Raw genomic sequence first — 72,089 nt, 5'->3', positions numbered from 1 at the left:
TGGGACGGTACCTATACTGCCTATATTAAAAACCTTACTGTATATCAAAGTTGAAGTATTGCATATAAAAGGGTAGACAAATAGGACCGGGTCCCAACTCCAGACCACCTAGGCCCGTGGTAAGCTACATATATACCAATCAGCTCAACAAAGGGCATGCCACACCCTTAAATTGCACAGAATGCAAACAAGTCAAAAAACCAGACAATGTGAACTGAGGTCTAAGATGGAGGACATACAAGAAACAGAGGCATGTTCACACTAGCAAAAAAGAAGCAAGACAAAAATATATCTCATACCCTACCATAATTATATATAAATGTAAAGCAAAATTGCATAATAAATATAGGGTTCACATTGTCTGGTTTTTTGACTTGTTTGCATTCTGTGCAATTTAAGGGTGTGGCATGCCCTTTGTTGAGCTGATTGGTATATATGTAGCTTACCACGGGCCTAGGTGGTCTGGAGTTGGGACCCGGTCCTATTTGTCTACCCTTTTATATGCAATACTTCAACTTTGATATACAGTAAGGTTTTTAATATAGGCAGTATAGGTACCGTCCCAATTTAGGGTCACCTTGCCGCTGGTGGGACGGCTTGTATACTTTTTTTGATCAAAAATAGTTCACTAAGTACCCTATATTTATTATGCAATTTTGCTTTACATTTATATATAATTATGGTAGGGTATGAGATATATTTTTGTCTTGCTTCTTTTTTGCTAGTGTGAACATGCCTCTGTTTCTTGTATGTCCTCCATCTTAGACCTCAGTTCACATTGTCTGGTTTTTTGACTTGTTTGCATTCTGTGCAATTTAAGGGTGTGGCATGCCCTTTGTTGAGCTGATTGGTATATATGTAGCTTACCACGGGCCTAGGTGGTCTGGAGTTGGGACCCGGTCCTATTTGTCTACCCTTTTATATGCAATACTTCAACTTTGATATACAGTAAGGTTTTTAATATAGGCAGTATAGGTACCGTCCCAATTTAGGGTCACCTTGCCGCTGGTGGGACGGCTTGTATACTTTTTTTGATCAAAAATAGTTCACTAAGTACCCTATATTTATTATGCAATTTTGCTTTACATTTATATATAATTATGGTAGGGTATGAGATATATTTTTGTCTTGCTTCTTTTTTGCTAGTGTGAACATGCCTCTGTTTCTTGTATGTCCTCCATCTTAGACCTCAGTTCACATTGTCTGGCTTTTTGACTTGTTTGCATTCTGTGCAATTTAAGGGTGTGGCATGCCCTTTGTTGAGCTGATTGGTATATATGTAGCTTACCACGGGCCTAGGTGGTCTGGAGTTGGGACCCGGTCCTATTTGTCTACCCTTTTATATGCAATACTTCAACTTTGATATACAGTAAGGTTTTTAATATAGGCAGTATAGGTACCGTCCCAATTTAGGGTCACCTTGCCGCTGGTGGGACGGCTTGTATACTTTTTTTGATCAAAAATAGTTCACTAAGTACCCTATATTTATTATGCAATTTTGCTTTACATTTATATATAATTATGGTAGGGTATGAGATATATTTTTGTCTTGCTTCTTTTTTACTAGTGTGAACATGCCTCTGTTTCTTGTATGTCCTCCATCTTAGATCTCAGTTCACATTGTCTGGTTTTTTGACTTGTTTGCATTCTGTGCAATTTAAGGGTGTGGCATGCCCTTTGTTGAGTTGATTGGTATATATGTAGCTTACCACGGGCCTAGGTGGTCTGGAGTTGGGACCCGGTCCTATTTGTCTACCCTTTTATATGCAATACTTCAACTTTGATATACAGTAAGGTTTTTAATATAGGCAGTATAGGTACCGTCCCAATTTAGGGTCACCTTGCCGCTGGTGGGACGGCTTGTATACTTTTTTTGACCAAAATAGTTCACTAAGTACCCTATATTTATTATGCAATTTTGCTTTACATTTATATAGAATTATGGTAGGGTATGAGATATATTTTTGTCTTGCTTCTTTTTTGCTAGTGTGAACATGCCTCTGTTTCTTGTATGTCCTCCATCTTAGACCTCAGTTCACATTGTCTGGTTTTTTGACTTGTTTGCATTCTGTGCAATTTAAGGGTGTGGCATGCCCTTTGTTGAGCTGATTGGTATATATGTAGCTTACCACGGGCCTAGGTGGTCTGGAGTTGGGACCCGGTCCTATTTGTCTACCCTTTTATATGCAATACTTCAACTTTGATATACAGTAAGGTTTTTAATATAGGCAGTATAGGTACCGTCCCAATTTAGGGTCACCTTGCCGCTGGTGGGACGGCTTGTATACTTTTTTTGATCAAAAATAGTTCACTAAGTACCCTATATTTATTATGCAATTTTGCTTTACATTTATATATAATTATGGTAGGGTATGAGATATATTTTTGTCTTGCTTCTTTTTTGCTAGTGTGAACATGCCTCTGTTTCTTGTATGTCCTCCATCTTAGACCTCAGTTCACATTGTCTGGTTTTTTGACTTGTTTGCATTCTGTGCAATTTAAGGGTGTGGCATGCCCTTTGTTGAGCTGATTGGTATATATGTAGCTTACCACGGGCCTAGGTGGTCTGGAGTTGGGACCCGGTCCTATTTGTCTACCCTTTTATATGCAATACTTCAACTTTGATATACAGTAAGGTTTTTAATATAGGCAGTATAGGTACCGTCCCAATTTAGGGTCACCTTGCCGCTGGTGGGACGGCTTGTATACTTTTTTTGATCAAAAATAGTTCACTAAGTACCCTATATTTATTATGCAATTTTGCTTTACATTTATATATAATTATGGTAGGGTATGAGATATATTTTTGTCTTGCTTCTTTTTTGCTAGTGTGAACATGCCTCTGTTTCTTGTATGTCCTCCATCTTAGACCTCAGTTCACATTGTCTGGTTTTTTGACTTGTTTGCATTCTGTGCAATTTAAGGGTGTGGCATGCCCTTTGTTGAGCTGATTGGTATATATGTAGCTTACCACGGGCCTAGGTGGTCTGGAGTTGGGACCCGGTCCTATTTGTCTACCCTTTTATATGCAATACTTCAACTTTGATATACAGTAAGGTTTTTAATATAGGCAGTATAGGTACCGTCCCAATTTAGGGTCATCTTGCCGCTGGTGGGACGGCTTGTATACTTTTTTTGATCATAAATAGTTCACTAAGTACCCTATATTTATTATGCAATTTTGCTTTACATTTATATATAATTATGGTAGGGTATGAGATATATTTTTGTCTTGCTTCTTTTTTGCTAGTGTGAACATGCCTCTGTTTCTTGTATGTCCTCCATCTTAGACCTCAGTTCACATTGTCTGGTTTTTTGACTTGTTTGCATTCTGTGCAATTTAAGGGTGTGGCATGCCCTTTGTTGAGCTGATTGGTATATATGTAGCTTACCACGGGCCTAGGTGGTCTGGAGTTGGGACCCGGTCCTATTTGTCTACCCTTTTATATGCAATACTTCAACTTTGATATACAGTAAGGTTTTTAATATAGGCAGTATAGGTACCATCCCAATTTAGGGTCACCTTGCCGCTGGTGGGACGGCTTGTATACTTTTTTTGATCAAAAATAGTTCACTAAGTACCCTATATTTATTATGCAATTTTGCTTTACATTTATATATAATTATGGTAGGGTATGAGATATATTTTTGTCTTGCTTCTTTTTTGCTAGTGTGAACATGCCTCTGTTTCTTGTATGTCCTCCATCTTAGACCTCAGTTCACATTGTCTGTTTTTTTGACTTGTTTGCATTCTGTGCAATTTAAGGGTGTGGCATGCCCTTTGTTGAGCTGATTGGTATATATGTAGCTTACCACGGGCCTAGGTGGTCTGGAGTTGGGACCCGGTCCTATTTGTCTACCCTTTTATATGCAATACTTCAACTTTGATATACAGTAAGGTTTTTAATATAGGCAGTATAGGTACCGTCCCAATTTAGGGTCACCTTGCCGCTGGTGGGACGGCTTGTATACTTTTTTTGATCAAAAATAGTTCACTAAGTACCCTATATTTATTATGCAATTTTGCTTTACATTTATATATAATTATGGTAGGGTATGAGATATATTTTTGTCTTGCTTCTTTTTTGCTAGTGTGAACATGCCTCTGTTTCTTGTATGTCCTCCATCTTAGACCTCAGTTCACATTGTCTGGTTTTTTGACTTGTTTGCATTCTGTGCAATTTAAGGGTGTGGCATGCCCTTTGTTGAGCTGATTGGTATATATGTAGCTTACCACGGGCCTAGGTGGTCTGGAGTTGGGACCCGGTCCTATTTGTCTACCCTTTTATATGCAATACTTCAACTTTGATATACAGTAAGGTTTTTAATATAGGCAGTATAGGTACCGTCCCAATTTAGGGTCACCTTGCCGCTGGTGGGACGGCTTGTATACTTTTTTTGATCAAAAATAGTTCACTAAGTACCCTATATTTATTATGCAATTTTGCTTTACATTTATATATAATTATGGTAGGGTATGAGATATATTTTTTGTCTTGCTTCTTTTTTGCTAGTGTGAACATGCCTCTGTTTCTTGTATGTCCTCCATCTTAGACCTCAGTTCACATTGTCTGGTTTTTTGACTTGTTTGCATTCTGTGCAATTTAAGGGTGTGGCATGCCCTTTGTTGAGCTGATTGGTATATATGTAGCTTACCACGGGCCTAGGTGGTCTGGAGTTGGGACCCGGTCCTATTTGTCTACCCTTTTATATGCAATACTTCAACTTTGATATACAGTAAGGTTTTTAATATAGGCAGTATAGGTACCGTCCCAATTTAGGGTCACCTTGCCGCTGGTGGGACGGCTTGTATACTTTTTTTGATCAAAAATAGTTCACTAAGTACCCTATATTTATTATGCAATTTTGCTTTACATTTATATATAATTATGGTAGGGTATGAGATATATTTTTGTCTTGCTTCTTTTTTGCTAGTGTGAACATGCCTCTGTTTCTTGTATGTCCTCCATCTTAGACCTCAGTTCACATTGTCTGGTTTTTTGACTTGTTTGCATTCTGTGCAATTTAAGGGTGTGGCATGCCCTTTGTTGAGCTGATTGGTATATATGTAGCTTACCACGGGCCTAGGTGGTCTGGAGTTGGGACCCGGTCCTATTTGTCTACCCTTTTATATGCAATACTTCAACTTTGATATACAGTAAGGTTTTTAATATAGGCAGTATAGGTACCGTCCCAATTTAGGGTCACCTTGCCGCTGGTGGGACGGCTTGTATACTTTTTTTGATCAAAAATAGTTCACTAAGTACCCTATATTTATTATGCAATTTTGCTTTACATTTATATATAATTATGGTAGGGTATGAGATATATTTTTGTCTTGCTTCTTTTTTGCTAGTGTGAACATGCCTCTGTTTCTTGTATGTCCTCCATCTTAGACCTCAGTTCACATTGTCTGGTTTTTTGACTTGTTTGCATTCTGTGCAATTTAAGGGTGTGGCATGCCCTTTGTTGAGCTGATTGGTATATATGTAGCTTACCACGGGCCTAGGTGGTCTGGAGTTGGGACCCGGTCCTATTTGTCTACCCTTTTATATGCAATACTTCAACTTTGATATACAGTAAGGTTTTTAATATAGGCAGTATAGGTACCGTCCCAATTTAGGGTCACCTTGCCGCTGGTGGGACGGCTTGTATACTTTTTTTGATCAAAAATAGTTCACTAAGTACCCTATATTTATTATGCAATTTTGCTTTACATTTATATATAATTATGGTAGGGTATGAGATATATTTTTGTCTTGCTTCTTTTTTGCTAGTGTGAACATGCCTCTGTTTCTTGTATGTCCTCCATCTTAGACCTCAGTTCACATTGTCTGGTTTTTTGACTTGTTTGCATTCTGTGCAATTTAAGGGTGTGGCATGCCCTTTGTTGAGCTGATTGGTATATATGTAGCTTACCACGGGCCTAGGTGGTCTGGAGTTGGGACCCGGTCCTATTTGTCTACCCTTTTATATGCAATACTTCAACTTTGATATACAGTAAGGTTTTTAATATAGGCAGTATAGGTACCGTCCCAATTTAGGGTCACCTTGCCGCTGGTGGGACGGCTTGTATACTTTTTTTGATCAAAAATAGTTCACTAAGTACCCTATATTTATTATGCAATTTTGCTTTACATTTATATATAATTATGGTAGGGTATGAGATATATTTTTGTCTTGCTTCTTTTTTGCTAGTGTGAACATGCCTCTGTTTCTTGTATGTCCTCCATCTTAGACCTCAGTTCACATTGTCTGGTTTTTTGACTTGTTTGCATTCTGTGCAATTTAAGGGTGTGGCATGCCCTTTGTTGAGCTGATTGGTATATATGTAGCTTACCACGGGCCTAGGTGGTCTGGAGTTGGGACCCGGTCCTATTTGTCTACCCTTTTATATGCAATACTTCAACTTTGATATACAGTAAGGTTTTTAATATAGGCAGTATAGGTACCGTCCCAATTTAGGGTCATCTTGCCGCTGGTGGGACGGCTTGTATACTTTTTTTGATCATAAATAGTTCACTAAGTACCCTATATTTATTATGCAATTTTGCTTTACATTTATATATAATTATGGTAGGGTATGAGATATATTTTTGTCTTGCTTCTTTTTTGCTAGTGTGAACATGCCTCTGTTTCTTGTATGTCCTCCATCTTAGACCTCAGTTCACATTGTCTGGTTTTTTGACTTGTTTGCATTCTGTGCAATTTAAGGGTGTGGCATGCCCTTTGTTGAGCTGATTGGTATATATGTAGCTTACCACGGGCCTAGGTGGTCTGGAGTTGGGACCCGGTCCTATTTGTCTACCCTTTTATATGCAATACTTCAACTTTGATATACAGTAAGGTTTTTAATATAGGCAGTATAGGTACCGTCCCAATTTAGGGTCACCTTGCCGCTGGTGGGACGGCTTGTATACTTTTTTTGATCAAAAATAGTTCACTAAGTACCCTATATTTATTATGCAATTTTGCTTTACATTTATATATAATTATGGTAGGGTATGAGATATATTTTTGTCTTGCTTCTTTTTTGCTAGTGTGAACATGCCTCTGTTTCTTGTATGTCCTCCATCTTAGACCTCAGTTCACATTGTCTGGTTTTTTGACTTGTTTGCATTCTGTGCAATTTAAGGGTGTGGCATGCCCTTTGTTGAGCTGATTGGTATATATGTAGCTTACCACGGGCCTAGGTGGTCTGGAGTTGGGACCCGGTCCTATTTGTCTACCCTTTTATATGCAATACTTCAACTTTGATATACAGTAAGGTTTTTAATATAGGCAGTATAGGTACCGTCCCAATTTAGGGTCACCTTGCCGCTGGTGGGACGGCTTGTATACTTTTTTTGATCAAAAATAGTTCACTAAGTACCCTATATTTATTATGCAATTTTGCTTTACATTTATATATAATTATGGTAGGGTATGAGATATATTTTTGTCTTGCTTCTTTTTTGCTAGTGTGAACATGCCTCTGTTTCTTGTATGTCCTCCATCTTAGACCTCAGTTCACATTGTCTGGTTTTTTGACTTGTTTGCATTCTGTGCAATTTAAGGGTGTGGCATGCCCTTTGTTGAGCTGATTGGTATATATGTAGCTTACCACGGGCCTAGGTGGTCTGGAGTTGGGACCCGGTCCTATTTGTCTACCCTTTTATATGCAATACTTCAACTTTGATATACAGTAAGGTTTTTAATATAGGCAGTATAGGTACCGTCCCAATTTAGGGTCACCTTGCCGCTGGTGGGACGGCTTGTATACTTTTTTTGATCAAAAATAGTTCACTAAGTACCCTATATTTATTATGCAATTTTGCTTTACATTTATATATAATTATGGTAGGGTATGAGATATATTTTTGTCTTGCTTCTTTTTTGCTAGTGTGAACATGCCTCTGTTTCTTGTATGTCCTCCATCTTAGACCTCAGTTCACATTGTCTGGTTTTTTGACTTGTTTGCATTCTGTGCAATTTAAGGGTGTGGCATGCCCTTTGTTGAGCTGATTGGTATATATGTAGCTTACCACGGGCCTAGGTGGTCTGGAGTTGGGACCCGGTCCTATTTGTCTACCCTTTTATATGCAATACTTCAACTTTGATATACAGTAAGGTTTTTAATATAGGCAGTATAGGTACCGTCCCAATTTAGGGTCACCTTGCCGCTGGTGGGACGGCTTGTATACTTTTTTTGATCAAAAATAGTTCACTAAGTACCCTATATTTATTATGCAATTTTGCTTTACATTTATATATAATTATGGTAGGGTATGAGATATATTTTTGTCTTGCTTCTTTTTTGCTAGTGTGAACATGCCTCTGTTTCTTGTATGTCCTCCATCTTAGACCTCAGTTCACATTGTCTGGTTTTTTGACTTGTTTGCATTCTGTGCAATTTAAGGGTGTGGCATGCCCTTTGTTGAGCTGATTGGTATATATGTAGCTTACCACGGGCCTAGGTGGTCTGGAGTTGGGACCCGGTCCTATTTGTCTACCCTTTTATATGCAATACTTCAACTTTGATATACAGTAAGGTTTTTAATATAGGCAGTATAGGTACCGTCCCAATTTAGGGTCACCTTGCCGCTGGTGGGACGGCTTGTATACTTTTTTTGATCAAAAATAGTTCACTAAGTACCCTATATTTATTATGCAATTTTGCTTTACATTTATATATAATTATGGTAGGGTATGAGATATATTTTTGTCTTGCTTCTTTTTTGCTAGTGTGAACATGCCTCTGTTTCTTGTATGTCCTCCATCTTAGACCTCAGTTCACATTGTCTGGTTTTTTGACTTGTTTGCATTCTGTGCAATTTAAGGGTGTGGCATGCCCTTTGTTGAGCTGATTGGTATATATGTAGCTTACCACGGGCCTAGGTGGTCTGGAGTTGGGACCCGGTCCTATTTGTCTACCCTTTTATATGCAATACTTCAACTTTGATATACAGTAAGGTTTTTAATATAGGCAGTATAGGTACCGTCCCAATTTAGGGTCACCTTGCCGCTGGTGGGACGGCTTGTATACTTTTTTTGATCAAAAATAGTTCACTAAGTACCCTATATTTATTATGCAATTTTGCTTTACATTTATATATAATTATGGTAGGGTATGAGATATATTTTTGTCTTGCTTCTTTTTTGCTAGTGTGAACATGCCTCTGTTTCTTGTATGTCCTCCATCTTAGACCTCAGTTCACATTGTCTGGTTTTTTGACTTGTTTGCATTCTGTGCAATTTAAGGGTGTGGCATGCCCTTTGTTGAGCTGATTGGTATATATGTAGCTTACCACGGGCCTAGGTGGTCTGGAGTTGGGACCCGGTCCTATTTGTCTACCCTTTTATATGCAATACTTCAACTTTGATATACAGTAAGGTTTTTAATATAGGCAGTATAGGTACCGTCCCAATTTAGGGTCACCTTGCCGCTGGTGGGACGGCTTGTATACTTTTTTTGATCAAAAATAGTTCACTAAGTACCCTATATTTATTATGCAATTTTGCTTTACATTTATATATAATTATGGTAGGGTATGAGATATATTTTTGTCTTGCTTCTTTTTTGCTAGTGTGAACATGCCTCTGTTTCTTGTATGTCCTCCATCTTAGACCTCAGTTCACATTGTCTGGTTTTTTGACTTGTTTGCATTCTGTGCAATTTAAGGGTGTGGCATGCCCTTTGTTGAGCTGATTGGTATATATGTAGCTTACCACGGGCCTAGGTGGTCTGGAGTTGGGACCCGGTCCTATTTGTCTACCCTTTTATATGCAATACTTCAACTTTGATATACAGTAAGGTTTTTAATATAGGCAGTATAGGTACCGTCCCAATTTAGGGTCACCTTGCCGCTGGTGGGACGGCTTGTATACTTTTTTTGATCAAAAATAGTTCACTAAGTACCCTATATTTATTATGCAATTTTGCTTTACATTTATATATAATTATGGTAGGGTATGAGATATATTTTTGTCTTGCTTCTTTTTTGCTAGTGTGAACATGCCTCTGTTTCTTGTATGTCCTCCATCTTAGACCTCAGTTCACATTGTCTGGTTTTTTGACTTGTTTGCATTCTGTGCAATTTAAGGGTGTGGCATGCCCTTTGTTGAGCTGATTGGTATATATGTAGCTTACCACGGGCCTAGGTGGTCTGGAGTTGGGACCCGGTCCTATTTGTCTACCCTTTTATATGCAATACTTCAACTTTGATATACAGTAAGGTTTTTAATATAGGCAGTATAGGTACCGTCCCAATTTAGGGTCACCTTGCCGCTGGTGGGACGGCTTGTATACTTTTTTTGATCAAAAATAGTTCACTAAGTACCCTATATTTATTATGCAATTTTGCTTTACATTTATATATAATTATGGTAGGGTATGAGATATATTTTTGTCTTGCTTCTTTTTTGCTAGTGTGAACATGCCTCTGTTTCTTGTATGTCCTCCATCTTAGACCTCAGTTCACATTGTCTGGTTTTTTGACTTGTTTGCATTCTGTGCAATTTAAGGGTGTGGCATGCCCTTTGTTGAGCTGATTGGTATATATGTAGCTTACCACGGGCCTAGGTGGTCTGGAGTTGGGACCCGGTCCTATTTGTCTACCCTTTTATATGCAATACTTCAACTTTGATATACAGTAAGGTTTTTAATATAGGCAGTATAGGTACCGTCCCAATTTAGGGTCATCTTGCCGCTGGTGGGACGGCTTGTATACTTTTTTTGATCATAAATAGTTCACTAAGTACCCTATATTTATTATGCAATTTTGCTTTACATTTATATATAATTATGGTAGGGTATGAGATATATTTTTGTCTTGCTTCTTTTTTGCTAGTGTGAACATGCCTCTGTTTCTTGTATGTCCTCCATCTTAGACCTCAGTTCACATTGTCTGGTTTTTTGACTTGTTTGCATTCTGTGCAATTTAAGGGTGTGGCATGCCCTTTGTTGAGCTGATTGGTATATATGTAGCTTACCACGGGCCTAGGTGGTCTGGAGTTGGGACCCGGTCCTATTTGTCTACCCTTTTATATGCAATACTTCAACTTTGATATACAGTAAGGTTTTTAATATAGGCAGTATAGGTATCATCCCAATTTAGGGTCACCTTGCCGCTGGTGGGACGGCTTGTATACTTTTTTTGATCAAAAATAGTTCACTAAGTACCCTATATTTATTATGCAATTTTGCTTTACATTTATATATAATTATGGTAGGGTATGAGATATATTTTTGTCTTGCTTCTTTTTTGCTAGTGTGAACATGCCTCTGTTTCTTGTATGTCCTCCATCTTAGACCTCAGTTCACATTGTCTGGTTTTTTGACTTGTTTGCATTCTGTGCAATTTAAGGGTGTGGCATGCCCTTTGTTGAGCTGATTGGTATATATGTAGCTTACCACGGGCCTAGGTGGTCTGGAGTTGGGACCCGGTCCTATTTGTCTACCCTTTTATATGCAATACTTCAACTTTGATATACAGTAAGGTTTTTAATATAGGCAGTATAGGTACCGTCCCAATTTAGGGTCACCTTGCCGCTGGTGGGACGGCTTGTATACTTTTTTTGATCAAAAATAGTTCACTAAGTACCCTATATTTATTATGCAATTTTGCTTTACATTTATATATAATTATGGTAGGGTATGAGATATATTTTTGTCTTGCTTCTTTTTTGCTAGTGTGAACATGCCTCTGTTTCTTGTATGTCCTCCATCTTAGACCTCAGTTCACATTGTCTGGTTTTTTGACTTGTTTGCATTCTGTGCAATTTAAGGGTGTGGCATGCCCTTTGTTGAGCTGATTGGTATATATGTAGCTTACCACGGGCCTAGGTGGTCTGGAGTTGGGACCCGGTCCTATTTGTCTACCCTTTTATATGCAATACTTCAACTTTGATATGCAGTAAGGTTTTTAATATAGGCAGTATAGGTACCGTCCCAATTTAGGGTCACCTTGCCGCTGGTGGGACGGCTTGTATACTTTTTTTGATCAAAAATAGTTCACTAAGTACCCTATATTTATTATGCAATTTTGCTTTACATTTATATATAATTATGGTAGGGTATGAGATATATTTTTGTCTTGCTTCTTTTTTGCTAGTGTGAACATGCCTCTGTTTCTTGTATGTCCTCCATCTTAGACCTCAGTTCACATTGTCTGGTTTTTTGACTTGTTTGCATTCTGTGCAATTTAAGGGTGTGGCATGCCCTTTGTTGAGCTGATTGGTATATATGTAGCTTACCACGGGCCTAGGTGGTCTGGAGTTGGGACCCGGTCCTATTTGTCTACCCTTTTATATGCAATACTTCAACTTTGATATACAGTAAGGTTTTTAATATAGGCAGTATAGGTACCGTCCCAATTTAGGGTCACCTTGCCGCTGGTGGGACGGCTTGTATACTTTTTTTGATCAAAAATAGTTCACTAAGTACCCTATATTTATTATGCAATTTTGCTTTACATTTATATATAATTATGGTAGGGTATGAGATATATTTTTGTCTTGCTTCTTTTTTGCTAGTGTGAACATGCCTCTGTTTCTTGTATGTCCTCCATCTTAGACCTCAGTTCACATTGTCTGGTTTTTTGACTTGTTTGCATTCTGTGCAATTTAAGGGTGTGGCATGCCCTTTGTTGAGCTGATTGGTATATATGTAGCTTACCACGGGCCTAGGTGGTCTGGAGTTGGGACCCGGTCCTATTTGTCTACCCTTTTATATGCAATACTTCAACTTTGATATACAGTAAGGTTTTTAATATAGGCAGTATAGGTACCGTCCCAATTTAGGGTCACCTTGCCGCTGGTGGGACGGCTTGTATACTTTTTTTGATCAAAAATAGTTCACTAAGTACCCTATATTTATTATGCAATTTTGCTTTACATTTATATATAATTATGGTAGGGTATGAGATATATTTTTGTCTTGCTTCTTTTTTGCTAGTGTGAACATGCCTCTGTTTCTTGTATGTCCTCCATCTTAGACCTCAGTTCACATTGTCTGGTTTTTTGACTTGTTTGCATTCTGTGCAATTTAAGGGTGTGGCATGCCCTTTGTTGAGCTGATTGGTATATATGTAGCTTACCACGGGCCTAGGTGGTCTGGAGTTGGGACCCGGTCCTATTTGTCTACCCTTTTATATGCAATACTTCAACTTTGATATACAGTAAGGTTTTTAATATAGGCAGTATAGGTACCGTCCCAATTTAGGGTCACCTTGCCGCTGGTGGGACGGCTTGTATACTTTTTTTGATCAAAAATAGTTCACTAAGTACCCTATATTTATTATGCAATTTTGCTTTACATTTATATATAATTATGGTAGGGTATGAGATATATTTTTGTCTTGCTTCTTTTTTGCTAGTGTGAACATGCCTCTGTTTCTTGTATGTCCTCCATCTTAGACCTCAGTTCACATTGTCTGGTTTTTTGACTTGTTTGCATTCTGTGCAATTTAAGGGTGTGGCATGCCCTTTGTTGAGCTGATTGGTATATATGTAGCTTACCACGGGCCTAGGTGGTCTGGAGTTGGGACCCGGTCCTATTTGTCTACCCTTTTATATGCAATACTTCAACTTTGATATACAGTAAGGTTTTTAATATAGGCAGTATAGGTACCGTCCCAATTTAGGGTCACCTTGCCGCTGGTGGGACGGCTTGTATACTTTTTTTGATCAAAAATAGTTCACTAAGTACCCTATATTTATTATGCAATTTTGCTTTACATTTATATATAATTATGGTAGGGTATGAGATATATTTTTGTCTTGCTTCTTTTTTGCTAGTGTGAACATGCCTCTGTTTCTTGTATGTCCTCCATCTTAGACCTCAGTTCACATTGTCTGGTTTTTTGACTTGTTTGCATTCTGTGCAATTTAAGGGTGTGGCATGCCCTTTGTTGAGCTGATTGGTATATATGTAGCTTACCACGGGCCTAGGTGGTCTGGAGTTGGGACCCGGTCCTATTTGTCTACCCTTTTATATGCAATACTTCAACTTTGATATACAGTAAGGTTTTTAATATAGGCAGTATAGGTACCGTCCCAATTTAGGGTCACCTTGCCGCTGGTGGGACGGCTTGTATACTTTTTTTGATCAAAAATAGTTCACTAAGTACCCTATATTTATTATGCAATTTTGCTTTACATTTATATATAATTATGGTAGGGTATGAGATATATTTTTGTCTTGCTTCTTTTTTGCTAGTGTGAACATGCCTCTGTTTCTTGTATGTCCTCCATCTTAGACCTCAGTTCACATTGTCTGGTTTTTTGACTTGTTTGCATTCTGTGCAATTTAAGGGTGTGGCATGCCCTTTGTTGAGCTGATTGGTATATATGTAGCTTACCACGGGCCTAGGTGGTCTGGAGTTGGGACCCGGTCCTATTTGTCTACCCTTTTATATGCAATACTTCAACTTTGATATACAGTAAGGTTTTTAATATAGGCAGTATAGGTACCGTCCCAATTTAGGGTCACCTTGCCGCTGGTGGGACGGCTTGTATACTTTTTTTGATTAAAAATAGTTCACTAAGTACCCTATATTTATTATGCAATTTTGCTTTACATTTATATATAATTATGGTAGGGTATGAGATATATTTTTGTCTTGCTTCTTTTTTGCTAGTGTGAACATGCCTCTGTTTCTTGTATGTCTTCCATCTTAGACCTCAGTTCACATTGTCTGGTTTTTTGACTTGTTTGCATTCTGTGCAATTTAAGGGTGTGGCATGCCCTTTGTTGAGCTGATTGGTATATATGTAGCTTACCACGGGCCTAGGTGGTCTGGAGTTGGGACCCGGTCCTATTTGTCTACCCTTTTATATGCAATACTTCAACTTTGATATACAGGAAGGTTTTTAATATAGGCAGTATAGGTACCGTCCCAATTTAGGGTCACCTTGCCGCTGGTGGGACGGCTTGTATACTTTTTTTGATCAAAAATAGTTCACTAAGTACCCTATATTTATTATGCAATTTTGCTTTACATTTATATATAATTATGGTAGGGTATGAGATATATTTTTGTCTTGCTTCTTTTTTGCTAGTGTGAACATGCCTCTGTTTCTTGTATGTCCTCCATCTTAGACCTCAGTTCACATTGTCTGGTTTTTTGACTTGTTTGCATTCTGTGCAATTTAAGGGTGTGGCATGCCCTTTGTTGAGCTGATTGGTATATATGTAGCTTACCACGGGCCTAGGTGGTCTGGAGTTGGGACCCGGTCCTATTTGTCTACCCTTTTATATGCAATACTTCAACTTTGATATACAGTAAGGTTTTTAATATAGGCTGTATAGGTACCGTCCCAATTTAGGGTCACCTTGCCGCTGGTGGGACGGCTTGTATACTTTTTTTGATCAAAAATAGTTCACTAAGTACCCTATATTTATTATGCAATTTTGCTTTACATTTATATATAATTATGGTAGGGTATGAGATATATTTTTGTCTTGCTTCTTTTTTGCTAGTGTGAACATGCCTCTGTTTCTTGTATGTCCTCCATCTTAGACCTCAGTTCACATTGTCTGGTTTTTTGACTTGTTTGCATTCTGTGCAATTTAAGGGTGTGGCATGCCCTTTGTTGAGCTGATTGGTATATATGTAGCTTACCACGGGCCTAGGTGGTCTGGAGTTGGGACCCGGTCCTATTTGTCTACCCTTTTATATGCAATACTTCAACTTTGATATACAGGAAGGTTTTTAATATAGGCAGTATAGGTACCGTCCCAATTTAGGGTCACCTTGCCGCTGGTGGGACGGCTTGTATACTTTTTTTGATCAAAAATAGTTCACTAAGTACCCTATATTTATTATGCAATTTTGCTTTACATTTATATATAATTATGGTAGGGTATGAGATATATTTTTGTCTTGCTTCTTTTTTGCTAGTGTGAACATGCCTCTGTTTCTTGTATGTCCTCCATCTTAGACCTCAGTTCACATTGTCTGGTTTTTTGACTTGTTTGCATTCTGTGCAATTTAAGGGTGTGGCATGCCCTTTGTTGAGCTGATTGGTATATATGTAGCTTACCACGGGCCTAGGTGGTCTGGAGTTGGGACCCGGTCCTATTTGTCTACCCTTTTATATGCAATACTTCAACTTTGATATACAGTAAGGTTTTTAATATAGGCAGTATAGGTACCGTCCCAATTTAGGGTCACCTTGCCGCTGGTGGGACGGCTTGTATACTTTTTTTGATCAAAAATAGTTCACTAAGTACCCTATATTTATTATGCAATTTTGCTTTACATTTATATATAATTATGGTAGGGTATGAGATATATTTTTGTCTTGCTTCTTTTTTGCTAGTGTGAACATGCCTCTGTTTCTTGTATGTCCTCCATCTTAGACCTCAGTTCACATTGTCTGGTTTTTTGACTTGTTTGCATTCTGTGCAATTTAAGGGTGTGGCATGCCCTTTGTTGAGCTGATTGGTATATATGTAGCTTACCACGGGCCTAGGTGGTCTGGAGTTGGGACCCGGTCCTATTTGTCTACCCTTTTATATGCAATACTTCAACTTTGATATACAGTAAGGTTTTTAATATAGGCAGTATAGGTACTGTCCCAATTTAGGGTCACCTTGCCGCTGGTGGGACGGCTTGTATACTTTTTTTGATCAAAAATAGTTCACTAAGTACCCTATATTTATTATGCAATTTTGCTTTACATTTATATATAATTATGGTAGGGTATGAGATATATTTTTGTCTTGCTTCTTTTTTGCTAGTGTGAACATGCCTCTGTTTCTTGTATGTCCTCCATCTTAGACCTCAGTTCACATTGTCTGGTTTTTTGACTTGTTTGCATTCTGTGCAATTTAAGGGTGTGGCATGCCCTTTGTTGAGCTGATTGGTATATATGTAGCTTACCACGGGCCTAGGTGGTCTGGAGTTGGGACCCGGTCCTATTTGTCTACCCTTTTATATGCAATACTTCAACTTTGATATACAGTAAGGTTTTTAATATAGGCAGTATAGGTACCGTCCCAATTTAGGGTCACCTTGCCGCTTGTGGGACGGCTTGTATACTTTTTTTGATCAAAAATAGTTCACTAAGTACCCTATATTTATTATGCAATTTTGCTTTACATTTATATATAATTATGGTAGGGTATGAGATAAATTTTTGTCTTGCTTCTTTTTTGCTAGTGTGAACATGCCTCTGTTTCTTGTATGTCCTCCATCTTAGACCTCAGTTCACATTGTCTGGTTTTTTGACTTGTTTGCATTCTGTGCAATTTAAGGGTGTGGCATGCCCTTTGTTGAGCTGATTGGTATATATGTAGCTTACCACGGGCCTAGGTGGTCTGGAGTTGGGACCCGGTCCTATTTGTCTACCCTTTTATATGCAATACTTCAACTTTGATATACAGGAAGGTTTTTAATATAGGCAGTATAGGTACCGTCCCAATTTAGGGTCACCTTGCCGCTGGTGGGACGGCTTGTATACTTTTTTTGATCAAAAATAGTTCACTAAGTACCCTATATTTATTATGCAATTTTGCTTTACATTTTTATATAATTATGGTAGGGTATGAGATATATTTTTGTCTTGCTTCTTTTTTGCTAGTGTGAACATGCCTCTGTTTCTTGTATGTCCTCCATCTTAGACCTCAGTTCACATTGTCTGGTTTTTTGACTTGTTTGCATTCTGTGCAATTTAAGGGTGTGGCATGCCCTTTGTTGAGCTGATTGGTATATATGTAGCTTACCACGGGCCTAGGTGGTCTGGAGTTGGGACCCGGTCCTATTTGTCTACCCTTTTATATGCAATACTTCAACTTTGATATACAGTAAGGTTTTTAATATAGGCAGTATAGGTACCGTCCCAATTTAGGGTCACCTTGCCGCTGGTGGGACGGCTTGTATACTTTTTTTGATCAAAAATAGTTCACTAAGTACCCTATATTTATTATGCAATTTTGCTTTACATTTATATATAATTATGGTAGGGTATGAGATATATTTTTGTCTTGCTTCTTTTTTGCTAGTGTGAACATGCCTCTGTTTCTTGTATGTCCTCCATCTTAGACCTCAGTTCACATTGTCTGGTTTTTTGACTTGTTTGCATTCTGTGCAATTTAAGGGTGTGGCATGCCCTTTGTTGAGCTGATTGGTATATATGTAGCTTACCACAGGCCTAGGTGGTCTGGAGTTGGGACCCGGTCCTATTTGTCTACCCTTTTATATGCAATACTTCAACTTTGATATACAGTAAGGTTTTTAATATAGGCAGTATAGGTACCGTCCCAATTTAGGGTCACCTTGCCGCTGGTGGGACGGCTTGTATACTTTTTTTGATCAAAAATAGTTCACTAAGTACCCTATATTTATTATGCAATTTTGCTTTACATTTATATATAATTATGGTAGGGTATGAGATATATTTTTGTCTTGCTTCTTTTTTGCTAGTGTGAACATGCCTCTGTTTCTTGTATGTCCTCCATCTTAGACCTCAGTTCACATTGTCTGATCCTTACTGATTATGCAGACTTTCGGGTTCTCATGGCTTGAGGGCAGTATGGTGTACGGGTCCTTCTCCCACTGGTCGTCCAACTTGTGGAGGCGTCTCTTCCTCTTCAAGACCTGCTCTCCAGGTACCAGGGGAACAGCGGGAGCATACTGGTTGTAAGTCTTCTCCTGTCTTTCTCTAGCTTGACAGAGACTTCGCTCCACGCTCTCCTGTACTTTCCGGTACTGCTGCTGCCTTTCTGTGTCCCAGTCTGCTTCTGGTGAAGTGTCCTCGGGTGTCAGGACTCCCATCTCCAGATCAACAGGAAGCTTACCAGGTCTTGCTCTCATTAGGTAAGCCGGGGTACAATTGGTAGAACCTACCGGGATGTGGTTGTATAGGTCCACCAGATCAGGCAGTTTCTCAGGCCACAGACTGCGTTCTTCCAGGGGCAATGTTTTCAGAAGATCTATCACCACCTGGTTCATTTTCTCGCAGAGCCCATTGGTTTGCGGATGATAGGGTGTTGTTCTTATCTTCCGGCAGCCATACAGAGTACAGAACTCCTGGAAGACTTCCGCTTCAAAGGCAGGTCCCTGGTCCGTCAGCACCTGCTCCGGGTATCCGTGTGGACGGCAGAAGTGCTGCTGGAAGGCTCTAGCTGCTGTTTGAGCCGTTAAGTCCTTGACCGGGACCACCACCAGGAACCGGGAGTAATGATCTACGATTGTGAGGGCGTAGACATACCCAGATCTGCTTGGAGCCAGTTTTACATGGTCCAGGGCTACCAGTTCCAGTGGCTGTCGGGTGATGATGGGCTGCAAGGGAGTCTTCTGGCTGGCACGGTCCTTCCTTCTTAGGTGGCACGGTCCACAGTCTCTGCACCACCTCTCGATGGTTCCCCTCATGCCTACCCAGTGGAACAGCCCACGCAGCAGGAACTCCAGCTTCTTCCACCCGAAATGCCCAGCTCCGTCGTGGTATGCCTCCAGTACCATAGCCGCGTCTCTTCTTGGCACCACTACTTGCCAGATCAGTTCATGCGTCCGGGAGTTAACCATTCTGCGGCACAACTTCCCCTTGTAAAGGAACAGTCGACTCTTCTCAATCCACAGTAGCTTGGTCTCTTCCGGAGCGTCTGGGTCAAGGCGGGCATCTGGCTGAGTCAGCATCTCCTTCACCAGTCGGACGGCGGGGTCACTGTCTTGCGTTTCCGCCCAGTTGTAATGAGGTAAGGGGTTGAACGTAGCGGATTGCTTACCCCTTACACGGTGGGAATACTGGATAGTCCCATGACGGTGGAACGCGGGGAGTTCAACTTCTTCCAATTCCTCTGGATCTTCCCCTACGTCCGGTAGGTTTGGCATTCTGGACAAGGCATCCGCGTTGGTATTGGAGCGTCCTGCCCGGTATTTGATTGTGAACTCAAAGTTGGACAGGCGGGCCATCCATCTCTGCTCCAGGGCACCGAGTCTTGCTGTGTCCAGGTGTGTCAACGGGTTGTTATCCGTGTACACGGTAAACCGGGAAGAGGCGAGGTAGTGCTTAAAGCGTTCGGTGACTGCCCACACCACTGCCAGGAACTCTAGCTTGAATGAGCTGTAATTCTCAGGGTTTCTTTCGGTGGGTCGCAGTTTTCGGCTGGCGTAAGCAATTACTCGTTCCTTCCCCTGCTGGATCTGGGACAGTACGGCTCCTAGCCCGATGTTACTTGCGTCGGTGTAGAGGATAAAGGGCTCGCTGTAATCAGGGTACGCCAGGATTTCATCCCCCGTGAGGGCCATCTTCAGCTGGTGGAAGGACTCTTCTACCAACTTCTCCCATCTGAAGGGCGGCTTCTGGTTCTTCGCCTTCCTGGACTGGCCTATCAGGAGGTCCTGCATAGGAGCTGCCTTTTTGGTGAAACCGGGAATGAATCTTCGGTAGTAGCCTACCAACCCGAGGAACTGCCGCACTTCCTTTACGCTGGAGGGGCTTGGCCATTCCTTAATTGCGGTGATCTTATCAGGGTCGGGAGCCACTCCGTCAGCACTCACCACGTGTCCCAGGTACTGCACCTTTGGTTTCAGGAGGTGACACTTGGAGGGTTTCACCTTTAGGCCGTAGTTTGCCAGGGCTTCGAACACTTCTGCCAGGTGTTTCAGGTGGTCCTCGTAGGTCTTGGAGTAGACGATGACATCATCCAGGTATAACAGGACCGTCTCGAAGTTTCGGTGTCCCAGACAGCATTCCATCAACCGTTGGAAGGTTCCTGGTGCGTTGCAGAGTCCGAACGGCATGCAGGTAAACTCGCTAAGTCCCATCGGGGTGGTGAATGCGGTTTTCTCCCGGTCCGCCTCTGCTACAGGAACCTGCCAGTACCCGCTAGTGAGATCCAAAGTAGAGAAGAAGTTAGCAGATTTTAAAGCAGCCAAAGACTCCTCTATCCTTGGTAAGGGGTACGCGTCTTTGTGTGTGATACGGTTGATTTTCCGGTAATCTACACACATTCTCATAGTGTTGTCTTTCTTTTTAACCAAGACTAGTGGAGCTGCCCAGGGGCTACAGCTATCCCTTATTACCCCAGCCTCCTTCATGTCTCTAAGCATCCCCTTGGCGTGTTGGTAGTGTGCAGGGGGTACGGGTCGGTATCTCTCCTTTATGGGAGGATGGTCTCCCGTGGGGATGTGGTGTTCTACCCCCTTTACTCGCCTGAAGTCTAACGGGTGTTTACTAAACACTCTCTCGTACTCTTGAACCACCCGATAGACTCCCTGTTTCTGGTGTGAGGGAGTGGAGTCAGTACCCAAATGTAGTTGCTGACACCAGTCCTCTATTGTTTTCTTAGAGCCGTTACCTTCCTCTGGTTGAGATGGAGGCAAGGGTTCCACGGCCTGTACAGAATTCTGGTTTATGGTGAACAATTTAGCTAGCGTGGCATACCGGGGCAGGTGTACTTCTCTCTTCCCGATGTTTATTATGCGAACGGGCACCCTCCCATGGCGTACATCAACCACCCCCCGTGCTGTCAAAATGGTGGGCCTACTGTCTGAGTAGACGGGTTCTACCATTGCTTGGTAGTCTCTACCTCTTAGACCAATAGCTGCCCGGCACCAAATCATCATTTCACTTTTTGGGGGCATGGCAATAGGGAAAGGGTCACACATTCTCACGCTTCCAATCTCACCACCGGAGAGTTCCACCTGTTGCCGTCGCATCAGTGCCCGGATCTCTTTTTGGAGCACTCGCTGCTGGCCGGAGCTGGCGTTCTTGGCAACCTGCTGTAAAATGAAAATCACCTCTGCAAGACAATTTTCAATCACATTAGTTCCTAGCGTTATCTTTGGGTGACTCTCGCGCTTGTCAATGTCTACAATGATCAGTCCCTGTGCTGCCAGCTCGACTCTACCGATTTTAATGGTCACCTCTTTGAATCCGATCTGTGGCACGGGTTGACCATTGCTGGCGATGATACTCAAGTCGTCGTCAGGGTAGCGGGTTATATCCGAGTCATTCAAGTACTGCTTAAAGAGCACGTACGGGATGGTGGTGACCTGTGACCCGGTGTCAAGTAGGGCACTCATAGGAATGCCATCCAGTACCACAGGCAAGACTGGACTTCCTCCCACATATTTGTCACGCCAGTTCGATGGGCCTGGTGATCTTATTCCTCGGGGTTGGCCCTCTACCCCAGGTTGTGCCAGTTTAAAGGACAGTACCTTGCCATATGTCCGGGTTGATTGCAGCGGCGGCAGATGGGTTGTCCGTCCTCGTTGTATCGGTCGCTGGGTCTTCCTCTGGCCGGTGGGGTCCTCTTTGGTCGACGCCACGGGATGTCCTCCGGTCCGGATGCCAGCTGGATCTTCCCTGGAGCAGAAACCTGTAACGACTGCACAGTTTGGGTTAGCGCGGCAACGCTTTTAGCTAGCTCTTGGACCTGATGGTGCAGGTCTGGAGCCGGGTCATTGTTCAAAGCCTGCGCATCAGCCCCCACAGGCCCTGCCGACAAGGGCGCCGCCTCCTGGTGGTAAGCGGTAGTAGGGCGCCTGTGGGTCACAACGCCACCCGGTGCCGGTTCGCGGAGCACCCGGATGGCTCTGTCCTTGAACTGTGCAAAGTCCAGATGAGGATCCTGTAAGGCCATTGCCCGCAACTGGGTTCGGTGGGCATTGCAATATAGTCCCTCTATAAATTGTTCGGTCAACAGCCTGTCCTCGTTTCCCACGCCGTCAGGGTCGGTCTGCTTAATGGCTCTCAGGGACTCTTGTAGGTTTAGTGCATAGTCCCGTATATTCTCATGTGCTCGCTGTTTGCACCCGTAGAAACTAAGCTTTATCTCGGCTGAGGTGCGGGTATCAAAGGTGTCCTTAAGCCGGGTTAATATCCCTGCGACAGTCCTCCTCCCAGGTGGCCAGGACTAGTGTTGAGCCACCCCCGTAGTGTTCGAGTTCGGTTCGGTTCGTCGAACACCCGTGTGTTCGCCGAACTGTTCGTCGAACTGTTCGTCGAACACCTTCGAACACCGTTAAAACCAATGGCAGGCAAACAAAAACACATAGAAACACATAGAAAACACCTTCAAAGGTGTCCAAAAGCTGACAAACTGCTCAGAAGACACAACTAACACATGGAAAAGTGACAAGTACATATAGTCATGCGAAAATAAAAGAGGTGGAGGAGTAAAAGGAGGGGGAGACACAGATATAGGCATATCATGCCCTTCTAAAATCCAAAAAGTGAGAAGCCGACACGGCCAGTCCGCTCCTGCCCGTGCCACCTCCGTGTCGCTGGGTTTGTGCCAGAGCCGCGGTGAACCCTGATGGCCAGCCCCCCTCTCCCAATACTGGTGCCTGTCCGCTGGTGGGTCGAGCGAGCCCCCCTGTGGTGGAGGCAGCTCTAAGCTTTTTAATTTAAATTGTCTCTCTAATTTGAATGAATACACTTTAAATCCATTTACAAGGATCTATTGGAGGGCAAGTCTCATGCCAGCAGCCGCGTAATTCCAGCTCCAGTAGCGTCCACTAAAGCTGCTGCAGTTAAAAAGCTTTTATAAGGATCGAGCTCGGCTGTCCACCGCAAGGCATCCTACTGCCAGTCCCAGCCACTATGCCTTGGGGTGCCTCCTGATGCTCTTCACTGAGTATCCCATGGTCCCGAAGCATTTCCTTTGAAAAAATTAAGTGTCTAAACTACAGGTGGTGTAGCTTGCTTAACAGCCGGGATAATCCGCTGACTAGCAGACACTGCTACTAGGCACAAAGTATTTCCTGGGCTAGATGCAGTTAAAAATTTGTAATTAGATACTCTCGTTGGATGCTGAGAAAGCATTCCATAGAGTCTCCTGGCACGCCATATATGATTCTCTTAAAAAGCTTGGGGTAGGGGTCTAGGGGACCCTTTTATAGCCAAAATCACGGCCCTGTATCGCAATACGTCACCTAGGCTGAAGATAAATGGAACTGTAGCACCCTGAGGGCTCGGTTGCTACAGACGTATTGCACCTCACCCAGAGGTGTGATATCTCACTCTCAGGTAAGGATGGAGTGTGGATCAGGACCCGACACCTGCATGCATTACACCACATTGCCGTGGGGCAGGGCGACCAATATGCCCCTGAGATGGGCACGACAGTCCCTGTCCCTGGCTGGAGTGGGGGGAGGGAACACTGAGGAAGGGGAACCCTGTAGTGCAGGAGCAGGGAGGAAGCAGTTCCTGGGTGCATTGAGAAGGGAGTATAAAAGGTGGGCACCATCTTAGTTCAGTGCAGAGAAATCTGAGCAGAAGTGGCAGGGAGCAGGGGCTCTGCATGAGCTCTGCTCCGGAGGCGGGCCTAGTAACAGAGGCCCAGGCCTGGAATAGGGAGAAGGAAGGAAGAGGAGCGGAGAAGGCTCTAGGAACGAGGAATGAAGGGATCCCAGGGGTGCGGACGGGCGAGTCGCCACCGCACGCCCGAATCCACCTGCGTGGAGGGGTCAGGCCAAAGGGGGAGACCGGTCCCCGAACTAGTGGAGGCAGGAAACGACCCTCAGCTAGAAACCGGAGGCTCTGACATTTTATGTGGCGCAGCCCCTCGCTACACCCGCTAGGAAGGCACCACATAGGGTCAGGGAAACTGGCGCCAAGTTTACCAAGAGGAGGCCCGAGGCAGCCGGACAGAAGTGTTGGTAAGAAAGGCCAGACAAAGGACACACAAAGGGGGTCCTGTGAAGTGCTCCAAAGTTATCTGGGAGTTGTCTGAGCCCCTCACCTGGTGAGCACAGTACGACGTGGGCAGCCGTTACCTGCAGACGTGGTCTGGATAATAAGAACTGTGAGTAAAGGCCCTGGACTGCATCACTGACTCCGTGTCGTTACTGCTGCTGCCCTGCACCATCACCCCCATCCTCCACATACACTGCCCTGAGGCTATACTCCTCCCGTGGGGAGTTATGCTACGCTCTGCTGCACCCACAACACCAGCCTCAGCGGTCTGCCCTGTAGCGGCGGTTCACTCTGACCGCAATCCACGGGTGGCGTAGTCGGACATTTAAACATCAAAACCACATAAATAGTTCCGCCACTGGTTTGACCGCCCTGAGCCACGGAACCGGGTCGCCGCCACGAAGACTACAACCACCAGCATCCACCAAAAAGGGTCCGGCTCCGGGTGTCCCAAGGCCCAGGGGGTGCGTCAGAACATTTTCATCACCTTTCACAATCACCAATGGGACAAGGCAGGGATGTCCTCTGTCCCCTATCTTATACATCCTAGTGACGGAGCACCTGCTCTCATCAATTCGCCATAACCCCAATATTAGGTGGATTGAGGTGGGAGGCACCGAGTACAAGTGCTCTCTATTTGCTGATGATGTCCTAGTATATATCACTCAATCACATATATCCATCCATGCTGTTATGGCTGAAATAGATCACTTTGTTACATGGTAAAATTTTAAAATCAATGCAGCGAAGTCTGAGGCCCTCGATGTCTCCCTCCCCAAATCCATATAGGATTCCATCCAGTCCAACTTTCCCTTTGCCTGGCCCTCACAGGGTATCAAATACTTAGGAATTCCTATTCATAGAGACCTCTCCCATCTATGTTATCTTAATTTTGGGCCCTTTATTGAACAATTCCATACAGACCACGGTTGGCAAGTTAGAACTGTAAGATTCACTACGTGAACCGCTGGTGTTTTGTGGAAAAGCACATGTACACCGCGTTCCAAATTATTATGCAAAAAGTGTTTAGGAGTGATAAGGGAAGAATTTGTTTGTTTGTCAGTTAAACTCATTGATGGTGATGTGTGTCAGGGCTCTTTATATCACTGTAAGCAATTGCAGACACCTGTGCTAATTTGTTTGGCAGGTGTGTCCAATGAAAGGCAAGACTACTTAAGAAGGCTCTCTCACATTATTAAGCAGCCTACATTTTCTGCCAAAATGGGAAAGAAAAAGGATGTGTCGGCTGCTGAGAAGCAACAAATTGTGGAGTGTTTAGGTCAAGGCATGACTACAATCAACATTGTGCGATGATCAGGATGAAGTGTCTTGGCAATCAAGAAGTATGTAGCTGATTCACAGTACACACGTGTGCGTGCTGATAAGGGCAAATTGAGGACTCTTTCCTACAGGCAATTACGTCAGGTTGAAAGAGCAGCGGCAAAAAAGCCTTGTCATAGCAGCAGACAAGTTTTTGAAGCTGCTTGTGCCTCCAACGTCCCCCGAACAACAAGATGCAGGGTCCTTCAGAGGTTTGCAGCTGTGCATACGCCATCCTGTCGACCTCCTCTATCCACTTCACACAAGCAGAAATGGCTCCAATGGGCCAAACATTACATGAAGACTGATTTCAAAACTGTTTTGTTCACGGATGAGTGCCGTGCAGCGCTCGATGGTCCAGATGGATGGAGTGGAGGATGGCTGGTTGATGGACACCCCACGCAAACACGGCTACAGCGCCAACAAGGAGGAGGTGGAGTAATGTTTTGGGCTGGAATCATGGGGAGAGAGATTGTCGGCCCCTTTAGGATCCCTGAAGGCGCTAAAGATGAACTCCATAATGTATGTGGATTTTCTCAAACAGCACTTCCTGCCATGGTTCAAGAAGAAGAACCGTGTATTTCACAGCAAGATCATTTTTCTGCATGATAATGCACCATCTCATGCTGCACATAAAACATCTGCATCTCTGGCTGATATGGGCATAAAAGGGGACAAACTTATGGTGTGACCCCCATGCTCCCCTGACCTGTACCCCATTCAGAACCTTTGGAGCATCATTAAAAGGAGTGTCTATGATGGCGGGAGGCAGTTCACATCTAAGCAACAGCTCTGGGAGGGTATTCTGTCCTCATGCAAAACAATTGAAGCAGAAACCATCCAAAACCTGACAAATTCAATGGACGAGAGAGTTCAGAAGCTCCTTTCGAACAAGGGGTCCTATGTGAAAATGTAACATCACCTAGAATAAAGTTTTGAGTTGAAAACTGTTTGATTTCAGTTTCTAACAACCTGCTAATGCTTATAATTTCAAAAATGACCATTTTTTTGGTCTTTATTAAAATGAAAAGGTTGATCGAAAAGTTTGGGGGATCTAAGAGTGTGGCAACCCAGTAGTCATGATTACTTCGAATTCTGACAATATGAGGGTCATGCTGCAGGTAGTGCAGCAAGAAGGCACTTATGTGTCTTGCGCATCTCGGAGCCCCAAAATTATTTTCCGGGCTAGATGCAGCTAAAAATTATTTTTAATTTTAAATCTGGTGGAGCTTATTATAGATGGCCTAATAGGATCAGTGCTGCACACTGCTACAAAGCCCAAATTATTTTCCAGTCAAGATACAGATAAACATGATTAGTAATTTGAAAGCTTAAAACGTTTGGTAGGGTGATTTTAACCAATCATCAAGCTTTTACTCTCCCCAGGATGACACAGGGGTAGAAAAGTCGTTTCGGATCCATGATTTGTTCATCTTTATGAACGTGAGTCTGTCTACATTATCAGTGGAGAGCCGCGTGCGCTTATCTGTCAGCACACCACCAGCAGCGCTGAACACACGTTCAGACAGAACGCTGGCTGCGGGGCATGACAAGATCTCCAAGGCGTAAGTGGCTAGCTCCGGCCATTTATCCAGATTGGAAGCCCAAAAAGAGCAAGGGTCCAGTGACACAGTCGTGGCTTCAATGTTTACTTGGAGATACTCCTGTACCATCGTCTCTAGGCGTTGACTATGTGTCAGACTTCTTGTCTCCTGTGGCCTTGCAAAGGATGGGCTAAAAAAGTGGTGAAATGATTCCGCAAAATTGATGTTACCAGCAGATACTGTGGTTCTGTTACGGTTTGAGTGCTGAACACTTGACGGTCCACGGTTGGCAAGTTGGAACTGTGAGATTCACTACGTGCACCACTGGTATTTTGTGGAAAAGCACATGTAAGATTCTGCAACAGTCTCTACTGATACTCCTGCATGCGTGCATCCCTTTCTATGCCAGGAATAATTTCTGCAAATTTACTTTTGTACCGGGGATCTAACAGTGTGGCAACCCAGTAGTCAGGATTATTTCTAATTCTCACAATTCGAGGGTCATGTTGCAGGTAGTGCAGCAAGAAGGCACTCATGTGTGTTGCGCATCCAGGAGCACCAAGTCCCTGTTGTGTTGGTGGCGAGGTAACAATCATGCTTCCTTCCTCTGTCCTCTCCCCCCAACCTCGCACAACAGAAATGTGATCAAGGTCTCCTTCATCTGATGAGTCTTCCATCAGTTCGTCCTCCACTTCTTCCTGGGCTCCTGCACCTTCCTCACTAGTTTGGCTGCTACCATGCGCCCTGGTAAAACCATCTCCCCCACCCTCACATGCCTGCCGCCTTGGTGCTGCCGACCTTCTGGACCTTGCAGATGTTAGCCCTTCCGCATACAACTCCTCCTCCTCTACTTCCTCCACCTCCTCTTGTGCCACCACCTGACTCCGAATTCTGTTTAACATGTGCTCCAGCATGTAAATCACCGGAATAGTCATGCTGATAATGGCATCGTCAGCACTAAACATCTTCGTCGCCATTTCAAAACTGTGCAGAAGGGTGCATAGGTCCCTGATCTGAGACCACTCCTCCAGCGTGATTTGCCCCACCTCTGAATCTCGTTGGCCCAGGCTATACGTCAGAACGTATTGCACCAGGGCTTGTCGGTGCTGCCACAGTCGCTGCAACATGTGCAGAGTTGAATTCCACCGGGTAGGCACATCGCATTTTAGCCGGTGAAGTGGCAGGCCCAACGACTTCTGTAGAGATGTAAGTCGCTGAGCTGCGGGATGCGAACGGCGGAAGTGAGCACACAGCGACCGTGCCCTCTGCAGAAGGCCATCTAGTCTGGGATAGTGGGCTAAAAATTGCTGGACAACCAGGTTCAACACGTGAGCCATACAAGGCACGTGTGTGACATTGCCCCGGCGAAGGGCCGCACCCAGGTTTGCAGCATTGTCGCACACGGCCTTCCCTGGTTTCAGGTCCAGTGGAGACAACCATTCATGAAATTGGTTCTCCAGAGCTGACCACAACTCCTCAGCTGTGTGACTCACATTTCCCAGACATTTCAATGTAAAAACCACCTGATGACGTTGAGCCCTACTGCCAGCATAGTAAGGAGGTGTGCAGGATCCCTTCTGTGCAGTTAGAAAGCTTGTGGCATGACCAGACAGGCTTTGAGTGCAGGTGGAAGACCGAGAGGAGGTTGAGGAGGCAGAAGCAGTGGAGGAACTTTGACATAAAGAGAATTGACGCACAACTCGTGGGGACGGCAAGACTTGGACAGCAGCCCCTTGTCCTGCTGTCACCATAGTTACCCAGTGCCCAGTCAGCGACATGTAACGCCCCTGTCCATGCCTACTCATCCAAGTGTCTGTGGTGAAATGCACCCTGTCACACACAGAGTTTCTCAAAGAAGCGGTGATGTTGTGTGCGACATGCTGGTGGAGCGCAGACACACCTTTCTTTGAGAAGTAGTACCGACTGGGCATCTGGTACTGGGGCACTGCGACGGACATAAGGTCTCGAAAATCCTCTGTGTCCACCAGGTGGAAAGGCAGCATTTCTGTAGCCAAGAGCTTGCAGATGGTGAAATTCAACCTCTTAGCTTTCTCATGGCTAGGAGGAAATGATCTTTTACTTGTCCACATCTGAGGGACCGAGGGCTGGCTATTGTGCTTAGACGGGGTTGATAAGGGTGTCCCCGGCAAACTGCCGGTCTGTGAGGAAGATGCAGGCGGACATGTTAGGTTGCCTTGATCCAAAGGTGGTGCTATCGATGTCGGACAGCGCTCAACACCAGCTGGTGTTACCACCTCCAAAGAAAATGATGACCTGCCAATCACGCTGGCTGTTGCGGGTAAAGAGGTGGCAGGTCTGCGCCCCAAAACAGGTGTGACTGCTGTCCCCCCAGTCACAGAGGATGAAGAGGCCGCGGATGCACAAGATATGGCAGACGGTGGTTGGCCCGGCCGGCTAGGCCGCATTGTAGTACACTGAGCTTCCCACTGCAACTTATGCTTCATGTCCATGTGCCGGTTCATGCATGAAGTACTCAAACTATGTATTTTTTGGCCTCTACTTAGCTTTTGCTGACAAATGTTACAGATAACACGAGTTGGGTCATCTTTATCGATCTGAAAAAATGCCCAGGCTATGCAAGGCTTAGCACCCATGCGACCTGAAGAGCCACCACGACTTGTGGTGAGAGGCAGAGTTGTGTTTGAGGATGCAGTTGTTGAGGTGCTTCCAGTACTACGTCTCTGTCCAGGAAGGCGCAACCTGACCTCGTCGTCACAAGCATCTTCCTCCACCTCCTCTGCTGACCTCATCTCTTGGCTGACTGTGGGTTGACAGTAAGTGGGATCTCCGACCTCATCATCATCACCCTGTGCGTTATCACACCCGTCGTCCTCAGAGCCAACCTGTTCCTGCCCTGACAAAAAACTAAAATTTTCGCTCCAATCAGGTATTTGAGTCTTATCATCGTCTTCCTCATTGTCTCCACCAACAGGAGTTACAGTTTGGGAATGAGGGTCTACATTATGGTCAGAACCTTCTGCGTCTGGTCCTGGATCCGACTCATAAAGATTCTGGGCATCAGTGCAGATCATTTCCTCGTCTGGATTCACAGAAGCGCTGGAGTCGACCTCTGATTCCCAGGCTATAGTATGAGTAAACAGCTCTGCAGACTCAACCATCTGTTCTACCTCATACTCAGACGGGCAGCTGGAGATTTGGGAGCTGTGAGGAAGCAAGTGCGATTTGGGTGACACCTTTGAGGACTGGAGTATTTGTGATGTTGAAGTTGATGTGGAGGAGAGCCCACTTAAAGGAGCACTTGATATCCGTTGAAGCACCTGCTGTTTTTGTGCCTCATCTGGAATTTGTAGCGATTGGCGTGGCCGTAAGAAAGGGATCTTATCACATTGTCCGCTAAAAGAAGTAGACATTTTAGTTTGGCTGGAAGATGGTCTTTCTTCTGCAGATGTTACTGTTGCTTTAACACCTACCCCACGGACACAACCTTTTTTCCCCTTCCCAACACGCCTATTCCCCTTTCCACCAGCAGCAGGCCTTTTTCCACTCATTTTGGTGGTTAACTAATTCACAACTCTGGAGTTGTTTGCACAAAAAAACAATGGATGGTAACCGAGCAGAGCTGAGTGGCCAAACTGTGGTATTAGGCCAAAACTATTGGCTGGGTTAGATGCAGAAAAAAATTATTTTGAATTTGCAACCTGATGGAGGTCAGTATAGATGGACTAATACAACAAGTCCCACACACATCTAGAAGCCCAAATATTTTTTCAGAGGTACTGTAGATGCAGATAAAAATTAGTTTTAATTTGCAACCTGATGGAGGTCAGTATAGATGGACTAATAGAGAAAGTCCGACACACTACTAGAAGGCCAAATATTTTTTCAGAGCTAGATGCAGAAAAAAATTATATTCAGTTTGCAACCTGATGGAGGTCAGTATAGATGGATTAATAGAACAAGACCCACACACAGCTAGAAGCCCAATATTTTTTCAGAGGTAGATGCAGAAAAAAATATATTCAGTTTGCAACCTGATGGAGGTCAGTATAGATGGACTAATAGAACAAGTCCCACACACTGCTAGAAGCCAAAATATTTTTTCAGAGGTACTGTAGATGCAGATAAAAATTAGTTTTAATTTGCAACCTGATGGAGGTCAGTATAGATGGACTAATAGAGAAAGTCCGACACACTACTAGAAGGCCAAATATTTTTTCAGAGGTAGATGCAGTAAAAAATATATTCAGTTTGCAACCTGATGGAGGTCAGTATAGATGGACTAATACAACAAGTCCCACACACAGCTAGAAGCCCAAATATTTTTTCAGAGGTACTGTAGATGCAGATAAAAATTAGTTTTAATTTGCAACCTGATGGAGGTGAGTATAGATGGACTAATAGAGAAAGTCCGACACACTACTAGAAGGCCAAATATTTTTTCAGAGCTAGATGCAGAAAAAAATTATATTCAGTTTGCAACCTGATGGAGGTCAGTATAGATGGATTAATAGAACAAGACCCACACACAGCTAGAAGCCCAATATTTTTTCAGAGGTAGATGCAGAAAAAAATATATTCAGTTTGCAACCTGATGGAGGTCAGTATAGATGGACTAATAGAACAAGTCCCACACACAGCTAGAAGCCCAAATATTTTTTCAGAGGTACTGTAGATGCAGATAAAAATTAGTTTTAATTTGCAACCTGATGGAGGTCAGTATAGATGGACTAATAAAGAAAGTCCGACACAAAACTAGAAGGCCAAATATTTTTTCCGAGCTAGATGCAGAAAAAAATTATATTCAGTTTGCAACCTGATGGAGGTCAGTATAGATGGACTAATAGAGAAAGTCCGACACACTACTAGAAGGCCAAATATTTTTTCAGAGGTAGATGCAGAAAAAAATATATTCAGTTTGCAACCTGATGGAGGTCAGTATAGATGGATTAATAGAACAAGACCCACACACAGCTAGAAGCCCAATATTTTTTCAGAGGTAGATGCAGAAAAAACTATATTCAGTTTGCAACCTGATGGAGGTCAGTATAGATGGACTAATAGAACAAGTCCCACACACTGCTAGAAGCCCAAATATTTTTTCAGAGGTACTGTAGATGCAGATAAAAATTAGTTTTAATTTGCAACCTGATGGAGGTCAGTATAGATGGACTAATAGAGAAAGTCCGACACACTACTAGAAGGCCAAATATTTTTTCAGAGGTAGATGCAGAAAAAAATATATTCAGTTTGCAACCTGATGGAGGTCAGTAGAGATGGATTAATAGAACAAGACCCACACACAGCTAGAAGCCCAATATTTTTTCAGAGGTAGATGCAGAAAAAACTATATTCAGTTTGCAACCTGATGGAGGTCAGTATAGATGGACTAATAGAACAAGTCCCACACACTGCTAGAAGCCCAAATATTTTTTCAGAGGTACTGTAGATGCAGATAAAAATTAGTTTTAATTTGCAACCTGATGGAGGTCAGTATAGATGGACTAATAGAGAAAGTCCGACACACTACTAGAAGGCCAAATATTTTTTCAGAGGTAGATGCAGAAAAAATATATTCAGTTTGCAACCTGATGGAGGTCAGTATAGATGGATTAATAGAACAAGACCCACACACAGCTAGAAGCCCAATATTTTTTCAGAGGTAGATGCAGAAAAAAATATATTCAGTTTGCAACCTGATGGAGGTCAGTATAGATGGACTAGTAGAACAAGTCCCACACACTGCTAGAAGCCTAAATATTTTTTCAGAGGTACTGTAGATGCAGATAAAAATTAGTTTTAATTTGCAACCTGATGGAGGTCAGTATAGATGGACTAATAGAATGATGCTATGCCCAAAAGATTTTACTTCACTAGGTGCAGTAAAAAAATTGGTATTCTATACACAGGTGGTATATCTTGCAACACAGATAGGCTACTCCACTGACTAACACACTCTGCAATAGGCCAAAAAGGATTAGCTTTGCTAGATTCAGCCAAATGCTGTGAAAAAAACTTGCACAGCACTGGCACAGATTTCTGGCAAAAACTGATAGGAACTCATGTAACCTAGTCCTGAAAAGGACTGCAATTACAATTAGTCTTTACTCCCACAACCGATCTATTTAAGAGCACAGACCTCCCTGATAAAAGTCGTAGGAAATGCTGTAACCTAGTCCTTAAAAGGACTGCAATCACAACTATTCCCTACTCCCAAGCTATCTGTATATTTGTGCGAAAATTGGCTTGAAATTAACAAGGTATAGCGCACACAGCAACAGCGGTGCCGTCTAACACGCAGCTGCAGCAGTGAGAAAATGGTGGCGACGGGGAAAATGGCTTGGTCTTATAGGGCAAGGACATGTGACATACACTGCCAATGACACATGCCCTTGCTTGTGTGAAAAAAAGCACTTCGCTCCGTGTGTGCGCTGCTGATAGGCTGACAGATTGCACCTCCCCACTGTAAATGCGGGAAAGAGAAAAAAAAATGGAGATCTTCATTGTTCCTGCAGAGATCCATCCCCTGCCCCTCCCCCCACCCCGCTGTACACTCAAACTGCGTATTAACATTAATTTTCATCATTACTGAGAAAAAATCCAGTTATGATTTTGGTGCACGAACAGTTATCGAACATAACCTCGAACAGCCAAATTTTTCTCAAATTGTTCGTGTTCGCCGAACGGCTCGAACACCGCCCAAAACAGCTCGAATTTGAGATTGGCGAACAGTTCGAGTAGAACAACGCTCATCTCTAGCCAGGACTTTACCTCCCTTTGGGCTGCCCCGGTTAGTTGGGCCACCAGGATGCTCACTTTTTGCTCTTCTGTGAGGGGGTACACCTGGAAGAGGCTATCCAGCTTTTCTCTAAAGTCATTCAGGGTATGTGACTCCCCTGAGTACTGGGGTAGCCAGGCTGCCCCCGGGATATAGGGCATAGTGAAAGGCATGACCGCAGCAGCGGTGGCGCTGGCGGTGGCTGCGGCAGTGAAGCTCTCCTCCGTATCCGACATCTTCCTCCCCCCTAGTGGACCGTGGCCTACCTTGCGATGATCCTCTTCCGTAGGCCGCGGCTCCACAGTGGATCGTCAGGGTCGAGGACCTTCCGTCGCGCTCCTATGACGTCGGCGTCTGCTGGGCTCCTTCCAGGACCTTACGCAACGTCCGGACGTGAGGCGGGGCTTCAGTTCTCGCGGGTTTTTCGGAGTCCACGCCGCTCTTCTTCCCGCGCGGCGTCTTCAAGATGGCGTCCAACGGCGGGAAAACTCCACGGATGGCGGGAAGAAGGCAGAAGATGGCGTCCAACGGCGGGAAAACTCCACGGATGGCGGGAAGAAGGTAGAAGATGGCGTCGGATGGCGGGAATCTTCACCACAGGTAAGTTGAAAAGTCTCTTTTTCAGGCACGCAGTACCCGGTGGTTGCGGTCACGAAATCCTGCCGACTACGCCAAAAGCTGACGCGCCCCTGGGCCTGAGTCGCGCAGCGTTGCGCACGCGGGAGCCTACCCAGAGCCGGATCTGATAGGGGTAGTAGTCTCGTGGCGGTGACCCGGTCCGTGCCCAGGGAGTCAAGCTGAGTGGCAGAGTTTAGCAGAAGATGGTACGGTGTTCGACTACGCCACCCGTTGAATGCGGCTATGAGGCCGCCGCTGCAGGGCAGACCGCTGAGGCCGGTGGTACGATTGTGCAGCGTAGATGGTATAACCCCCAACGGGAGGGGTATGGCCTCAGGGCAGCCGACGTGGATGATGGGGGTAGCAGGAACCACTCAGAGACGATGCGGTGTAGTTCAGGGTCTTTACTGGTGATAAAGATAGACCCTCCCGGAGTACTGGCTAGCGATCGAGGCCTGGTCAGTCTTTGAGCAGATGGGATTTCCCCTGGCCAGGTGGAGTTGTAGGCCTCCCCAACTAATTGTACTCTTCTGGCTACCTCGCTAGAGGCGGGTAAAAGTAGCCCACGTCCCTGAGTGTACCGTGTGGTGCTCACCCGTATGGCCGGTGACTCGGGGCCTTCTGGTAGCTTCCGCTCCACGACGGCGGTGCTGGTCCCACGCGTGTGACCGTGCCTTCGGGTTTCTTGGCCAGAGGACCTGAAATCCCCTGCCGGTCGGTTTCTGCTGCTGGGTAAGGATTAGTCCCCACAGCCTCGGACTCCGGGTCCGGTGATAATTCTTCAATCAGGTCGAGCTCTACAGCTGCCAGCCCCTGATTCCTTGTAGCACTGCTCCCACTGAGCTCCTGATCTTTCTTTCCTATAGCTGCTCCTCTCCAGACCAGACTATGTCTCTGTCTGGGACTCCTCTTCTTAACTCACTAACCCTGCCTCAGCCCTAGTTTTATCTAGGGGAAGTTCTTCCCCTCCCAGGACTGGGCAGGAGGTGTGGCATGCATAGGATTCCTGACCAGGAGACCTCCCACCTGCTCTCAGACATAATATTGCTATTACTGTGGAAACCAGACCCCTGGGGTGCCACAATACCAATGTCTCAAATTTACAGACTGTCATCACACAGGCGGATGCCAAGTGACGGTGGATTACAGCAATCGAGGGGGTTTGGTGATACCAGGCAAACTGTTAGTGAAGGTGCAAGAGCCGAGGAACTAATGGAGGAGGAAGAGGTGAGGGGAGAGCAGCTGTCAGAGGATGAAGAGGATAAGCATCCCCTCTCATTTGAACGTGGTTGGAAGGAGCGGATGGAGGAAACAAGCATCAGGGTTACACAGCCCACAATACAGCCTGGCTTTGGACCTCCTGGAAGAGCCCGACATATGAGTGCCTTCTTGATGCACTTTCTGCAACATGATCCTCGTATAGCTAGGAATCAAAATAATGCTGACTACTGGGTTGCCACTCTGTTAGATCCACGTTGTAAGAGTCAATTTTTCCAGATGCTTCCCGCCCTGGAAAGGGACACGCTCATGTTGGAGTATCGAAACAAGCTTTTAAGCAGCCTTAATAGAGATTAAGTGGCAGAAGCAATTGCTGCAAGTCCTTTCACACTTTTTTTGCACCAACTCGCTCACCAGCACAACAGAGTACAAGTCTGATATGTGTTGAATGACTTGAGAGGATGGTGCAAAGTGGAGTGGTGGAATATCTACAGTTCAATATCAATACCATCAGGGAGGGTTTGGACCTTTTTGCATTTTGGCCTTCAAAAATGGATGAATGGCCTGAGCTTGCCTCTCATGCCTTGGAGGTTTTATCATGCACGGCAGCCAGCATTCTGTCTGACCGTGTCGTCAGCACTGCTGGTAGTGTCTTGACGGATAAGCGCACCCGGCTGTCCCCTGAAAGTGTAGACTACCTAACTTTTATCAAGATGAACAAGTCATGAATCTCCAAGGACTTTTGCACCCCAATTGCAGACTGTACAAAGTAGGTGATGTTGTTGTTTTGAGTGTGCTGCATTGATCTCTTGAAATTGCAGTCTGTGATATGGCTTCTGTGCCTGCTCTTGCTGCTGCAGGTTTTAGGTTTTAGGCCCTAATTTTGGGAAATGTGGAGAATTTTGATTGTGTCTCCATTCGGTTGGCTGTAGATGGACAGGTTTTGGTCTGCGTTTAACTACTTGTAGTCTGATGACATTGATGCCACTTCTGTGGTCTTAGGCCCTCATTTAGGGCAATGTGAACACTCCTTGTTAGGTCTCCATCTCCTTGGTTCCCTGTACTGGAAGAGGTGTGGGTCTTATTTACACTATTTGAACAGTGAAATTGATGCCACTTTGCTGGCGTCTTTTGCTAATTTTTGGAAATGTGCGGAATTCTGAATGGGTCTCCATCCATTGGGTTGACTGTAGTGGAAGAGGTTTTGGTCTCCATGCATTTCTATAGTTATACTGTAGTGAAATTGAGCATTTGGTGCAGATATTATTTTCACCAAACGGGTACACAAACATTATAAACTCTAAATTGATTTTCAATAAACAACCATAAGCCGCCCCATCAAACACCCCTGCTACTTCTTCCTCCTCCTCTGTTACCATGCCAAGTTGTGTCACGCAGGTGTCTGACAGAACCAGCTGTATACCCACTGCAGTTAGGCTATTTCAGTAGTGAAATTGATACCACTTTGCTGGCATCTGCCACTAATTTTTTTAAATGTGGGGAATTCATCTATTGGGTTGGCTATAGTGGAACCTTCCTGCTCTGTAGTCTAAATTGTGTAAGATTGCGTACCAGTCCTTGCTGCACTCCTAATACAGACTCTGCCTGCTGCACTCTGATACAGGCTCTGCCTGACGCACTCCTGATACAGACTCTGCCTGCTGCACTCTGATACAGACTCTGCCTGCTGCACTCTTGATACAGACTCTGCCTGACACACTCCCGATACAGACTCTGCCTGCTGCACTCTAATACAAACTCCTCCTGCTGCACTCTGATACAGACTCTGCCTGCTGAACTCTGATACAGACTCTGCCTGCTGCACTCTGATACAGACTCTGCCTGCTGCACCATCTAGTCTGTCCTACAGAGTCAAGCTGCTGAGCGTCTATTGCTCTGCCCTGCAGTGGCACCTGGCATTCATCGGGAGCCAAGTCTAACCTCACCATCAGAGGCTCTAGTGAACAGTCCGGTGCTCGTTTAGTTACGCCCCTCCAGGCTCTCCGGGGTCTTCGGCACAGTGGTTCCACAAACCACATCCGTGCCCTCGCAGGCAGGGTCCTCTCTCCTGTTGTATCAGTCGGAGACCCCTTTTGACATGTAAAGCGCAACTGAATAAATGTCGCTGTCACAGTAATAATAATTATAGTATTGTACTCTGGGTCAATTGATGGCTCTTCCCTGGTGTCTACACCTAAGTTGATGTGTTTTGGCAGCTTTTGGTCCCATTTCTAGGTGTTGTGGAAGAGGCAAGTTCCGGACTGGACCAAGGAAATGCAGTGGATGTTGTGTATATGGACTTTTCAAAAGCTTTTGATACGGTTCCACACAAAAGGTTGATACATAAAATGACAACAATGGGGATAGGGGAAAATATATGTATGTGGGTTAAGAATTGGCTCAGTGATAGGAAACAAACGGTGGTTATTAATGGAAAACACACAGGCTGGGTCTCAGTTAACAGTGGGGTACCACAGGGGTCAGTATTGGGCCCCCTTCTTTTTAACATATTTATTAATGGCCTTGTAGGGGGCATACAGAGTAATATTTCAATATTTGCAGATGACACTAAACTCTGCAGGGTAATCAATACAGAGGAGAACAATTTTATATTACATGAGGATCTATGTAAACTAGAAGCTTGGGCTGATAAATGTCAAATGAGCTTTAATGGGGATAAATGTAAGGTAATGCACTTGGGCAGAGGAAATACAATGTATAATTATATGCTTAATTGTAAAGCACTGTGCAAAACTGTAACTGAAAAAGAACTGGGTGTATTGGTGGACGACAAGCTCACGTTTAGTGGCCAGTGTCAGGCAGCTGCTGCAAAGGCAAATAAACTAATGGGATGCATTAAAAGGGGCATAGATGCTCATGAGGAGAACATAATTTTACCTCTATACAAGTCACTAGTGCGACCACACTTAGAATATTGTGTACAGTTCTGGTCTCCGGTGTATAAGAAAGACATAGCCGAACTAGAGAGGGTGCAGAGAAGAGCGACCAAGGTTATTAGAGGACTGGGGGGTCTGCAGTACCAAGACAGGTTATTACACTTGGGGTTATTTACTGTGGAAAAACGAAGGCTTAGGGGTGATCTTATTACTATGTACAAGTATTTGAGGGGACAGTACAAAGACCTGTCTACTAATCTTTTCACTCTGGGGCCAGAGAACGGGACAAGGGGGCATCTTCTATGCCTGTAGGAAAGAAGATTTAATCATAATCACAGACGGGGATTCTTTACTGTAAGAGCAGTGAGACTATGGAACTCTCTGCCGCATGATGTTGTAATGAGTGATTCACTACTAACATTTAAGAAGGGCATGGATGCCTTTCTTGAAAAGTATAATATTACAGGTTATATATACTAGATTCCATGATAGGGCGTTGATCCAGGGAACTAGTCTGATTGTCGTATGGAGTCGGGAAGGAATTTTTTTTCCCCAATGTGGAGCTTAGTGCTTGCCACGTGTTTTTTTTTGCCTTCCTCTGGATCAACATGTTAGGCTATGGGTTGAACTAGATGGACATAATCTTCCTTCAACCTTAAAAACTATATGTAAACTATGTTATGATTGTCTATGTATTTTTTTGGTCCACCCATTGACTCCTGTTGGATTCGGAAATTTCGACAACCATTCGGCGAATATCAATTTGTTCGGCAAACTTTTTGTAACTGAACATTGAAATGTTCTCTCATGCCTATCCATGAAGCACCACAATCATGTTTGGTGTGCTGTGAAAAATGTAAATGAAGATTCATAAAAGAATTAACCTGTTCATTCCATTCAAAGAAGCCACTCACTATTTATAGTATAACTTATTAGAAAGAGACATATCAAAAACATCTGAAATGATGATAGACAAGAAACATAAAGGGGTTTTCCCATAAACAAAAGTACATTTTAAAAATTGTCTGTGTTTGACCATGTATGGAACATACTGGAGCTCGTTGAATAACTCGGCAGGTCCACTGGTGTCGTAAATATGTTATGTGCACACACCCTTACTGTGACCTTTCAAAAGATCGAGCTTTCCCAAGATAACCTGCTGGTGTATGGAAATTTAATTATGTGAACTGTGCCAAAGGAAAGGTTTTTTTTTATTTAGATTCTTGCTAAAGAAAAAGCATTTACTCCTGTTCGACAATATAAGAGCATTTTTTGAAGCTACGTTTACTACCTACCATTTGTTGTTATCCTTTCCACAGTGGATAATATAAATTTATGATGCATAAATGTAACATGTATAAAATTAAGGTGAATGGAAAAAAGATATAAAGGATAAGAGTGGAGTAAACAACATATCGTCATATATGCATGGTGTAAATTCATAATGCATGAATACAAAGTTCTTAAAAATTAAAGATCAGATCATTTTAAATGGGAAGTAAAAAATAAAACAACAATGTGCCACAAATGTAAATTGCACAAATATTTATAAAAGAAGGTAAAGATAAGTGAAAAAATGTGTGATCATAACTATACAAAGGTAAAATCTATCTTCATCGCTAAAACGACTTTGCAACTACCTTCACATCAAATCAGGTAAAATGAATTAGGAGTCCACCACTAAATCTGAGGAAAGAATAAAAATAAATTAAAGTTAAAAAAAAAAAAAAAACTTAAAAATATATAAAAATTCCCCATACTGTGGGATTGAAATTCTGAAGGAATTTAAAATGTCTTGGGATTGCCTTAAAATTTTCCAGCAAAGTCTTTTCCTTGATGAACCTGTCACATCGGATAATGCTATCAACCTGCAGATATAGAGTTAATCTGCAGGTTAATAGCATTACAAATGTGCCGGACACTGAACTGAAAGTGTGGCATCCAGGAGAAAATTAATTTTATTCCTCTTTGGAGCCTTCAGCTTTCAGTCATGCAGGTGTGTGCAACTTCAGTGGTCTCAGCACAGTAAGGGGTGGCTGCAAGCATGCTCTGGGACTATCTTTCAGTCAAAGTGTGCTTTTGGTAGACATCTGTTTGTATAAAATGCCTATCATCAAGGGACAGGCAAACATTCAAAATTCCCACCAATTGTGTGCTATACTTGTTGGTTACATGGCTGTTGTATGTATGCTGATTCAATTTATCCATAAAAACATCAAGCTCTTCTGGGGATCCCTGCCAGATCAAAAAATATCATCAGTGTAGAACTCCCAAAAATGGTGTGATCCATTTAGACATCCTAATCTGACAAGAACAAGTCTATCTATCACAATCCTAGGAACAGAATAGCATATGAGGGCACACAAGCTGCCCCCATTACTGTACCCTAAAGCTGTTGGAATAAGGAAGGACCCATTAAACATAAAAATGTATTAGAGGGGGAGCTCACTCATATTTGGTTCCAGATCACTCATCCATAAAAAATATGAGACTGCTTGTAAGTCATCATCATGTCTAATACGTGTATAGAGTGACTCAAAGTCAGTCTTAACAAGCCGCATGTCGGTGTCAAGATGGATGCCATTGACTTATTTCAGTAAATCTGAGATTTCACATACAAGTGATGGAAAACATTCCACTGGACGCATTTAATGGTGATCAATAAATTTGTATGTACGGCCTACTAAACTGCCATTTCTAGAGATAATGGGCCTATTTGGGCGGTTGTACTTGCTCTTATGATTGTTACTTGAAGTTCTTTAGAAATAGTTGACTCTTCACGTGCATAATCACATATGTTCTGTATTCGTACACTAAAGAAAGAATTGGAAATAAAGGTCAATTTCTTGTAACATGACCATTTGCCATGGCCATATCACTGTATCACCAACCTTACCTACTGTCTTGTTATCTAAGGCTTGCATTGTTATCCATGAATGCCAGCCTAGGGCTTGCTTTATACGAGTAGCGTCATGACAGGCATGGAGATTTTCAGCAGACCATCAGCAGTCATGCCAACCATTCAGCACCCAATGAGCATGTCACGGGGGCTCCGATATTCAAATAGAAGAGTTCTCCCCTGAGCCTCGTGCTGTAGATGCTGCTGTCACAGATAATAGACAATATATTAGCTATATATGAGTAAAAAACAAATAGTGCACAGTGAAATCCAGCCCACAAATAAGCAATGATTATAGGGCAAATATACCAGTAAATTTTAGAGGGTGCAACAATATATATAAAATAGAAAACACGATAACAAATAAATATGAGAAGTCCAGAGCTCTGCACAACCTTCGTCAGTGGGTAGCGTCATTAAAATGGGACCTTGTTTATATATAATTTACTTCCAAATGGCTGAAAGAGGCCTTGTATTCATTAAAAATGTAAAGATCCATATGGCATCATGCACAGCTGTGCTGAGATGCCACTAGCTCTGAAGCAGTAATTTGCAATTCAGACGAAGAATCATGATGATGTAGCATCCCGATTTGATTACAATGCAAACATTCACTGGAGATGCCGAGTCACAGATGGATCTGGTGCCAGAGCGCAAGCAACGGGAACCTTCAGCATAGCCATGGCTATCATGGCCACCGTTTCAATCACCTTGTGGGGGCCAATGGGAGCCAGTGTGCTTAAACATCAGTGCATGTTCCATTTAAATGCTGCTGTTAAAGATTGACATCGATGTTTATAGCACCACTACAGTGTTTTATTTTTATTTCAGCACTGGAGTGGTGCTACTAATCTAAGGTCTCTGCACCTACTATTATACTTACCAGCCGTCGTCTTCGGCATTTCCCGGCGCCGCTCTGGTCCCAACTTGTGACTGAAACTTTTCACTGATCGTAAGTCAGAGGTAACAGTCACAAGCTCTCAATCTAAGTCTATGAAAGTCTCATTCTGGCCCTTATAGACTTACATTAAGTTATGACTTCCTGCTCACCCATTAAACACTGGAGCGATTTGGCAGGTCACAAACTGAAGAGAATCGACCACAGTGGCTCCAATAACATATGAAGATGGTGGCTGGTAAGAATAACAAGACGAGCAGGGACCTTAGATTAGTGACACCAATCCAGCCGTGCAATAAAAAAAATGCTGGAGTGGTGCTTCAAATAGTTAACAGCAGAGATTGGAACTCTGCCTCTGCCATTGCTGTTAAATGCAAATGTTTGCTATCTACCACAGCTGGCATTAGATATGAATAAAGACAGCCCTGCTTCTGAGCCCTCTCCACATGTGAACAGCCCCACATTTACATGTACATGATTTTGCTTTAAGGGATTAACTGATAGGCCTTGTTTTGTAGTTAATTTTTTTTATACTTTAACATGTTTTTAGCCCAATTTCACTCAAAAATACTGATAGATTTGCAAAAATAAATGCTGGGTGAGCAACAGAAAAATGCTGAACAGCAAAAAAAAATTGCTGCATTAGACAGAAATATTGGCATACACATATAGCAAATGCAGACAGGACAGACTGTGTGACACGCACACTTTATCAAACACACTAAATTGGAATTTGTGCTTATATTGTTTAAATTGCAGGGCTTAGCCTTCTTATTTTTTTTAAATATCTTTATTTTAATTTTCCCCAAATCCCCTCCACCCCCAAAATGCTGATAGATATTAAAAGATAAATGCCTGATGAATGCCCAACTATTGTTGGAATAATTGCAAAGATTACGATGTATGTATAATGTATGTAAGATAATGTATGTAAAGCGCTGCGGAATATGTTAGCGCTATATAAATATAAAGATTATTATTATTACCATAACAGGCAGCAAAATTGCTGCACACGTACAGCAAATGTAGACAGGATAGATTGTGTTACACAAAAAGTTTGTTACACAATAAACTGGAATTAAATGAGCTATTAGTGCTGTTTAAATTAGTAGGGCTAACTTGAGGCTATGTAACCACCTTAAGTATTTCATGAGTTTTTGATGCTGCAGATTTTCTGCTCTTATTAGTTAAATTAAGTTTCTTTTGTTTATTTTCATTGCATTTATAAGTGCATTTTTAAATGTGTTTTATCACATTTTTGACTGGGGTTTTTGTTTCTTTTAGGATTGGCATGTTTCAAAGAACAAGCTTTATTATTGCATGGCTTAAAAAATACATACAATGATATTATACATGGTGCAAACCAATGGCTTGTCATTAGTATTGTTGCATAATAATGAGGTCAAAAAGAATCAATTATAAAATGGACGCATCACAAGAGCAAGCTGCAAGGCGTGCGCAGTGTGGACATCATGGCACGTCAGTGCACTGATATCAAACAGGACATGCGCACTGCTCCACACAGCATTCCCTATAGATGATCACAGAAGGACAGTGACACCTAGTGGAAAAAGAGTAAATAGAAGTCGATATTGATATACTTTATGTTCCTATAGTCTACACTAGAAGTGAAAATCAATAAAATATATGGATTATGTGTTAAAGGATATTACAAATAAAAATGAAAGGCTACAGTACAGAATAAACATGTGAAATGTTTGCATGATGAACAAAATTATACAAATGAGAAAGTAATATGGAAATAAAAATACAACATAAATAAATAAAATAATTGCAATAAACTGCCTGTATGTAACAAACAATAACTAAAAGGTGTACCTGTAGAAAGTGAGCAATTGTAATGAGTGAGAGATAAGAAAGAAATGTGAATCTAAAAAATAAAAACAAAGGCAATAACACAGTTAGTGTAGGTGATAGAAAATGTTAAAGGATATGGATATGTATGTGTGAATAATTGTGTAGGTGGCTCAATCTTCCAAATTTGAAAAACAAGCTCGACAATTATCTGAGAGATTTACACTTAGATATAAACATCAATTTATCAAACAAGAATATGATAAAAGATGTAAATCCCATAGAAATTATCTACTTATTTCGAAAAAATTGAAATTATTCTCAAGACTCAGTACGTTTAATGACCAATTATTATTATGGGGCTCGTGGACTTTTGGAAACTACACAGCTTGCAAAAGCATTTTAAGGACGGAATTTATTTTTCACCCTGCAAAAGTCCGATACTTCAAGATTATACACCACGTCAATTGTAAAACCTCTGGTATTACATATTTTGCAACATGCCCCTATGATCTTATTTAAATTGGCTTGAACACATAAGAACTGTGGATTCGTACATTGCAACACATCATGGACATCAAATCAGCAATCTGGTTAAAATCTAATGATTTAGTCCAATTTCAAAACTTAAACCAGACTCTTTCATTTTTTTAAGGGACATGGCAAAAAAGTACCTTATATTTTTCAGAAATTTCTAAACTGTTGGCAACCCTGCATACTGTGTATAGGGAGCTGTGGGGACATCATACTGTGCATAGGGAAGCTGTACAGCGGGCACTCAGGGGACATTATTACTGTACGTGAGGAGACTTAGTGGGTATCATTAACAATAGTCTGAGTCATCTGAGGAACTCATGCAGTTGGGTAGGGAGACTGGTTCTGTTAGTTCAACTGTAGTTTGGCGTAAAGGAGGAGTGTATTATTACTGTGGAGGAAAGGGTCATTTTGTGTGTGTTTGTCCTTCCCTACCTCACCGTAAACAGCCGTTGGAAAAAAATGAGCCCGGGTTGCGGGTAGGTTAGCAACCCGTGTGTACATATCTCCACTGTAGGAAGATCACAATTTTTACTACCGGCTGAAATTCATCTGGACAAAAATAAGGTGGTTATTTCAGCCTTTATGGACATTGGGGGGGTTTATTTGATTGATGCTAGATTTGTCCAGGTCCAGGGCCTCAAACCATATTCTGTCTAGACATATACTTATAATCACAATTGACTCCGCACCCTTGAGAAAGGGGTATTTTACTCAAGTTGTCCAAGGGATACATCTACAGGTAGGGGCCATGCACTCAGAATGTATTGACTGTTATGTGCTAGAGGGTCTGCCCTTTCCTGTGGTTCTTGGATTGCCTTGGCTTATGCTGCACAACCTTGTGGTATATTGCCAGATTCGGGAGGTGGTAAAGTATTATCATTATTATTATTATTATTATTATTTATTTATATAGCACAATTGATTCTATGATGCTGTACATGAGAAGGGGTTATATGCAAAATACAGATATCACTTACAGTAAAAAAACTTACAATGATAGACTGGTACAGAGGGTAGAGGACCCTGCCTTTGCGGGTTTAAATTTTACAGGATAGTGGGGAAGGAGACAGTAGGTTGGGGGTGTTGCAGCAGCTCCGGTGTTGGTGAGGCGGCAGCTCTGGTAGTGATGAGGAGGCAGCAGGGTCATTGCAGGCTGTAAGCTTTCTTGAAGAGGAGGGTTTTCAAGTTCCATCTGAAGGATCTGAATGTGGTGGATAATTGGATGTGTTGGGGCACAGAATTCCAGAGGATGGGGGATATTCAGGAGAAGACTTGGAGGCGATTGGGTGAGGACTGAATAAGTGTGGAGGAGAGAAGATCTTGCATGGACCAGAGATTGTGTAAGGGAAGATATTGAGAGATTAGTTTGGAGATATATGGAGGAAACAGGTTGTGGATGGCTTTGTAGGTCAATATTAGTAGTTTGAACTGGGCATTGGGAGCCAGTGAAGAGATTTGCGGAGGAGTAGTGAGGAGAGATGAATTAGTCTGCCAGCAGAGTTAAGAACGGACTGGAGAGATGTGAGATTGTCAGCAGGGAGGCCACAGAGGAGGATGTTGCATGAGGGTATGCACAAGCATTTTAGTAGATTGAAGGTTGAGGAAAGGACGGATTCTGGAAATATTTTTGAGCTGGAGGCAACAGGAGGTGGAAAGAGCTTGAATGTGAGGTTTGAAGGACAGGGCAGAGTCAAGGGTTAATCCGAAGCAGCAGATTTCTGGTACAGGGGAAAGTGTGATGTCATTTATATTGATAGATAGATCCGGTAGGGAAGATACGTGATATGGAGGAAAGATGATGAGTTCAGATTTGTCCACATTGAGCTTGAAGAAGAAAGAGATGTGAGTGGTTCTGGATAGCAGAGAGGTGATGTCTGGGTCAGAGAGGTAGATCTGAGTGTCATCAGCGTATAGGTGATACTGGAAGCCATAAAATTTTATAAGTTGTCCCGGGCCAAGGGTATAGATGGAGAAGAGTAGGCATCCTGGGACAGTGCCTTGAGGGACTCCAACAGAGAGAGGCCAGGATGAGGAGGTAGTGTAAGAGTGGGAGATGCTGAATAGGTGTAATGCACACGCCCGGACTGACTGGCGTGTGCGTGTTTATGTAGTGATTCCACTGTGCCATGAACCGGAGAGTGCCTGGAGGGGCGTAACTAAGTATCTGCCCGATCCGACCAAGGTCGCACGACGGCATACGACGCCAGTGCACCAGGGAGGAACAGAGCAGAGGATTCAGGGTCTACTCCAGGTCAGACTCCGGACACGGCTGTTGACCCACACCGGGGAATACAGAGACAGGCAGACTAGAGCGCAGGCTGGGTAGGGTCCAGTAGAGACTGGGAGACAAATTTGAAACCGCAGACGCGGTGGACAGGGCCGAGCAAAGCGAAACCGCAGACGCGGTGGACAGAGCTGAGCAAAGCGAAAACCGCAGACGCGGTGGACAGAGCTGAGCAAAGCGAAAACCGCAGACGCGGTGGACAGAGCTGAGCAAAGCGAAAACCGCAGACGCGGCGGACAGAGCTGAGCAAAGCGAAAACCGCAGATGCGGCGGACAGAGCTGAGCAAAGCAAAAACCGCAGACGCAGCGGACAGAGCTGAGCAAAGCGAAAAACGCAGACGCGGCGGACAGAGCTGAGCAAAGCGAAAACCGCAGATGCGGTGGACAGAGCTGAGCAAAGCGAAAACCGCAGACGCGGTGGACAGAGCTGAGCAAAGCGAAAACCGCAGACGCGGTGGACAGAGCTGAGCAAAGCGATAACCGCAGATGCGGTGGACAGAGCTGAGCAAAACGAAAAGCGCAGACGCGGTGGACAGAGCTGAGCAAAGCGAAAAGCGCAGACGCGGTGGACAGAGCTGAGCAAAGCGAAAACCGCAGACGCGGTGGACAGAGCTGAGCAAAGCGAAAACCGCAGACGCGGTGGACAGAGCTGAGCAAAGCGAAAACCGCAGACGCGGTGGACAGAGCTGAGCAAAGCGAAAACCGCAGACGCGGTGGACAGAGCTGAGCAAAGAGAAAACCGGAGACGCGGTGAATAAGGCTCTGTTCACACAGAACAGACTAGAAGAGAAAGACAGAACCAGATACCCACAGGGTACTTGCAGAGAAGTAGCGAGTGGACCACAAACTCACAAACGGAAGTAGAGTGACAATGAGCAGGAGTTAGGTACGAGTACAGACTCTGCAGAAAAAGGAAAGGAACGGACATAGAGAAAAAACAGGTAAAAGATAGGAGAGAGTTCAGACTGGAACTGAGTGTACGGAGGAGACCGACACTGCAGCGGGATACAGGAGCGGGTCTGGGAACACGGCCCCCAGAGAGGCGGGACGAACAGGCAAGGAGCGTGTTCAGACTGGCCTGGAAATACAGCCTCCAGGAAGGCGGAACGAACAGGCAAGGAACGAGTACAGACTGCAGGTTAAGGTACACAGATAGGACACAGTACAGACATGGAAACAGATAATGCAAGACTGGTAACATAGACAGGACCTGGCATGTCAGAGACAAAAGCCAACTGACAGGGCAAGATGCTCAGGCATCAGTTAATTGGGGCAGCTGGTTTAAATACCAGGTGATAGACAGCAATAGGCTGAGGACGCACAAGGGGTGTGCCTGCAGCAGGTACAAAAAGCAGGAAGTGATCGGGCGCCGCCCTTAAGCAGCAGACACAGAAGCAAACAGACAGCATGGAGGGAAGCCAGAGAGACACCCTGGACTGGAGATCAAGTGCGCGCTCTTGCACAGTGGGAGATGGACCACTATGCAAGGACGCTGCCAGGTATGTTACAATAGGCAGTTGGAAAGGTATGAGGAGATCCAAGATAGGACAAGGTCTTTGATGCCAAAGGCCAAAGGATGAGAAGTTCTGTAGTAGGAGGTAATGGTCAACTGTGTCAAAGGCAGACAGGTCTAGAAGGAGGAGTATAGAGAATTGTCTGTTAGCTTTGGCTAAGTAAGTCGTTAGTTATTTTAGTCAGGGTAGTTTCAGTGGAATGATTGAGACTAGTGTTGAGCGAACGTGCTCGACACTGCTCGGTACTCGCCCGAGCATCACGCTACTCGGGATGTTCGGCGAGCACTGAGCATTTCCGGGTTACTCGGGCGGGAGCTCGGGTCTCCGCCCTGCATGTTTGGCGCTCTTTACAGAGCCAATGAACATGCAGGGATTGCCAGCCAGTCACTGTAATGCTGCAGCCATGTTGGTTGTGGGCATTACAGTGATTGGCTGGCCGCACAGCGTAACCTCGAGTATTTAAAACGGGGCGCCGCCATCTTGGACACAGTCGCTCCGGATTAGACAGTGTAGGGAGAGCGCTGCTGATTTAGGGAGAGATATAAACTGCGAAATAGTTAGTGTAGGGTCTGTAAAGGCTGCCAGAACAAACAAACTGTCCTTTTCAGGACTAATATCCATCCCAGATACCAGGCAGGCAGGCTGTATAGGAGACACAGTGGTTATACCAGCAAACGCTGCATTACAGTCCTGTGTGCTCCTGTTGCTGAAATTGCTGGACTTAGCACCAGGTGTCGGGGGCCAGGAAAAATCCTTTTTTTTTCATCTAAATTCTCCTTTTTTTTTCCTCCTTCACACTGTACAAATACCCGTCTTATTAACCTTTTGGTGTGTCCCCCCCCCCCCCCCAAAAAAAAAAAACGTGTCTCTGATTTTTCAGACACAAATATAACTGTTGAAAATAGTCTGGTGTAGGCTAGAGAAACAGAAGTGTTGTTTTGCACTTCCACGGTTCAAACCTCTGTATTATCCATTTTGGGCTATTTGTATCTAAAAAAAAAAACAGTTTGAGTGTGTCGCTCACTGTTCAGCCGCAAATATCTCTATTTAAAAAAGTGTGGTATACCCCAGTAAACAATAACTGTGGTTTTGCCATCCCACGGTAAAAAATCTCTATTATTCAGCTTTTGGTAGTTTTTTCCGTAAAGAAAAACAGTAGTGTCTCCTGACTGTTGTGACACAAAAATATATCTGTTGAAAATAGTCTTGTGTTGGCCCGACATCCCAGTGTGGTTTCGCAGTTCCACGGGTCAAATCGCTGTACTATCCAGTTTTGGGCCTTTGGTATCTAAAAAAAAAGCAGTTTGAGTGTGTCGCTCACTGTTCAGCCGCAAATATCTCTATTTAAAATAGTGTGGTATACCCCAATAAACAATAACTGTGGTTTTGCCTTCCCACGGTAAAAAATCTCTATTATTCAGCTTTTGGTAGTTTTTTCCGTAACGAAAAACAGTAGTGTCTCCTGACTGTTGTGACACAAAAATATATCTGTTGAAAATAGTCTTGTGTTGGCCCGACATCCCAGTGTGGTTTCGCAGTTCCACGGGTCAAATCGCTGTACTATCCAGTTTTGGGCCTTTGGTATCTAAAAAAAAAACAGTTTGAGTGTGTCGCTCACTGTTCAGCCGCAAATATCTCTATGTAAAAAAGTGTGGTATACCCCAGTAAACAATAACTGTGGTTTTGCCATCCCACGGTAAAAAATCTCTATTATTCAGCTTTTGGTAGTTTTTTCCGTAAAGAAAAGCAGTTGTGTCTCCTGACTGTTGTGACACAAAAATATATCTGTTGAAAAAAGTCTTGTGTAGGCCCGACATCCCAGTGTGGTTTCGCAGTTCCACGGGTCAAATCGCTGTACTATCCAGTTTTGGGCCTTTGGTATCTAAAAAAAAAAGGAGTTTGAGTGTGTCGCTCACTGTTCAGCCGCAAATATCTCTATTTAAAAAAGTGTGGTATACCCCGGTAAACAATAACTGTGGTTTTGCCATCCCACGGTAAAAATTTCTATTATTCAGGTTTTAGTAGTTTTTTTCCGTAAAGAAAAACAGTAGTGTCTCCTGACTGTTGTGACACAAAAATATATCTGTTGAAAATAGTCTTGTGTAGGCCCGACATCCCAGTGTGGTTTCGCAGTTCCACGGGTCAAATCGCTGTACTATCCAGTTTTGGGCCTTTGGTATCTAAAAAAAAAAGCAGTTTGAGTGTGTCGCTCACTGTTCAGCCGCAAATATCTCTATTTAAATAGTATGGTATACCCCAATAAACAATAACTGTGGTTTTGCCATCCCACGGTAAAAAATCTCTATTATTCAGCTTTTGGTAGTTTTTTCCGTAAAGAAAAACAGTAGTGTCTCCTGACTGTTGTGACACAAAAATATATCTGTTGAAAATAGTCTTGTGTAGGCCCGACATCCCAGTGTGGTTTCGCAGTTCCATGGGTCAAATCGCTGTACTATCCAGTTTTGGGCCTTTGGTATCTTAAAAAAAAGCAGTTTGAGTGTGTCGCTCACTGTTCAGCTGCAAATATCTCTATTTAAAGAAGTGTGGAATACCCCAGTAAACAATAACTGTGGTTTTCCTCTTCCACGGTTCTAATCTACTCTTTATTACCCTTTTTCCATTGATAGTGCAAGTGTAAGCTATTTTACTTCATTTACAATGGGCAAGGCGCGTGGCAAGGGACGTGGAAGTGGACATTCTGGTGATGGTTCGTGCTGAGGACGGGGCCGTGGCCAAGGTGAAAATGTGCCACAACCAACAGCCACATCTTCTCGCTCCCAGTTCTTGACCGAATTACTAGGGAAGCACAGAACAACACCAGTATTGAGAACTGATCAGTGTGAACAGGTTATTAATTGGATAGCAGATAATACTTCCAGTTACCTGGGCACCACCACCTCCGGTCTGTCTTCCACACGGTCAACTCTTAGTAGCCGTGAGTCTCGACCGCATACTCCTCCTCACCCTGATGCTCCTTCCTCCCACCATGCCGAGTGTCGTCAGACAGCAAGTGATCCCACACTTGGACACTCTGAAGAGCAGTTCACTGGTCCATTTCCATATTTGGGCCCCTCGCCTGATACGCTTGAAGTGGTGGAAGAGGAGATCCCATGTTGCAATGCCCAAATATTTGAACAGCCACGGCCACAGGAAGTCGACTTTGGCAATCTGTCACAAGAGGTGGACAATGACGAGACACAATTGCAAGGAAGTGAGGAGGAGGATCGTGGTGCGCAAGTGGAAGAGGAGGAGGTGGTGGATGATCTAGTAACTGACCCAACGTGGAAGGAGGACCTGCAGAGTGAGGCCAGCAGCACACAGGGGGAGGGAGGCAGAGTACCCCAACAGGCAGGAAGAAGCAGTGTGGTGGCCGCAGACAGAAGGCAGGCAACCGTTCCCCGTAACACCAACACGAGGGACGTTGCAAGTACAAGCGGTAGGTCTTCCAGAGTCTGGTATTTTTTTAAAGACTCTGCTGATAACCCCAAAAAGGCCATATGTTCCACCTGCCATGCCAGCATCAGTAGGGGTGAGAAAACTACCAGCCTGACCACCACCAGCATGATCAGGCACATGGCAGCAAAGCACCCGACTTTGTGGGGCGAAACCCAGGGTCCACGACCAGTGTCAGCGGGAGTCACCACTGCTTCTTCCACTGTTGTGCGTGCAATAGAACCCCCTGTTGTGTGTGCAAGGCAATCCCCTGTCCATACTGCATGTAAAGATGCCCCCTCCTCTCAGTCTTCACTTGTTATGGCAGTTTCTCAAGAAACAGCATCAACATCCACGTCCATGTCCCACCTCAGCGTTCAATTGTCCATATCCCAGACCTTTGAACGAAAGCGGAAATTCGCAGCTAACGCCCCACAGGCCACAGTCCTAAATTCGCACATTTCACGACTGCTTGCATTGGAAATGCTGCCTTTTAGGCTGGTGGAGACGGAATCCTTTCGAAATCTTATGGCGGTGGCCGTCCCTCGGTACTCGGTCCCCAGCCGACACTATTTTGCCCGGTGTGCCATCCCCGCACTACACAAGCAAGTGTCCCAAAGCATCTGCTGTGCCCTCAACAACGCAGTTACTGGGAGAGTCCACCCGACAACGGACATGTGGACAAGTGCTTGTGGCCAGGGACGGTACATCTCTCTGATGGCACACTGGGTAAACATAGTGGAAGCCGGGACCCAGTCGGACCTTGGGACGGAACACATCCTCCCCACACCGAGGATTGCGGGCCCTATGTCAGTCAGAGTTGCCCCCACAGTGTACAGCTCCTGCACATCCTCCTCCTCCTCCTCCTCCTCCTCATGATCAGCCTCCATCTCAGATATCACCACATCAGTTACAAGCTGGAAGCATTGCAGTACTGCCTCCGCCAAGCGGCAACAGGCTGTGCTGAAACTCATAAGCTTAGGTGATAAACCTCACACTGCTTGTGAGTTGTGGACAGCTGTGAAAGAGCAGGCAGATCTGTGGCTGAGACCGCTGAACCTACATCCCGGCATGTTCGTGTGTGACAATGGCCGTAACCTGGTGGCGGCTCTGAGGTGAGGTGAGATCACACACGTACCATGCCTGGCTCATGTGCTTAACCTCGTGGTTCAGCGGTTTCTTAAACCCTACCCCGAGTTTCCAGATCTGCTCGTGAAAGTACGCCGCCTGTCAGCTAATTTTCGCAAGTCGGCTTCAGCTTCCGCCGCCCTTGCTGTGTTGCAGCAGCGTTTGCAGCTTCCGGCACACCGACTGGTGTGTGATGTCCCCACACGTTGGAACTCTACCCTCCACATGTTGCAAAGGATTTGTGAGCAGAAGAGAGCAGTTGTGGAGTACCAGCTGCAACAAGGCCATCGATATTCAGGTCAGACTCCACACATAAGACCTCAGGAGTGGACCTGGATGTCTGACATATGTACCATCCTGACAATCTTTGAGGAGGCCACCAAGATGGTGAGTGGCGATGACGCCATTATTAGTGTCAGCATCCCACTTGTCTGTCTTTTGCAACGCTCTCTGCAGAGAATTAAAGAGGAGGCATTGCAGCCAGAGTATGATGAGATGGATCAAGAAGCCATAGCGGGCGATTACACACAGCCCAGCCTCATCTCATCCCAACGTGCATTGGGGGGCAATGAGGGTGAGGAGGAGGAGGAGGAAGAGGAGGAAGAACAGGAGATGCTATCATGCGTTGTAGACGGTAGTACCTGTACAAGTGTCATACCGTCAGTTCAGCGTGGGTGGCCTGAGGACAGGGCGGAGGAGGAAGAGGAGGAGGAGGAGGAGAGCATGGTCAGTCGTCATCTTGGTGAGGACACGGAAATCTTGCCCGTTACCAGTCTGGCAAGAATGGCTGACTTTATGTTACGCTGCCTTAACAGTGACCCTCGCGTTGTCAAAATGTTGGGTGACAGTCATTACTGGTTGGTGACACTTGTAGACCCCCGCTACAAGGAGAACTTTCACTCTCTTATTCCTGAGGTGGAGAGATCTACAAAAATGGGGCAATACCAGAAGGCCCTTGCTGCAGAACTCTTAAAAAAATTCCCATCTGAACATGCTAGCGGCAGAGGTCACAGTTCGTTGCCCAACCAAGGCGTACAGGTGAGAGAGATGCAACTCCAATTCAGCAGAGGCAGGGGAACACTGTCAACGTTCTGGGACAGTTTTCTGACACCCGCCCAGCTTACAGGCCCTGAGGCGCGGGATGCTCTCACAAGGAGTGGAAAGTTTCAAAAGATGGTGAGGGAGTACCTTGCCGATCGTACCAGGGTCCTCCGTGATTCCTCTGTGCCTTTTAATTATTGGGTATCCAAGCTGGACACTTGGAATGAACTCGCTCTGTACGCCTTGGAGGTCCTGGCCTGCCCTGCCGCTAGCGTGTTATCGGAGCGTGTTTTTAGTGCCGCTGGGGGAATTATAACTGATAAGCGCACTCGCCTGTCAACTGACAATGCTGACAAGCTGACCCTTATCAAAATGAACAAGGGCTGGATTGGGCCAGACTTCTCATCACCACCAAATGACAGCAGAGTAACATAAAGTCAAATCCACTGTGTTATTTCGGGAGGTGTATTCACATGCACCGCTTCACACCCACACATGGGTATACGCTTCCTCGTTTCGGCTTCTTCTCCTTATCCTCATCCTCCACCACCACTATTCCACCAGGGTGCCAGCATTGCAAGTTCCTCCGTCCTTATTTTTGGCAGCTTTTGCTTGCAAGGCATAAGCAAATAATATGGGACACCCACTCCCCAATAATGGGACTTATGTTTGTAATATGCTGTACTGCATGGCTCTTCTAAGGGGCATTGCAAGTTGCTCCGTCCTAATTTTTGGCAGCTTTTGCTTGGAAAGCATAAGCAAATACTATGGGACACCCACTCCCCAATAATGGGACTTATGTTTGTAATATGCTGTACTGCATAGCTCTTGTAAGGGGCATTGCAAGTTGCTCCGTCCTAATTTTTGGCAGCTTTTGCTTGGAAAGCATAACAAATACTATGGGACACCCACTCCCCAATAATGGGACTTATGTTTGTAATATGCTGTACTGCATGGCTCATGTAAGGGGCATTGCAAGTTGCTCCGTCCTAATTTTTGGCAGCTTTTGCTGGGAAAGCATAAGCAAATAATATGGGACACCCACTCCCCACTAATGGGACTTATGTTTGTAATATGCAGTACTGCATGGCTCTTGTAAGGGGCATTGCAAGTTGCTCCGTCCTAATTTTTGGCAGCTTTTGCTGGGAAAGCATAAGCAAATACTATGGGACACCCACTCCCCAATAATGAGACTTATGTTTGTAATATGCTGTACTGCATGGCTCTTGTAAGGGGCATTGCAAGTTGCTCCGTCCTAATTTTTGGCAGCTTTTGCTGGGAAAGCATAAGCAAATACTATGGGACACCCACTCCCCAATAATGGGACTTATGTTTGTAATATGCTGTACTGCATGGCTTTTGTAAGGGGCATTGCAAGTTGCTCCGTCCTAATTTTTGGCAGCTTTTGCTGGGAAAGCATAAGCAAATACTATGGGACACCCACTCCCCAATAATGGGATTTATATTTGTAATATGCTGTACTGCATGGCTCTTGTAAGGGGCATTGCAAGTTGCTCCGTCCTAATTTTTGGCAGCTTTTGCTGGGAAAGCATAAGCAAATACTATGGGACACCCACTCCCCAATAATGGGACTTATGTTTGTAATATGCTGTACTGCATGGCTCTTGTAAGGGGCATTGCAAGTTGCTCCGTCCTAATTTTTGGCAGCTTTTGCTGGCAAAGCATAAGCAAATACTATGGGACACCCACTCCCCAATAATGGGACTTATGTTTGTAATATGCTGTACTGCATGGCTCTTGTAAGGGGCATTGCAAGTTGCTCCGTCCTAATTTTTGGCAGCTTTTGCTTGGAAGGCATAACAAATACTATGGGACACCCACTCCCCAATAATGGGACTTATGTTTGTAATATGCTGTACTGCAAGGCTCTTGTAAGGGGCATTGCAAGTTGCTCCATAGTAATTTTTGGCAGCTTTTGCTGGGAAAGCATAAGCAAATACTATGGGACACCAACTCCCCAATAATGGGAATTATGTTTGTAATATGCTGTACTGCATGGCTCTTGTAAGGGGCATTGCAAGTTGCTCCGTCCTAATTTTTGGCAGCTTTTGCTGGGAAAGCATAAGCAAATACCATGGGACACCCACTCCCCAATAATGGGACTTATGTTTGTAATATGCTGTACTGCATGGCTCTTCTAAGGGGCATTGCAAGTTGCTCCGTCCTAATTTTTGGCAGCTTTTGCTGGGAAAGCTTAAGCAAATACTATGGGACACCCACTGCCCAATAATGTTACTTATGTTTGTAATATGCTGTACTGCATGGCTCTTGTAAGGGGCATTGCAAGTTGCTCCGTCCAGATTTTTGGCAGCTTTTGCTTGGAAAGCATAAGCAAATACCATGGGACACCCACTCCCCAATAATGGGACTTATGTTTGTAATATGCTGTACTGCATGTGACGCGCCCCCTGGGCCGTGTGTACACGTGTGTGGCATACCCGGTGCCGGGTCTCTGGGGTCTGTAGTCTCCGTGGCGGTGACCCGGTCCCGTGGCTCAGGCTGGTCAAACCAGTGGCAGTCTTTCTTAGGTTTTGAGGTTAATTGTCCGACTGCGCCACCCCTGGATTGCGGTCAGGGAGTACCACCGCTGCGAGGCAGACCGCTGAGGCTGGTGATGTGTGCGCAGCATAGAATGGGATAACTCCCCTCGGGAGGAGTATAGCCTCAGGGCAGTGAGTGTGGATGATGGGGGTGATGGTGCACGAGCGCAGCACTAATGACTCATAGTCTTTGCAGTGCAGTTCAGGGTCTTTACTGATGATTATAAGGTAGAACCTCCTGGGAGTACAGGCTAGCATAAGAGGCCTGGTCAGTCTGTGAGCAAGCAGGAGTTCCCCTGGCCAGGTGGAGTTGTAGGCCTCCCCGTCTGTCTGCACTCTTCCTGGCTACCTTGCTGTAAGCGGGTAGAAGTAGCCCACGTCCCTGAGTGTACCGTGTAGTGCTCACCCGTATGGCTGGTGACTTGGGGCCTTCTGTTAGCCTCCGCTCCACGACGGCGGTGCTGGTTCCTTGCTTGTGACTGAGCCTCCGGGCTTCTATGGCCAGAGGACCTGAAATCCCCTGCCGGCTGGTTTCTGCTGCTGGATATATAAGTCCTCACAGCTTCGGACTCCTGTGTCCGGTTCCTATTGTCTTCTGCCAGTGCGAGCTCTGCTCAGCTTCCAGCCCCTGGTCTTTAGCTCCTAGCTCCTACAGAGCTCCTTGCTGTTACTTTCCCTTGCTCTCACTCTGACTCTGACTGTTCTCTGACTCACTCAACCCCACCCCAGATGCAGTTTATAAGGGCAGAATTCTCCCCTCCCAGGATTGGGGTAGGAGGATGTTGCATGTTTAAGGGATCCTGAGCAGGAAACCTCCCACTTGCTCTCCGACGTAATATCTCTATTACTGTGGTGACCAGACCCCTGGGGTGCCACACATGGCTCTTGTAAGGGGCATTGCAGTTCCTCATAATTTTTGGAAAGCCTTCCATTCACTGCTTAGGCCAACAGTGCACGGGAGACCCAGTTGCTATAAATGGAAAAAAAGGTTTAGTTAACGCCCTCTGACCTCCATGTCATTTCCAAGGGGCATTGGAGTGGCTCGAAATTTTTGGTAAGCATTACACTCACTGTATGCCCTATAACTGTGTAGCCGAAATGCTCCTTTTGTTACAGAAACATATCCTACAAGACATATCTGGTTGACTGGCCTGATATTGATGTGAATGGTCCCTGTTCCTCCTGCTCTTTCTCCTTTGCCACTACCTCATCCATCATTTATCACCTGAAGCTTTGTTTTAACGGGAGTCATAGAACTTGGATAGTAGCAGGAAAACATCCAGCAATCCTCGGAGGAGGTAGGATATGCGCCAAAACGCTGACCACCTCAGGCCTAGCCGCTACTACATACATGCGCTTGCATTACAACAAAACAAAGCAGATGCTAACTTCTATCATCCTCATCATGCTCCTCACCTTGGCACTCTCAACTCCCCTGATGGAGAAGCCAGGGCCCACCGGAGGAGTCTGATAGTCCGGTGGGCTCGGCCAATGCTGCCCTAAAGCAGACCAGGCTAAGAAAAGTGTGGGAAAGGTTACCGGGACAAATAGGGGTGGCTGGGGACCGAGTATGGACACCCAGCCACCCCCTGGAGGCTGGGGACCGAGTATGGACACCCGGCCGCCGGGTGGCTGGGGACTGAGTATGGATTCCAGGCCGCCAACACAGCTATGACGTGGTGGCCAGATTCCGCCTCCACATGCCTAAAAGGCCCAATTTCAAGTTCAAGCAAGCAAGCAGTATGGTATTGCAGCCTGGGGGTGGGTGGGTGGCAGGCTGCATACTTGAGCTTGTATTGCAAGGAATGGGGGAGGTACAATTGAACACTGCCCTGGGACTAGAACTTGCATGGGGATAGTTGCAAGTCTGCATCTTCTGATGCGGTAAGGATCACTTATGATGGGCACACTTTTAGACAGTGACCTGGGAGTCAGAGATGCTTCCAGGGGTGCTGTTCCCTTGTCTTTTCAGCACTTTATGCATGTGTCACACAGCACATGGCCAGATAAGGTTGTAAAATGTTAAAATGACATTTCACGGTGAATTCATTTGTCATAGTTGAAAGCAATAGAAAAGTGCAAAAACGCATAAAAAATGCTACTTGTGAACATAGCCGAAGGTGTGGAGGAGTATTTTTGTTTTTGGTCATTTATTTTAACTTATACACAAGTCTTTACCCTGGAAAGGATGTTCCTTAACATATTTCACAGGAAAAAAGTTTCACTTTCGTTTTTGAACGTTTTATTGTGAGCCTGTAAAAGTGGCTTAATACCTCTGACCACGTTGTTGACAGCAGTGACCTGGGGGTCAGAAATGCTTCCTGGGGCGATCCCCATGCTGTCCCCATGTCATTTGAGCACTGTCACTATCGTTTTGGGCACTTGTTAGGCTTTTAAAAGACTGCCGGGGGTGCCACCGCAAAAATGCTCGAGTCTCCCATAGACTAACATTGGGCTCGTTGCTCGGGTCGAGCACCCGAGTATCACGGCGAGCTCGGCCCGAGCTTCGAGCACCCGAGCATTTTAGTGCTCGCTCAACACTAATTGAGACAGAAGGCAGATTGTAGGTTGTCAAAGAGCAAATTAGATGAGAGGTGGGAGGAAAGTTCAGAGTGGACATGTGGCTCAAGAAGTTTGTAAGCAAATGGGAGCAGCGATCTGGGGTGATAGCTTGACAAAGTGTTCTGGTTGAGGGATGGCTTTTTGATGATAGGCGTGATTTTGACATGTTTGAAAGCAGAATGGAAGGTAGCAGAAGTTAGTGATAGGTTGAAGAAATGAGTTAGGGATGGGATAAGTGTGGTGTGAGGTGTGGGAGGATGTGGGATGGGATGATGTCAAGTGCGTAAGTGGTGAGGTGTGATTTGGAGAGGAGACGAGAAAGCTCTCCTTGAGATGTAGGAGAAATAGCTTATAATGGAAGGGCATTGGTCTGGTATACCAAGGGGTTTTGGTGGTTGAACAAGAAAGACTTGCATTGTTTGGTCGATCTTATTTTTAAAGTTTGTGGCAAAGTCCTCACCAGAGGTGAGGGAGGTTGGAGGGATCAGTGGTGGGTGGAGGAGAGAGTTAAAAGTGTTGAAAAACTGTTTGGGGTTGTGGGTTAAGGAAAATATGAGGGTTGTGAATTAGACTTGTTTAGCAAAGATGAGGGCTGATTTGACAGCGAGTGTTACTTGTTTGAATGCAGTGAAGTCATCTTGCGAATGTGTTTTCTTCCAAAGCTGCTCAGCAACCCTAGACACTTACTGAAGCTTTTTAGTGAGGTTATTGTGACAGGGTTCCCAATTTATTCGTCGCAACCTGCCATACACGAGAGGGGCGACCGAGTCAATAGCTGATGTCAGAGTGGCATTGTATAAAGCAGTGGCACTGTCTGTGTTGTGGAGTGAAGATATAGATGCCAGTGGTAGAATAGAGTCAGAGTGTGTAAGTATCAATATGTGCAAGGTTTCTGTGGGGGTTCACCAGTGGCTGGACATGGGTGACAAGTGAGAAGGACAGGGATGAGAAAGTGAGTAGATGGTGGTCAGATAGGGAGATAAGGGAAGTTATGAAGTTGAATAGGGAGCAGAGACGGGTGAAGATAAGGTCTAATGTATGTCTGTCTGTGTGGGTGGCTGAGGAGGACCACTGAGTAAATCCAAAAGATGAAGTAAGTGACAAGAGTTTGGATGCTGCTGACAGGAGGGTGTAAGTAGGGATGTTGAAGTCACCCATGATGATGGTGGGAATGTCAGCAGAGAGAAAGTGAAGAAGCTAGGTAGAGAATTGGTCTATAAAGGCAGTGGCTGGGCCCAGAGGTCGGTATATGACAACCAAGCAGTGAGGAGAAGGAGAGAGAGGGAGAGCAGATGGGAGAAGGAGAGAGGCCAGCCTGTTTAATGTTTTAGTAGGAGAGATCTGAGGTTGAGGAGCAGGTCGGCAGATGAAGTCAGGTGGGAAGGTAAGAGGGAAGGAGAGATAATTATTTTGTTAGAGGGTGCTGAGGTTTGGGGATAGCGAAGGAGAGGGAGTTTTAGCGGAATCAAAACTGTGAGGGCATATGTAAGCATAGTGAAGGAGGAAGAGTGGGTTTAAAGGAAAGCTAGGTACTGTTCCCTTATAGTCTCTTCTGGTTTATTCCTGATATATTACTGCAGCACACCTATAGAGCCACACTTAGAAGCTATATGCAGAGTAAAGTGGAGCAAGTATTGTCAATGACACTTCTTGGGCTCCCAGCTAGCCAGGGTGGGTACCAAATCTCTGCTTGAATATCTGTCTCACTTTGGGGATGTGTTTTTGGAACAGGGGTGCCATGAAATTTCTCGCCATTGTCCTTATGACTGCACCATTAATATTATTCCTGGGGCCATGCTGCTAAAGAACAAACTATATACACTGCTCAAAAAACTAAAGGGAACACTTAAACAACAGAATATACCTCCAAGTAAATCAAACTTCTGTGAAATAAAACTGTCCACTTAGGAAGCAACACTGATTGACAATCAATTTCACATGCTGTTGTGCAAATGGAATAGACAATAGATGGAAATTATTGGCAATTATCAAGACACCCTCAATAAAGGAGTAGTTCTGCAGGTAGGGACCACACATCTCAATACCAATGCTTTATGGCTGATGTTTTGGTCACATTTGAATGTTGGTTGTGATTTCACACTCATGGTAGCATGAGACGGACTCTACAACCCACAGAAGTTGCTCAGGTAGTGCAGCTCATCCAGGATGGCACAATGCAAGCTGTGGCAAGAAGGTTTGCTATGTCTGTCAGCGTAGTGTCCAGAGGCTGGAGGCGCTTACAGGAGACAGGCCAGTTTACACCAGGAGACGTGGAGGAGCCCGTAGGAGGACAACAACCCAGCAGCAGGACCGCTACCTCCGCCTTTGTGCAAGGAGGAACAGGAGGAGCACTGCTAGAGCCCTGAAAAATGACTTCCAGCAGGCCTCAAATATGCATGAGTCTGCACAAACGGTTAGAAACCGACTCCATGAGGGTGGTATGATGGCCCGACGTCCACAGATGGGAGTTGCGCTCACAGCCCAACACCGTGCAGGATGCTTGGCATTTGCCACAGAATACCAGGATTGGCAAAGTCGCCACTGGCGCCCTGTGCTCTTCACAGATGAAAGCAGGTTCACACTGAGCACATGTGACAGACGTGACAGAGCCTGGAGACGCTATGGAGAGCGATCTGGTGCCTGCAACATTCTTCAGCATGACTGGTTTGGCAGTGGGTCAGTAATGGTGTAGGGTGGCATTTCTTTGGAAGGCCACAGCCCTCCATGTGCTCACCAAAGGTAGCCTGACTGCCATTAGGTACCGAGATTAGATCCTTAGACCCCTTGTGAGACCATATGCTGGTGCGGTTGGCCCTGGGTTCCTTTTAATGCAGGACAATGCCAGACCTCATGTGGATGGAGTGTGTCAGCAGTTCCTGCAAGATGAAGGCATTGAAGCTATGGACTGGCCCACCCGTTCCCCAGACCAGAATCCGACTGAGCACATCTGGGACATCATGTCTCGCTCCACCACAGACTGTCCAGGAGTTGCCGGATGCTTTATTCTAGGTCTGGGAGGAGATCCCACAGGAGACTATCCGCAACCTCATCAGGAGCATGCCCAGACGTTGTAGGGAGGTCATACAGGCATGTGGAGGCTACACACAATACTGAGCCTCATTTTGACTTGTTTTAAGGACATTACATCAAAATTGGATAAGCCTGTAGTGTGGTTTTCCACTTTAATTTTAGGGGTGACTCCAAATCCAGGCCTCCATTGGTTAATAAATTTGATTTTTGTGTGATTTTGTTGTCAGCACATTCAACTTTGTATAGAACAAAGTATTCAAAGAGAATATTTCATTCATTCATTCAGATGTAGAATGTGTTATTTGAGTATTCCCTTTATTTTTTTGAGCAGTGTAGTATCTCTTGTCTAGAGAGGCAGGCCAAGAAGGACTATAAAGCAGAGTCTGACAAAGGGTCATATCAGACCATCCTCATCTCCTGTTGCTGCAGGGTTTTTCTTTGTAAAGAAAAAAGATTGGGGTTATGCCCCAGCCTAGATTTCCATGAACTCAATCATATCACGGTCAGGGATCCATATCCTCTCCCTCTCATCCTGGACCTCTTTAACCAGATCATAGGAGAAAAATAGTTTTCTAAACTGTATCTCAGGAGGCGTATAATCTCATTTGTATTATAGAGGGGGATGAGTGGAAAATAGCCTTTAATACACCTGAGGGACACTATGAGAACCTCGTAATGCCATTTAGGTTGACTCCCGCCATCTTTCAGCACTTTGTAAATTACATTTTTAGTCACCTGGCAGGAAGAGTTGTTATGATCTATCTTTATGATATATCAATTTATACGGCTGACCTTGCATCAGGTACATTTTAGGCAGGTCCTACAGATACTCAGAGACAATAAATTATTTGTCAAACCAGAGAAGTGTATGTTCTCAGTTGAGTAGATTCCTTTTCTGGGTTATGTTTTATCGTCCATCGTTTTTTGCATGGATCCGGCAAAAGTCCGGGAGGTACTGGATTGGGATCGTCCTGAGGACTTACAGGTGTTACAAAGTGTTTTGGATTTCGCCAACTACTGCCGTAAGTTCATCAAAAACTTTTCGGTAGTGGCCAAATTTCTGACGAACATGACCAGGAAAAGAACAGACTTTTCCAAATAGTCTAGTCCGGCCAGGGAGGCATTTGATACCTTGAAGGAGTATTTTGCATCTGCGCCAATTCTCATATAGCCTGATCTCACTTAAGTCATTTATTGTAGAAGTTGACCTGTCTAAAGTGGGGGTGGAGGCTGTATTGTCGCAGGGTGCATCACCTGGTAAATGGTGACCGTGTGCATATTTTTCTAAAAAAGCGTCATCCGCTGAGAAAAATGTTGACATTGGTAACAGGGCTATCAAGTGGGCCTTTGAAGAGTGACATCATTTTCTGGAGAGGAAAGTTCATCAGGTCAAGGTAATCATTAGTGTTGAGCGAGCATGCTCGACACTGCTCGGTACTCACCCGAGCCTCTCACTACTTGGGATGTTCGGCGAGCACCGAGCATTTCCGGGTTACTCGGGCGGGAGCTCGGGTCTCCGCCCTGCACGTTTGGCACTCTTTACAGAGCCAATGAACATGCAGGGATTGCCAGCCAGTCGCTGTAATGCTGCAGCCAGGTTGGTTGTGGGCATTACAGTGATTGGCTGGCCGCACAGCAACACCTCTAGTATTTAAAACCGGGCGCCGCCATCTTAGACACAGTCGCTCTGGATCAGGCAGTGTAGGGAGAGTGCTGCTGAGCTAAGGAGAGATTTATACTGCAAAAAAGGTACTGCAGTTTCTCTAAAGCCTGCAAAATCAAACAAACAGTCCTTCTGAGGACTAATATCCATCCCAGATATTAAGTAGGCAGGCAGGCAGGCTGTATAGGAGACGCAGTGGTTATAACAACAAACACTGCAATACAGTCCTGTGTGTTGCTTTTCAAATTGCTACATTTAGCCCCAGGTCTCCGGGGCCAGGAAAAATCATTTTTTTCATCTAAATCCACTTTTTTTTTCCTCAGTCAGACTGTAAAAGCACCCGTCTTATTAACCTTTTGGCATTTTTTCTCCCAACAAAAATTGAGTGTGTCTGTGAGTGTTCAGACACAAATATATCTGTTTAAAAGAGTCTGGTGTAGGCCAGAGAACTAGAACTGTGGTTTTCTAGTTCCACGGTTCAAATCTCTGTATTATCCACTTTTTTGCCTTTTTTCCACAAAAAACAGTTTGATTGTCTCGCTGACTGTTCAGACACAAATATATCTGTTTAAAAGATTCTGGTGTAGGCCAGAGAACTAGAACTGTTGTTTTCCTCTTCCACGGTTCAAATCTGGGTGTAATCCACCTTTTCGCATAAAAGAAAAAACTGTTTCAGTGTCTCGCTGACTGTTCAGACACAAATATATCTGTTTAAAAGATTCTGGTGTAGGCCAGAGAAATAGAACTGTGGTTTTCCTCTTCCACGGTTCAAATTTGGGTGTTATCCGCTTTTTTGCAAAAAACAAAAAAAACAGATTCAGTGTCTTGCTGATTGTTCAGACACAAATATATCTGTTTAAAAGATTCTGGTGTAGGCCAGAGAAATAGAACTGTGGTTTTCCTCTTCCACGGTTCAAATCTGGGTGCTATCCGCCATTTTGCATAAAAAAAACAGTTTGAGTGTCTCGCTGACTGTTCAGACACAAATATTTCTCTTTAAAGATTCTGGTGTAGGCCAGAGAAATAGAACTGTGGTTTTCCTCTTCCACGGTTTAAATCTGGGAGTTATCCGCCTTTTTGCATTAAAAAAACAGTTTGAGTGTCTCGTTGACTGTTCAGACACAATTAAATCTGTTTAAAAGATTCTGGTGTAGGCCAGCGAAATAGAACTGTGGTTTTCCTCTTCCACGGTTCAAATCTGGGTGTAATCCACCATTTTGCATAAAAAAAAACAGTTTGAGTGTCTCGCTGACTGTTCAGACACAAATATATCTGTTTAAAAGATTCTGGTGTAGGCCAGAGAACTAGAACTGTGGTTTTCCTCTTCCACGGTTCAAATCTCCTTTTTATTACCCTTTTGCCATTGATAGTGCGAGTGTAAGCTATTTTACTTCCTTTACAATGGGCAAGGCGCGTGGCCAGGGACGTGGAACTGGACGTACTGGTGATGGTGCGTGCAGAGGACGGGGCCGTGGCCAAGGTGAAAATATGCCATAACCAAAAGCCACATCTTATCGCTCCCAGTTCTTGACCGAATTACTAGGGAAGCACACAACAGAACCACTATTGCGAACTGATCAGTGTGAACAGGTTATTAATTGGAGAGCAGATAATACTTCCAGTCACCTGGGCACCACCACCTCCGGTATGTCTTCCACACGGTCAAGTGTTAGTAGCCGTGAGTCTCGACTGCATACTCCTCCTCACCCTGATACTCCTTCCTCCCACCATTCCGAGTGTCGTCAGACAGCAACTGGTCCCACAGTTGGACTCTCTGAAGAGCTGTTCACTGGTCCATTTCCATATTTTGGCCCCTCGCCTGCTCTGCTTGAAGTGGTGGAAGAGGAGATCCCATGTAGCGATGGCCAAATATTTGAACAGCCACGGCCACAGGAAGGCGACGCTGGCAATTTGTCACAAGAGGTGGACGATGACGAGACACAATTGCCACAAAGTGAGGAGGAGGACCGTGGGGCGGAAGTGGAAGAGGAGGAGGTGGTGGATGATCTAGTAACTGACAAAACGTGGCAGCAGCACACAGGGGGAGGGAAGCAAAGTACCCCAACAGGCAGCAAGAAGCAGTGTGGTGGCCGCAGACAGAAGGGGGGCAACCGTTCCCCGTAACACCAACACGAGGGGCGTTGCCTGTACAACCGGTAGGTGTTGAAGATTCTGGAATTTTTTTAAAGACTCTGCTGATAACCCCAAAAAGGCTATTTGTACCATCTGCCAGGCCAGCATCAGCAGGGGTGACAAAACTACCAGCCTGACGACAACCAGCATGTTCAGGCACATGTCAGCAAAGCACACGACTTTGTGGGGCGAACCCAAGGGGCCACGACCAGTGTCAGTGGGTGTCACCACTGCTTCTTCCGCTGTTGTGTGTGTAAGAGAACCCCCTGTTGTGCGTGCAAGGCAATCCCCTGTCCATGCTGCATGCAAAGATGTCCCCTCCTCTCAGTGTTCACTTGATATGGCAGTTTCTCAAGAAACAGCATCAACGTCCATCTCCACATCCCACCGCAGCGTTCAATTGTCCATGTCCCAGACCTTTGAACTAAAGCGCAAATTCGCAGCCAACGCCCCACAGGCCACAGTCCTAAATTCGCACATTTCACGACTGCTTGCGTTGGAAATGCAGCCTTTTAGGCTGGTGGAGACGGAATCCTTCAGCAACCTTATGGCGGTGGCCGTCCCTCGGTACTCAGTCCCCAGCCGACACTATTTTGCCCGGTGTGCCATCCTAGCACTACAAAAGCACGTGTCTCAAAACATCTGCCGTGCACTCAACAACGCAATTAGTGGGAGAGTCCATCTGACAACCGACACGTGGAAAAGTGCTTGTGGCCAGGGACGGTACATCTCCCTGACGGCACATTGGGTAAACTTAGTGGAAGCCAGGACCCAGTCAGACCATGGGACAGAACACATCCTCCCCACACCGAGGATTGCGGGCCCTATGTCAGTCAGAGTTGCCCCCACAGTGTACAGCTCCTGCGCATAATCCTCCTCCTCATGTTCAGCCTCCATCTCAGATATCGCCACATCAGTTACAAGCTGGAAGCAATGCAGTACTGCTTCAGCCAAGTGGCAACAGGCAATGCTGAAACTCATAAGCTTAGGTGATAAACCTCACAATGCTTGTGAGTTGTGGACAGCTGTGAAAGAGCAGGCAGATCTGTGGCTGAGACCGCTGAACCTACATCCAGGCATGGTCATGTGTGACAATGGCCGTAACCTGGTGGCGGCTCTGAGGCGAGGCGAGATCACACACGTACCATGCCTGGCTCATGTGCTTAACCTCGTGGTTCAGCGGTTTCTTAAATCATACCCCGAGTTGACAGATCTGCTCGTCAAACTACCCTGCCTGTCAGCTCATTTTCGGAAGTTGACTCCAGCTTCCGCCGCCCTTGCTGTGTTGCAGCAGCGTTTGCCGCTTCCGGCAGACTGACTGGTGTGTAATGTCCCCACACGTTGGAACTCTACCCTCCACATGTTGCAAAGGATTTGTGAGCAGAAGAGAGCAGTTGTGGAGTACCAGCTGCAACAAGGCCGTCGATATTCAGGTCAGACTCCACACATAGGACCTCAGGAGTGGACCTGGATGTCTGACATATGTACCATCCTGACGAACTTTGAGGAGTCCACCAAGATGGTGAGTAGTGATGACGCCATCATTAGCGTCAGCATCCCACTTGCCTCTCTTTTGCAATGCGCTCTGCAGAGAATTAAAGAGGAGGCATTGCAGCCAGAGTATGATGAGATGGATCACGAAGCCGTAGCGGTCGATTACACAAAGCCCAGCCTCATCTCATCCCAACGTGCATTGGGGGACAATGAGGGAGAGGAGGAGGAGGAGGAGGAAGAACAGGAGCTGGTATCATGCGCTGTAGATGGTAGTACCTGTACAACTGTCATACCGTCGGTTCAGTGTGGGTGGCCTGAGGAAGGGGGGGAGGAGGAGGAGAAGGAGGAGGAGGAGAGCATGGTCAGTCGTCATCTTGGTGAGGACACGGAAGTCTTGCCCGTTACCAGTCTGGCACCCATGGCTGTCTTTATGTTACGCTGCCTTAACAGTGACCCTCATGTTGTCAAAATGTTGGGTGACAGTCATTACTAGTTGGTGAAACTTCTAGACCCCCGCTACAAGGAGAACTTTCACTCTCTTATTCCTGAGGTGGAGAGGTCTGCAAAAATGGGGCAGTACCAGAAGGCCCTTGCTGCAGAACTGTTAAAAAAATTCCCATCTGAACATGCTAGCGGCAGAGGTCACAGTTCATTGCCCAACCAAGGCGTACAGGCGAGAGAGACGCAACTCCTATTCAGCAGAGGCAGGGGAGCGCTGTCAACATTCTGGGACAGTTTTCCGAGTTCCGCCCATCTTACTGGCCCTGAGGCGCGGGGTACTCTCACAAGGAGTGGAAAGTTTCAAAAGATGGTGAGGGAGTACCTTGCCGACCATACCAGTGTCCTCCGAGATTCCTCTGTGCCTTTTAATTATTGGGTATCCAAGCTGAACACTTGGAATGAACTCGCTCTGTATGCCTTGGAGGTCCTGGCCTGCCCTGCCGCTAGCGTGTTATCGGAGCGTGTTTTTAGTGCCCCTGGGGGAATTATAACTGATAAGAGAACTCGCCTGTCAACTGACAATGCTGACAAGCTAACCCTTATCAAAATGAACAAGGTCTGGATAGGGCCAGACTTCTCATCACCACCAAATGACAGCAGAGTAACATAAAGTCAAATCCACTGTGTTATTTTGGGGGGTGTATTCCCATGCACCGCTTCACACCCACACATGGGCATACGCTTCCTCATTTCAGCTGTTTTTTTCTCTTCTCCTTATCCTCAGCCTCCACCATCACTATACCACCAGGGTGACCATGGTCCGTGTTGCCAGCATTGCAAGTTCCTCCATCCTAATTCTTTGCAGCTTTTGCTTGGAAGGCATAGGCAAAGACTATGGGAGACCCACTCCCCAAAAATGGGAATAATGTTTTTAATATGCTGTACTGTGTGGCTCTTGTAAGGGGCATTGCAAGTTCCTCCATCCTAATTTTTGGCAGCTTTTGCTTGGAAGGCATAGGCAAAGACTATGGGAGACCCACTCCCCAATAATGGGAATAATGTTTTTAATATGCTGTACTGCATGGTTCTTGTAAGGTTCATTGCAAGTTCCTGCATCCTTCCATCCAAATTTTTGGCAGCTTTTGCTTGGAAAGCATAGGCAAAGACAATGGGATATCCACTCCCCAATAATGGGAATAATGTTTTTAATACGCAGTATTGTATGGCTCTTGGAAGGGGCATTGCTAGTTCCTCCGTCCTAATTTTTAGCAGCTTTTTCTTGGAAGGCATAGGCAAAGACTATCGGAGACCCACTCCCCAATAATGGGAATATTGTTTTTAATATGCTGTACTGCATGGCTTTTGTAAGGGGCAATGAAACCGTCTTGTTAAGCTACTGTAACCTCCATGTCTCTTCCAAGGGGCATTAAAACCGTCTTGTTAAACCACCCTGAATTCCACGTCTCTTCCAAGGGTCATTGAAACTGTCTTGTTAAGCTACTGTGACCTCCACGTCTCTTCCAAGGGGCATTGATATTGTCATTTTATTCCACTGCGACCTCCACCACTCTTCCAAGGGGCATTGAAATTGTCTATTTATTCCACTGGGACCACCACCACTCTTCCAAGAGGCATTGATATTGTTTTTTTATTCCACCGGGACCTCCACGACTCTTCCAAGGGGCATTAAAAATGTCTTGTTAAACCACTCTGAACTCCACATCTCTTCCAAGGGGCATTAAAACCATCTTGTTAAGCTACTGTGACCTCCACGTCTCTTCCAAGGGGCATTAAAACCTTCTTGTTAAAGACCCATGTCTCTTCCAAGGGTCATTGATATTGTCTTTATATTCCACTGCAACCTCCACCACTCTTCCAAGGGGCATTGATATTGTCTTTTTATTCCACTGCGACCTCCACAACTCTTCCAAGGGGCATTGATATTGTCTTTTTATTCCACTGCGACCTCCACCACTCTTCCAAGGGGCATTGATACTGTCTTTTTATTCCACTCGGACCTCCACATCTCTTCCAAGCGGCATTAAAACCGTCTTGTTAAACCACTCTGTACTCCACGTCTCTTCCAAGGGCCATCAAAACCGTCTTGTTAAACCACTCTGAACTCCAGGTCTCTTCCAAGGGGCATTAAAACCGTCTTGTTAAACCACTCTGAACTCCAGGTCTCTTCCAAGGGGCATTAAAACCGTCTTGTTAAACCACTCTGAACTCCACGTCTCTTCCAAGGGGCATTAAAATCGTCTTGTTAAGCTACTGTGACCTCCACGTCTCTTCCAAGGGGCATTAAAATCGTCTTATTAAGCTACTGTGACCTCAACAACTCTTCCAAGGGGCATTGACATTGTCTTTTTATTCCACTGGTACCTCCACGTCTCTTCCAAGGGGCATTAAAACCATCTTGTTAAACCACTCTGAACTCCACCACTCTACCAAGGGGCATTAAAACCGTCTTGTTAAACCACTCTGAACTCCACGTCTCTTCCAAAGGGCATTAAAACCGTCTTTTTAAGCCACTCTGAACTCCTCGTTTCTTCCAAGGGGCATTAAAATTGTCTTGTTAATCTCTTGTGACCTCCACGTCTCTACCAATGGGCATTGATGTTGTCTTTTTATTCCACTGCGACCTCCACCACTCTTCCAAGGGGCATTGATATTGTCTTTTTATTCCACTGGGAACTTCACCACTCTTCCAAGGGGCATTGATATTGTCTTTTTATTCCACTGGGACCTCTACGTCTCTTCCAAGAGGCATTAAAACCGTCTTGTTAAACCACTCTGAACTCCACGTCTCTTGCAAGGGGCATTAAAACCATCTTGTTAAACCACTCTGAACTCAACGTCTCTTCCAAGGGGAATTAAAACCGTCTTGTTAAACCACTCTGAACTCCACAGCTCTTCCAAGGGGCATTGAAATGTTGTTTTTAATTACCTCTAACCTCCACGACTGTTCAAACGGGCATTGCATTACTTCCTAATTTTAGTCAGCTTTTGCTTTTCTATGCATAGGCGAACACTTAGGTAGCCCCACTCCCCAATAATGGGTAGAAGGTTTTTAGTCCACTGTAATCCACGTCTGTTTCAAGGGGCATTGCAGTTCCTTATAATTTTTAGAAAGCCTTCCATTCACTGCTTAGGCCAACAGTGTACAGGAGACCCAGTTGCTATAAATGGAAAAAAAAGTTTAGTTAACGCCCTCTGACCTCCTTGTCACTTCCAAGGGGCAATGGAGTGCCTCGAAATTTTTGGTAGGCATTGCACTCACTGTATGCCCTATAACTGTGTATCCGAACCGCTCCTTTTGGCACAGAAACATATCCTACAAGACATGTGTGGTTGACTGGCCTGATATTGATGTGAATGGTCCCTGTTCCTCCTGCTCTTTCTCCTTTGCCACCACCTCATCCATCATTCATCACCTGAAGCTTTGTTTTAATGGGAGTCATAGAACTGGGATAGTAGCAGGAAAACATCCAGCAATCCTCGGAGGAGGTAGGATATGCGCTAAAACGCTGACCACCTCAGGCCTAGCCGCTACTACATACATGCGCTTGCATTCCAAGTAACAGAATGCTAAGGCGATGGATGGCCTCATGATCATGAATAATTTACTTGTTGTGTAGGAGGCCGACCACTGCTGCTGCCTACCTTCTGAACTTTG

This window comes from Phyllobates terribilis, unplaced genomic scaffold (assembly GCF_046119375.1).
Source record: "Phyllobates terribilis strain yellow unplaced genomic scaffold, ASM4611937v1 Scaffold_1__5_contigs__length_1240528914, whole genome shotgun sequence".
Taxonomy (NCBI): Eukaryota; Metazoa; Chordata; class Amphibia; order Anura; family Dendrobatidae; genus Phyllobates; species Phyllobates terribilis.
The sequence above is the reverse complement of the archived record's forward strand: the minus strand, read 5'-3'. Positions refer to the sequence as shown.